Genomic DNA, 72089 nt, shown 5'->3' with positions numbered 1-72089 from the left:
CTCTCTTACACACACACACACACACACACACACACACATATACTGACCTGTTCCTCTGTCTCGCTTCCCTAAAAAGAGCTGCAGTGCAGTGTGTTTAGAAAGAATAAGGCTTTTGGGAAAAGGGGGCTCAAACCCTGTATTATTTGTGTAAATGTTACGTTAAAAGATAAAATCTACATGAAAACAAATACATTTGAAATTCTTTTATCCCTCTTGCTCTCTTTAGTCTTTCTGTGCAGGGCCATTTGGAAGGTACAACCACATGACTTCAGAGGTTTAAAGGTGTGTGTGAGTGTGTTTCTAAGTATGTAACAAGCAAATTATCTCTCTCTCTCTCTCTCTCTCTCTCTCTCTCTCTCTCTCTCTCTCTCTCTCTCTTCTCTCTTTCACTGACTGAACATGGATGTGTTTTCTTCATTTAACTCTTATGCAATATGCCTAGAATTTAGTCAGCCTAATTCCAAGCGTTCCTCATCTCAAGCAAGGAGTTCTTGTTCTGTTTTTGTTCTAAAAACTTATTATTAATTTAAACTAATAAAATGTATTTCTAAGCTGGTTTTAGCAACCTTTTAATATTATCACTTACCACCCTGTTCAAGATGATCCTGATAAAGCCTGGGCTGAATTCTATAACAGATGCCAAATTATAATAAACCTGTGCTTAAAGAAATTTGCTATGTCCTGCAAACATCAAAAAGCATGACCTGGGTTCAGAAAAAAACAGGATCATGCAGTTATTTATATATAACGGTAATCAAGCTCTCATTGAAATAGTGTTAATGTTGTGTTTAGAGTTAATACATTTTATAGAAGAAGAAGAAGAAGAAGAAGAAGAAGAAAAAGATATAGTAAAAAGGAGGAATCTCATTTTTTGCTGAGACATTCACAGAGACACTGTCCATGGAGAAACGTTTCTCTTTAGGTTTTATTAGGGCTTTACTATTACCCTTAGTGTTGTTAAATCTGTCTAGTCAATATGCAAACCTTTTTTAGCAGGCCACTCAAAATTCTTCTCTTTAAACCATAAAAGCCATATCTTCATGGAGCTCATGGTGCATTGCCATGAAACAGGTTTGGGTTTTCAGTTCAAGTGAACACAAAAGTTTATTATACCGCATCCAAAGACATCTTATTCAATTGTGTGCTTCCAGCTTTGTGGTAACAGTTTAGAGAAGAACCACATATGGCAGGAAAGGTCAGATGACCCAATACCTTTGTCCATATAATACATGTGTATTCATTGGCAAATCTGCAACAAAACAATCTATCGAAGTGCTTGTGGTTTCAAATGATTAAAGAAAGTAAGATGCCCTCAGGGTTGTGAAGCCAAAAGCAACAAACAGCAATAAAGTCAAAAGCACAAAATACATAGAATGAGCACACTCTTTTATTCATATCTAGGATTTTCCTGCAAACTTTGTGTACAATCCATCAGACATCACCACCAGGGTTTCCCCTCAATCTCCTCTAGATAAGATTATGATAGTGGCACATAATAGATAATGTTATGACAGTGCCATATTTAACAATATCACACAAAGAGCTCAGCAAATTATTACAATTATTAATTTTTTTCAGTAGTACATATCTGTCAGTTTCTCATACCAAAGTTTCCCAGCTCATATCATCTTCATATTCTTAACACGTATGCCATTGGGACTCACTCTCCCTCTTCTCCATATAATATTATGATAGTGACACAAGAACATAGTATCCATTTCAGCTCCATTAATTATTAAAAAAAGATTATTTATCAATAATACACACCTGTACATCTAAGATTCCCACACAAGGTTTTACTTATCCTTGATATTGATTATGACACTGATTTTATGCCTTCACTTTATATCTGAAACCTTATCTGAAAATATCTGAAAATCTAATTTCCCATTTTTGCTGGTATAATAACCTCCACTCTCCTGGGAAGTTGTTCCACTAGATTTTGGAGTGTGGTTGTGAAGATTTGTGCTAACAAGAATGTTAGCAAAGTCAAATACTGCTGTAGGTGAGATGAGGAGGCCGGGGGTGCAGTCAGCGTTCCAATGTATTCCAAAGGTGTTCAGTAAGGTTGAGGTTAGAGCTCTATAACAGGAAACTCAAGATCTTTTACTCCATCCCATTTAAACCATATCTTCATAGAGTTCTCATTGTACAAAGGGGCATTGTGAAAGAAAATGTAATGCTACCACATAAAAAAAAAATAAAATAAAATAAAATATATATATATCTTATACAATCGTGTGCCTTTGACTTTGTGGCAAAAGTTGGGGAAAGAACCACATATGGCTGGAAAAGTCAGGTTTCTTAAAACTATATTTATGGTGTGTATTACCCAGTATATTTTAAATATACAGATTTGAATTTGGACATACAGTTGACATCATAGGATTAAATTGAAGAAAACCATAAAGGTTTCAAAATCTAAGACTCTAGACTCTAGATTCTACTCACATCAGCTGTTTTTAGTTGCAGTGATACCAAACCATTCAGAATATTACATTCGGTTCTGAGTAAAAAAATTCACAGAAAACCAAGACATCGCAATCAAACAGAAAATTATTCAGTGTAAAAGCCTATATATGGACCTGCCTTCAGATTGGACCACGATGATTTTTTTTGTGCTCTTAGAAGCCAAAATTATGATATGATTTATAGTCATGAAATTTGACACGTTTGCTGTTTGACTTGTATGCAACACTTTATATGGTAATAATGGTTCGAGCTGATTTATTACTGTTTAGAAAAGGCCTTGAGGTAAGATTTGCATTATAGATAGATAGATAGATAGATAGATAGATAGATAGATAGATAGATAGATAGATAGATAGATAGATAGATAGATAGATCGATCGATCGATCGATCGATCGATCGATCTATGTTGTATTCTGAATAAAATATTGAAATTTAAAACTTCCACATCATTGCATTCCTTTTTTATTCCCAATTTGTTCAGTGTCCCAACTTTTTTGGAATTGGGTTTGTATATACATACATACAGTATATTAACAAATTAGCCTAATTTGACATTTCTGGCTAACAGAAGAGCTTATGTAAGACAGAACAAGGAAAAATATTTTACCAGAATCCCTCACATCCACAGGCAAACAAGGAGGTGGAAATGTAATGGTTTGGGGTTGTTTTAGAGCAAGGTAGGTTATAAAGCTTATTCCGAGTGAAAGAAAGCTACCATTCCATACTACAGTAGCATTAAATTCTGTCTGGACTGTGGTTATTTGGAATCAACTTCAACATACAACAAGAGAATGTCCAGTTTCATACGCTCAAGCTCTGTAAGCATTATTTAGAGAGTAAACAGTCAGATGGAGTGTTATCTATCATGGAATGGCCTGGCAAATCACCACACCTAAATCCTATTAAACTGCTTTGGGATGAACTGGATCACAATGTCAGAAAGAAATATCAATCTAGTGACGAACAGCTTTGGCAAGTTTACTGAAAGGCATGGCAAAGTATTTTAGCTGAATGTTTGGAGAAATGAACTGTCCAGATGCTAAGAGTGTGTAAACCTCTTAATGCTGAGAAAGAGTTTTCAATGAAAATAAAGTACATGCATATATGTGTTTGCCCAAATGTTGTTCAATTACTTAGCATGTTACATATAAACAAAAGGACATGCATATGTTTCTCAAAAATCATGAAAGTGTAGGTGTTTTCAATTATTTGACAGGCAGTGTATATTGTATACTGTAATGTTGCACATTAAAATGTACTTTCAAGTTTGTATGTACAAATATCAGTGAAGGTTTCTACAATTAAATGCTTCAGTGAGGATACAGGCAAACTACAGCAAACTGTATATATATATATATATATATATATATATATATATATATATATATATATATATATATATACAGTATCTTCTTAGTACATTGCACATTAAAATGTATTGCCTAATTTTAGTTAAAAACCACATAAAAGTCAGATTAGATAAAAGACACAGCATACAGAAATTCCTTATGTGGTTATATTTACACTATAATCTTTTGTAGTCAAAGTTAACCCAATTAATGAATTAATTAATAAGCTAACCCAAAGCTCGTATATTTATGATTTTTTTTCTTATGATTTTTTATTAAAAGGTGCAATAGAGTAACATGTCTTTGGTGTTTACTGAATAAATGCTTTAAAGCCTGTGTGCAATAGCATTACTTCTTCACACACTCGCCACCTGGTTGTAGCACAGGCTATGAATGTTCCTCTCATCATGCCTTCCTCAATACTCATTCAGTTAAAGTAGGCAGGAAAGGTGTTTGGGTATATGTGTGAAAAGACTGTGTGTGTTCTCTCTCTTTTTTCTTTCTCTCTCTTTTTTTGTTAATTTGACAAAAGTCCTCTGCGGTTCATCGCCCAAAGTCAGAGAAATTTCCTTTTTTACCACAAGGTAAGGAACGGACAAAGGCTATTTGGAGAAAGTGAAAATCAGGACAGAACCTGCAGAGAGACACAGTGATGAGACCGAAGACAGGAGAAGAATGAAGAAAAGAAAACATGTTTTGAATGGGTGGGTTTCTATATGTGTGTTTGGAGTGTGTGTATGTGTGTGTGTCTAGACCCTCCACAAACTCTTTGTTCTGAACCTTCTGTGCTGATTGACCCAGAATGTTTTACCGACCTGTTAATTGCTTTCTATGTGTCTCTTTATTTGTATTTTTTTCAAACAAGCAGCAGTGAGTTGAACAACCTGGAGCAAATGAACTGCCTAAATGTATTTTCTAATTTGCGGATAAGTCAAGTAATAACTGACTCTTGACATTAGCAATGTATCATTCTAGAATTGACACTTACCAGTTTATTAGCTAACCAGAGATTGAATTTTAAATGATTTAAAAGCAGGTAGCGGGTGTACTGTATAAACTAGTGCCATAGTTTATATACGAGACACTGAATCTGGGAATCTGCAAACACAGCGGTTTGCTCTGCCATGTTTTTTGAAAATTTCATGCAAATCATTATACACTATGAATAAGGATAAATGCGATGCTTCAAATTAATGAGCCTCGGACATCAGTGGCATTTCAAACCAGGTAATCTCAAGAGGGCACCCAGAAATGCTGCCTTCTAATTAGAACACATTGTTTGTCTGGCAGGCAAAATTATTATATGATTAATAGTGATGCCGTTTGACACGTTTGCTCTTTGGCATGTGTGCAACACTTTGCATCAGCGATGAAATCGTTAGCTGGTAAAATCAGGTAGTTGTAAAAGTTAAACTGTAAGGTTTTCAGTCTATGGCAGTACATTGCTAAGTGAATAAATGTCAGAATAAGATGAAAATTCCTTCTTTTTTTGGTGTATTTGGCAAGTGTAGGAAAGCCCTGGTATTCAGAGAGGATTTATACTAGATATTCTGTCAACTACTGTAAAGTCTAACCACAAATGGTAAAAAGAAATGTAAAAGTAAAACATACAGTGCCATCCAGCTTCCTGACTAGACTGACTGTGAAGCATAAATGCACCATTTTTAATGCTGGGAAGTATTATTCAAAATGTAATGCTTTATTCCCTTGGAATCTATTACTCTCAAAAATGAAGGACCACCTTATTTACACTTCTGTTACTGACCAACAATGCAATTTCCTAAAGAACACAGATTTAAAAAAAGAAAAATGTATTATATATACTGTAAATACAATGTATTCATACTCAGAATCAAGTTTGAGGGGAAACGTTCAAAGGTTGAATAAACAAATTATCCTCTCTTTTTCTCTTCCTCTTCCCAGCCTTGTCTGTTCATGCTTTTTGTGCCGCAATGTTTAGACACAGTAAACAGTGTATAGACGACCATTTAGACCTGGGTGTGGTGGTTCTCCATCTGTCTCTCTCTCTCTCTCTCTCTCTCTCTCTTTCTCTCAATCTGTGTGTGTGTGTGTGTGTGTGTGTGTGTGTGTGTGTGTGTGTGTGTGGTCATACAGTACTTACATCAACCACTTAGTCCATACCTACACACCTCATTAGTGCTGAATAGAAAAAGTGGCATTTCCATTGAAAAGGGTGTAGGTGATATATGGTGTGTGTGTGTGTGTGTGTGTGTGTGTGTGTGTGTGTGTGTGTGTGTGTGTGTGTGTGTGTGAGTGTGTGTGTGTGTGTGTTTGTCTACTGTTATCTTTTCTATATATCACGCTATGTTTGCTTCATGTAAAAGAATCTTTTTTGAATCTGTCCAGTTGAGTATAACACACAATGTGGATATTACTTTAGTTTAACTGTAGTGCAGTTTAGGAATGTGCTATCAGATGTTTTATTTACATGCTGTAAAGCCTTTCAGGTGGCTAAATCTGATTAGTATTTGGGTCAGGTTTAGTAACACAGACTTTCCCAGTACTTTTTAAACTACTGGCAGTCACTTTTGTAGGTACCAGCATTTTAACAAACAAAAAAGATTTGCTCCAAACAACATAGAGCGCATTGCAAAATTAGAATGTTAACTCATAAAAGTGTTCAGTGAACATTTGTTTTTTGTGAAAAGATTAAAACTGCAATGACAGTTGGAAAGCAGGAAAGTTTAAGGAGGTGAAGTAAAATTTGAGAGCAAAGGAAATAACTTTTAGTTATCTGGGTCACATGATACAAAAAGAATGTTCACAGGTATTAGACATTGTCCTTAGTTATTATTTATTTACATATGCAATATAGTCATAAAATCCATTTACTCATAGAATCACAGTAGCCGTCCATTTTTAACTGAACAAATAGAAAGTGCACCTATTTTGTAAACTTTACTTTATATTTGAAACGTCCCGATAATTTCGTAGTTGACTGCATGTGTATCCTTGTTTTCAAAATGAAGATGTCTGTTTGTTTTTTTTGGGACCTGTGTAGAGTCATCACAGTGCATATTTCATAAGGGATTCCCATTATGCATTTACATGCGTAATACACACAAATACACACACACACACACACACACACACACACACACACACACACACATATGTCACAGTAGTGATTGCATATATTCACCACTGCACATTCCATTATGCCGATTTCAGTTGTACCGCTTGATGTCCCATGTGCTTTGGTACATTCTTGGCTCACTCTCACACAAATACACACACACACACACACACACACACACACACACAAGCGTTCTAACTAATGCAACTACCAGATAAACATCTGTTTTAACAATGAGCTACTCTAATTTTATGCATAGTGGACTATGATCCAGAGATGTGCAGAAAGATCTTCAGGGGCAGATGCTCTGATGAAAAAAGCAGGCAGCTACACAGTTATATGGCGACTAATGTCTCTGTGCGGTTAGAAATTTGTACGTTGTCGAGATCAGTGTTGACAGGTTAATTTATATAATTCACATCACAATACTAGATGTCTGCAACCTTTACCATTTTAAACCTTATTTTATTACCTCAAGTTAATCAGTGTTTTGGGGGGGGGGCTTTAACCACAAAGCCTTAACCACAAAGCTACCCCCTCCCCCTAATATTATAATAATAATCTATAGTCTTTGTTACATTTTACAAATAAAAAAAAACTTTTCACGTGATGAGGCATTGTGCCAGCTGCTCCAAATGCAAACATCCATTCATAAAAATTTCCCTTTTTTTTCAATGAATCAAAGAACAAAATGTTTCCAAAAAAATTAATAGTAATCCCATTTAAATCTTCTGTACATAAAGTTGCTTGTAAAAGATGAGTTTTTTTCAGGCTGTTGGTGCAAACTTGAAATGTAAGCTACACTAGGCTTCTATTAGCCCATTATCAGTAATACAAAGAAAAGGCAGGACTTCTATCTGTCAGTAATCACAGCCTTTTAATCTTTCACTGCTGTTCACCATTTTACACAGAACTTAAAGGTCACAGTAACGCTCTGTATGAAGGATCACAGACACTCTCAAGGATTTCAAATGCACACATACTCTCTCTTATTCTCAGAAGGATCACAGAGACTCTTTCCCTGATGGATCACAAACAATTTCTTGACTGATTGGCGACACTCACTATGAAGGATCACAGATTGCACACACTCTCTTTCTCTCATGCTCCATAGATGGCCTTTTTCCACAATGCACATACTCTTTCTCTAACAGATCACAGCCTCTCTGTCCATCATGCTCTAGCCATACAGATATTCTTTTTTTTCTATACATCTGCATTCGTATAGACTTCCCCCTTCTTCCTAATTCTGCCCCACCAATATTCAAATGTTTTAGCATTTATTCACATTCATCCTCCAGCCCCAAACTCATTCTTATAATATAAATTTGCTTAAATCATCGTAGTTCATAATTGTTCAAACAGTATTATAATTATGAACTAAGGGCAATGGGTGGGTACCTAAACAAAATAATTTTAAAAGGAATCATAATTGTTAAGAAATGAGATGTCTAGTGCAAAAATACATTATATGAAATAATAATATGATTAGCAAATGACAGCATAATGTAGGGACAGGGTAGATGGTATTAGGGCATACATACTAAGTTTACTACTAAGAACACACACACACACACACACACACACACACACACACATACACAGATTCATTCAGCAGATAATGGGTTTGTAACAGAGAGAAGGGTAAAGAAAGGACAAAGAAAATGAGAGAAGGAGCAGGTAGACCTGTGAGGAATTTGGGGAAACCCATTGAGAGGAGTCAAAACACATAAAGAAGATTGACATTTGCTCGATAATGAGAGCTGGGAAACAAGTGGATACTTTTAGCTCTTTTTGTAGACAAAATGTCCCCAATGATAATATTTGTCACAGTGTGAAATATTTAACTGGGCCATTGGTTTGATTTATTCAGTTCTTATTACATATGAAAAATGAAAATTCATAACATTCAGAACACATGATAAAATCTTCTGGAATAGTAAAAAAAAAAATAAAATACATTTAGAGTGTGTAAGTGTTCTTACACTTTCATTTATGTTTAACTGAATGTCACTAAATACAACCATGTTTCCTTTTTATATTTGTTAAATGTAATAAAAAAATATTAAAAAGTTTGCAAGATTAGTTACTGTACCTACAGCTACACACACACACACACACACACACACACACACACACACACACACACACACACACACAAAGAAAACTCTTTGAAAATTCTGTAAATTGGGTTAAGGTAATTTTTCTTATTTTTTTAATAAAAGTGTTAATTAACAAAATGAAATACATATAAACAATAATTGGTGTTACCACACTTTTGCTTTCAATTCGTACATTTGCACACTTTGTACACTTGCACAAAGTCAGGGATTTTGTATATATAATCAAAGTCACCTGTATGATTAACTAATTATAACAAGCAGGTGCTAATTATCATCAATTTTATATGTAAGTTGAAACACAGTCATTATCTAAAATAGAAACAGCTGTGTAGTAGGGTTTAAACTGCATGAGGAAAAGCTACTAATGTGAGGTTGCGGCAGAACATTTTATGCCACTGGTCATACAACATAAGACAGAGCATAGCAACAAGACACAAGGTAGTTATACTGCATCAGCAAGGTCTCTCTAAGACAAATATTTCAAGCAGTGCCATTTAACATTGGAAAATGTCCAGCGGTGCCATCAGCAAAGAACTGGTGGAATCCAGGTACACCCAATTACTGTCTGGAGAATTCAGGCCAGAAGTGTCTTCACAAAAGAATTGTTTGCTGAAGGGCTGGGGAGTGGTAGAATAATCAGTCTCTGCAAATCGAGTTGAAAAATAAATATAAGCAAATACTTATTCATTATGCAATAATATGAGGAAGGCATCTGTTTGGCCCCAAAAATGAGGACAATGACCACAAACATACAGCCAATATCATTAAGAACTATCTTCAACATAGAGAAAAACAAGGAGTCCTTGAATTAATAGTATTGGCCCCCACAGTCTGTCTGTGATTACTGAAGGATTTAAGGGAACCTACATACAAGATCTGTGGTTAGTTCTTCAAGATGTTTGAAACATACTACTTGCTGAGTCCTTTCAAAAGACTGTATTTAAAAGTGCAAGTGTACCTAGAATAATGTATGCTGTTCTGCAGGGAATGGGTGGTCACACCAAATATTCTTTTTATTTAGATTTCTCTTCTGTTCATTTACATTCTATTTTATTAATTGAAAAAACTATTAACACTTTTATTCTTGAAAACATTCTTACTTTACAGGATTTTTTTTCTGACTAAAACTTTTGCACAGTACTGTGTCATAAGTGTAATAAAGTTCTAAGTTCAAAGAACTAGAGTCTTTGTTCATAATTCATACAAATAACTTTTTGTTGTATTTTATGTAGACGCACCCACACCCACACAGTGTTACACAGTGTACTTATGCAGTTGTATATGTTTTAGTCCTAAATTCCATGGAGAATGATGTTACGGACAGTGTGCGCTCTACTTTCTTGCCCTATATTTCTTTTTTTTTTTTTTTCTTATTTATTCCTGAGTTTGCACTTTTCTTGTTGCTATGGAATGAAAAGCCTGACATTGCGGCATGGCATGCAGAGAGACTGGCTAGCATCCAGCTATCCTGCAGCTCAGGAACTGAGTACAGTTGCTCTTTGGCCTCTAAACAGCTTGAGTTACTTAATTAAAAAAGCCGGTTTGTAGTATGTAAAAAGTACAGTAGGAAAGTAGGATTTGCAATATTTCACGACAATAAATCTCACTAGACTCATCATTACAGGCTTCTACAAATGAACTTTGCCAAAAGCATGCTCAGCTTTGCCCTTCTTCTACTTAAAAAGAAATCCAAATGTAGCTTTATTGGTGAAACTGGGATCAGTTGGAGGCAAAGAACGGCTTGTGCTGGGTTTATATTTAAATTCTGATTCACCTGAGTATGCCGTTAATTTAACGTTTTTGAAATATAAACAAATGATCACAAGAGATATTGCTGACTGGATGATTGATTTATAACAGCTTATAATTGTCTTCTGTCTCTCTTTATATATATATATATATATATATATATATATATATATATATATATATATATATATATATATATATATATATATATATATATGTGTGTGTGTGTGTGTGTGTGTGTGTGTGTGTGTGTGTGTGTGTGTGTGTGTGTGTGGTGGAGGGAAAACCCAAAAACTGCAGAGAATGTGTTCAAATTAAAGGCAACAAGTTGTAAAGGGAAGTCCCTTTTTTATGTCAGGAAATAAATCTTGTATGTGTGTGTGTGTGTGTGTGTGTGTGTGTGTATGTGTGTGTATGAGTGTGTGTGTCTGTGCATGTATATTTCTGTATCATGGATAAACTGAAAGTAACAAGAACTCGAATTATGTTAAATTAAAGAATTTCTTTTTAAAAATTAAAAAAAGACATTAAAGGATCTTCCATCCTCTCTATCTTTATCTTTCTCTTTTTTCTAGTGTCACCCATCATTCTACCACTACTGTATTTTACATTTAAGATGAGCTCGCTCTTTCTGTGTTTTATATGGGGTAGCAGCTGCATATGTGATGATGATAAGATACAAAAAGTGATTTTGGAGTTCTTACAGTTATTAAGATTTAGTTTTTGATTAGCTTTTTTCACTGGTGCTGCAAGACTAATGTTAAAGTAGTTCAATAATAACATATTCTAGTTAGCTAGTTAGTAAGGTAGTTAGCAAATTAGTCATTTGTTTAGTTTGTGAGTTAGTTAGTTAGTTATTAACCTTACTTCAACAAGGATAAAAACTCAATAAGATAAAATATATTTTACAACTAAGGGAGACAGCAAATGAAACAACAATTAACACAACCATGATTAAAATAATAATAATGTGTTATTACATTAGTTAGTTAGTAAGTTAGTTAATAAACTTTATGCAACCGATTTAAATTTAAATCAAATTTATTTAATAAGAGTGACTCTGCCAAGAAGACAGCAAAAGACACAACAATTAACACAGTGATTAAAAAAATGTCCCGGTTTTTACTGAAATGATGGATGACTAATAAATAGGAAACAAACTACATATAAGTTTATAAGTAAAGCAGTACCAGTGTAAGCACCGTCATAGGTCCAGATATGGCAGTTCAGCATTAGCATGAAAAGCACAGTGATGAGTTTTATAATCACAATAAGTAACCAAATGTAAATGAAGACTGTTCGAGTAGCATCATGCTAATTGCTTAAGACTCTTCTTAAACCATATGAAGTGCTTGTACTGCATTAAGAATAATTTTAGACTACAATGGTTAAATAGCACATGTAGCTGTCCTGCATTGGAATGTCTCTCCAGATCACATCACAGCTGTTGGTTATTTGACATGTTCGGTTCACTCAGCACCTGTAATGTTTGACCAGTTAAAGACCAATCATCGATCACCATTTGTAGTTTAGTCAAGTCAAGTCAAGTCAAGAGGCTTTTATTGTCATTTCTACTATACACAGTGGTACACAGTACACAGTAAAAACGAGACAACGTTCCTCCGGAACCCTGGTGCTACACTAAACATCACCAAACAAAACAACATAGAGCTACAACACAAGCTACATAAAGTGCATCAAATGCAACCTAGTGCAAACAGTGCAGACAGACAGTGCAGACAGACGACACAAGACAAGACACAAAACCCAATATAGCGCCGACCAGTAAACCTACTGTATACTTGATTATACAGTACTGTACAAGAAGACTGTAAAAACTATACAAACTAAAAACTTTATCCCAGAAGTGAGTATAAACAGAACAATGTAGTGCAAAAAATACAGCAGCAGTCAAAGGTGCAAAGAACAGCATGTAAACAGTATAATACATTGATAATGATAAATGTGCAAGAAACAGCAGTTAAGAGTGTGGTACAATCATTAGTGGTACATCATTAGGTCATGTGTGGTTTACATGACCTAATGATGTCTAAGAGACCAACATTGTCCTGCCCATAACTTTACAAAATGTAAATGTAAAGTTATATAATGTACTGTATTTAGACATTTAAATGACCATGATGGTTTAATGAATATGCAAATTACCCCAAGAAATCTGAGTGAATTCAAATATTTCTGGAAAAATATAGTCTTGAGCATTCATTAGCTATTTTCACTGTAAATAAAAATTGGCTAAGGTCAAGGGTCATTTGGGCAAATCAATACTGATTAGACAGATTTTGGCATATCAGTTGGGTAGACTCACATCTATCCTTCATCACACTTGCATGTAGGTATCCCTGAGTGTGTGTGAATAATTAGCAGAATTTGGCTTCTTCTTCATCTTTCGGCTGCTCCCATTAGGGGTCGCCACAGCAGATCATCCATCTCCATACTATTCTGTCCTCTACATCTGCCTCTTTCAAACAAACTACCTGCATGTCCTCCCTCACTGCATCCATAAACCTTCTATTTGGCCTTCTTCTTTTCCTCATTCTTCCCCATGTCCCTCCTCTGCATATGTCCAAAATATCTCAATCAGGCCTCTCACTTTGTCCCCAAAGCATCCTACATGTGCTGTCCCTCTAATAAACTCATTTCTAATTCTGTCCATCCTCGTCATTCCCAATAAATATCTAAAATAAACTTTCCCTTTCAATCTTTGCAGATTCCCTTCTATCACAAATTACTTCTGCTACTCTTCTTCACCCACTCCACCCTGCCTGCACTCTTTTCTTAACTTCTCTGACACACTCTTCATTACTTTGCACTGTTGATCCCAGGTACCTGAACTCCTCCACCTTCTCCACCTCTTCTCCCTGCAACCACACCACTCCACTGACCTCCCTCTCATTCATACATGTACTATGTCTTACTCCTACTGACTTTCATTCCCCTTCTCTCCAGCATAAACCTCCACCTGTCCAGGCTCTTCCCAACCTGCTCCTTACTCTCACCACAAATCACAATATCATCTGCAAACATCATAGTCAATAGAGACTCTTGTCTGACCTCGTCCATCAACCTCTCAACACTGCAAACAGGAAAGAGCTCAGAGCCGATCCTTGATGCAGTCCAACCTCCACATTAAACCAGCCTGTCGTTCCTACTGCACACTTCACTGCTGTCACACTGTCCTCATACAGTTCCTGCATACTTCTCTGACACACCAGACTTCCGCATACAATACTACAACTCCTCTCTCGCCACCCTGTCGTACGCTTTCTCTAAATTCACAAACACACAATGCAACTCCTTCTGACTTTCTCTATTCTTCTTCATCAACATTTTTAAAGGAAATATTGCATCTGTGGTGCTCTTCCTCGGCATTAAACATGTAAACTGTTGCTCACAGATAGTCCCCTCTTTTCTCAGCCTGGCTTCCACTACTCTTTCCCATAACTTAATGATGTGACTGATCAACTTTATTTCCCTGTAGTTACTGCAGGTCTGCACATCTCCCTTATTCTTAAAAATCGGTACCAGCACACTCCTTCTCTATTCCTCAGGCATCTTCTCACTATCCAGAATCTTGTTAAACAATCTTGTCAAAAACTCCACTGCCATCTCTCCTAAACATCTCCATGCTTCTACCGGTATGTCATCTGGTCCAACCGACTCGCCACTCTTCATCCTTTTAATCACTGCTCTCACTTTCTCCTATCCACTTCCTGTTTCACCATCTTCACATCATCCAAACTTTTCTCTCTCTTATTTTACTCATTCATCAGCTGCTTCCATCTTCTCAACACACTCTCCTCATTAGTCAACACATTTCCATCTCCATCCTTTATTGCTGTAACTTGCAGCACATCCTTTCCAGGGTGGTCTCTCTGCCTGGCCAATCAGTAAAATCCTTTTCTTTTTCCTTAGTGTCCAACTTCTCATACATCTCCTCATATGACTTTTCCTTGGCTTTCGCCACATCATTCTTTACCTGCTGCCACATCTCCTCATACTCCTGCCTATTTTTCTCATCTTTATGTCAATCCCAATTCTATTTTGCCATCCACTTTCTCCTTATGCTCTCCTGCACTTCCCCTACAGACTTTTCACACTACAGTCTTCCTCCTTTAGTTTCCACCATCTTATTCTTTATTCAGTCCTAAATCTCCTCCTCTTATTCTTCACCTCCAAAACCATTCTACAGACCACCAGCCGATGCTGTCTAGCTACACTATCCCCTGCCAACACCTTACAGTCTCCAATCTCCTTCAGGTTGCATCTCCTACATAGAACATTGTCCACCTGTGTGCACCTTTTTCATCTCTTATATCCTATGATCCTCCTTCTTCTTAAAATAAGTATTTACGACTGCCATTTCCATTCTTTTAACAATTTTTGCCTCGACCAATTCGGTATGAAACTCTGATTTGTGATCCGCATATTTGATTTTGATGTTTAATGCTGGATGCCCTTCCTAACACAACCCTCCCAATTTATTCGGACTTGGGACCGGCACTAAGAGTGCACTGGCTTGTGCAACTCTAATAGCTGTGTTTGAAGGCTGTAATTCCTTTGCAGATTTAGATTGATCAGAGAGCAAAAGTGTGTGTGTGTGTGTGTGTGTGTGTGTGTGTGTGTGTGTGTGTGTGAGAGAGACAGAGGCAGAGGCAGAGGCAGAGGGAGTTATGTAAAATCAGTATGTGATGTTTTCCCATAATGAGGCCACAGATGAGGACTGCAGTAAGAAGTGTCTGATTACAACGGGGTGTGTATGTGTAACTCAGGAGCAGTGTTATGCGATTAGTTATTAAACTGATAAAGCGTTGTGTGTGTGTGTGTGTGTGTGTGTGTGTGTGTGTGTGTGTGTGTGTGTGTGTGTGTGTGTGAGACACTTTAGGCAGACTTGACTCTTTTAACTTCTGCTAAACTGTTTTCTCTAAATTGTGATGTCACTGTACTGTTTTATTGACAAAAATATGAAACAACTATTGTGACCAAGACCTGGATGCTGTTAAGGCAATAACAGGCAAATAATTATATCTTAGTATGATTGCTATGTGCTTTTTAAACATCGCCTTCCACATTAAGTCCCCAATTGCTGTTATAATAACCTCCACTCTTCTAGGAAGATGCTCCACTAGATTTTAGAGTGTGCTTGAGGAGAGTTGTGCTCATTCGGCCACAAGGGAATCAGTAATGTTGGGTACTGATGTAGGGTGATGAGGCCTGAGTTGCAGTCAGCATTTTAAATGAGGCCAAAGGTGTTCAATAGGGTTGAGGTCAGAGCTCAGTAGCAGGCCACTTAAAATTTTCCACTCTAATTGATTCAAATCATATTTCCCTATAGATTACTTTGTGCATAGGACTATTGTCCTCCTGGAACAGGTTTGGGTGTCCTGGTTGTGGGCCTCCAACCTTGTGGTAATAGCTTTGGAAATAACCACATCTGATTGAAAAATTCAGGTGCCTCATTACTTTTGTCATTACTCTTTTTTTAAAGTCCCTGTCTGTATTTTAATCTGCAGATAGTCCAAAGCAGAAGGGGAAGGAGGTGTGACATGGCGGTTCACATGTACTTGTGTGTAATGCATAACAAGGGTGTGGATTATAAACTGATGATGCCATTAGGTGTCCAAGACAATAATTTATCCTGGTCAAAGTATCAAATAACGTGGCTTGGGAAACCCACACAAACACACACACAATCAGAGAGTTTCCTTGGAGGTTGTCCATTAGTGGCACCACATCATTGCCGGTATGAATCATTAAGAGCTGGCTGACGTGATTGTTGAGTACTGGATGGTGCAAGAGTGAAGCACAGAAGTGTTTAGGAATTGAGATTAGGTTTTACAGTGTGCAGTGTGAAGGGTTCAAAAGTCAACTTACACTAGGGGTAGAAAGCCATTTAGCATTAAATCATTTATTGTATTACATAATTTAACATAATGTAATACATGCAGTGTATATTTTTTGTTCTTATTGGTTTAGAATTATGAATCTATTTATTGATTGTAAATAATAGTTTAAAGAATTTGTAGGATTCCCTGTGCTCATAGGTCTTTAATATATTGACATAGAGCCAAAGGTATGTGCTATCTTCTTCTTCTTCTTCTTCTTCTTCTTCTTATTATTATTATTATTATTATTATTATTATTATTATTATTTCTAAAATTATCACTATTATTTTATATAATATTATTATTATTAAATGGCATTACAAGTTATAGGTCATAAATATAAAACGTACCCAAAAACTTTCATTTCAAACATGTAATGCTTAATTTATGTTTCGCTTAATGTTTTTTCGTTTTCTTTTTTTGCATATAAAAATTATGCATCCAAGAGTATACATATTTCAGGTTTCTGCTGTCTATTTTGGCAAAAAAAAAATTCAGGCCTCTTAAAAAATACTTAAAACGTATTTAAAACCTGTTAAAAACTGTATAGACTTTTCCATAGAAAAATGGAAGTAAATTGTCAAATCACGTTGGTAGACTTGTTGAGTGTTGTATTACAAACAAGATTTAAAAAATTATTAATAAAGATTAAAACTTATCCAATGTGTTCTAACTTATAGATTTATTTCATCACAGTGCTCTGTCAGTTTAAAAAGGGGGTGTAAGATCTTATTATAACCAGAGTATATATCAATTGCGATTAATACATTTCAATCATACTGATTGTTTTTTGTTTAGAGATTAAAGCAGCATAATGCATTCTTGGATTTTGCAAAGTGTGTAACCACATTAAATAAATAAGTATTTTATTTCTACGGTGCAACATGTGAGGCATATGAAATCAATAAAATATGTATGATTACTATCCTTATGTTTGAGGTCCACCTTGCATTTATCTAACAAATGCTAGAAAGATTCATTGGTCGATGTGTGCAAAATGACGTGTGTGTTTTATATGTGTGTATTTGTGTATGTATCTGCACATGCGCCTTGAGAATGCATTCAAGTAAATGATTAACTCTGTGCTTGAATCGAACCATCTATTAAACAGTCGTTCACAGGTTGTGGATATCGGGTTAACACACACACACACACACACACACACACACACACACACACACGCACACACATGCACACAAGCATTTAAAAAAGTGTGGTGTTACTTAGGTACCATATAGAAGACAACTGCCGGTATTAGCAGAATGTTCTACATTTAACACCCATACGCACAAACACAGATTCACACACAAACATATGGAAGTTCAGCATCCCAGGCCTGCACTGAAAGAGAAAGAAAGAGAGAGAGAGAGAGAGAGAGAGAGAGAGAGAGAGAGAGAGATGCAGTCATTCACTTTAGTCCAGTCTCCACCCAGAGCAGCCTGCCATCGAAGAAGGAGTGGCCCAAAGAAGGAGGGGTGGAAGTGTGAAAGGGAGGGAGAGTGGGAGGAATGGAGAGAGAGAGAGAGAGAGAGAGAGAGAGAGAGAGAGAGAGAGCAGGAGTGCTCTGCAGTAGCAGGGACCAAGTCAGACGGCGCAAGAGCCAAAGTAGAGTCAGACGTGGCGACAGAGGAGTCTAATGCACCCAATACATCAAGTGGTGCACAAAGAACTGGGGACTCAGAACAACAACAACAAAAACTGAAAAACTAGATATTGCTATTGAGAAAGAAAAAAAAAAGTGCAGTGCGTGGGACCATTCATTTCTGGGACAGAAAAAAAGAAAGAAGCAAGAAGGAACAATAAGACGTGTTTTCCAGAAGGACCCTTGGAATTCTGCACTTTTACACACACATATATATATATATATACACACACACACACACACACACACACACACACACACACACACACACAGACACACACACACAGAGTACAGCAGCAGTTGAGTGCTATCTCAATTCTTTCATACACCTCTTAAATAGTGAGAGGAAGAGTGTGTGAGGGAGAGAGAGCCTGTCGTTCCCCTGGAGTCTACGGGACCATGGCACCTGTCAGAAACGCAGCGGCACTCGGCTGAGGACACACACACACACACAAACACACAATCACTGACTCACTTGCTCATTCATACTTCCTGTGAAAGATTAGCAGTACAAAGGTGAGAAAGGATTTTATTGGTTCCTTCTAGAATAGCTGTATGTGTGTGTGTGTGTGTGTGTGTGTGTGTGTGTGTGTGTGTGTGTGTGTGTGATTCTCTATTGAATTGTACTATTAAATGTAAATGAACTATTGAATTGTATTTCAGAAAATTCATATGGTCTCAGAAAAATAGAAAATCTGAAAACACACACACACACACACACACACACACACACACACACACACACACACACCTGTAAATATGTAAACATATAATACTTCTTCACATTATTAAAAACTACACTGAAGAGGGCAGAGTTATTGAGATTATGAGAGTGGGCATCTGAAATGTGGAACCATCTGTTTTTTTTTTTTTTGGCTTGTATGCAGTCAATGTGTTTCTTTTTTCTCTGAAACAGGTACACACTTTTCCTCTTACCTGCATTCCCTATTTTATTTGACACACAATGTTCTATCTTTGCACTTTTTTCTTCACTTCATGTGGTGTGAGATCTGTTGTGTGCGTGAGTATGTGTTATGCATCCCGTGCTTCTATAGTTTGTCCAGAGATGTCCCTTTAACTCCATACTGGGACACAGACACAATGCCTGTGTGGACAAATAAGAGTGAGAGAGGGATAAAGAGAGAAGTGTGTGTTTATGTCTGTGTGAATGGAGAGAGAAAGAGATAGTGTGCAGTAAATCTGGGATCTCTCTCAAGTTGTATTGTCTGAAATATTTACTCTTTTCTGCCAGGGTGATATTGACTTTTCTTTATCGCAACAGGAGAACGAGAAAAAAACAAGTGAAAGTCGTTCTCGTGTCTGCGCAAAAATCAAAAGGCTGTCATCATCAAAATTTGATACGTTTTTAATGAAATATATGACAGATTACTGACATGAGGAACTGCATTCCAAGAGCTCGTAGTAGTTTATGTTATAACTACTTTTTTGTTTACCCTAGTGCTGTTGAATACTTCAATCTGATTGGCCAAACTTATCTATCTATCTATCTATCTATCTATCTATCTATCTGTCTGTCTGTCTGTCTGTCTGTCTGTCTGTCTATCTATCTATCTATCTATCTATCTATCTATCTATCTATCTATCACTGTATTATTATTATTATTTATTATTTACTAACAAAGCAAAACATTATCATAATGATATGGTGAAGCTTTATGGAAGGAGTCTCCAGTTTTAGTGTCAGTTACAGAAGAAACTTCATGACAAACCATTATTAGTTATGGAGAAACAATAATAGAGAAGGAAAGACCATTTATAGCTGCTATAATATTAGTATAAACAGAAAGTAACTTGTCTCCATTGCATTAAATGTAACTATTTATTGAATAATTAATTTATGAGTAATTGAATGCTGTTGTGTAAGAGGGAAAACACTTGAGGAAATGGTGGTACAGGAAAAACATTATCACTTTAGATATGGTGAAGCTTAATGGAAGGAATTTCTAGTAATAGTCTCAGTTACAGGAGAACCTTCATGGAAAAGAATTATTATTATGTTTTTTTTATTTTATTATAATTATTTTGTATTTATTAACTTAAAAGAGATAGAGAATTAGAAAAACTGAAGAAGGAAAGACCATTTATAGCTGCTATAATATTTGTAAGAACATAAAGTAGCCTGTCTCCATAACACCAAAAGTAACTATTTATTAATAAATTATTTTTTGGATATTTGAATGCTGTGGTCTACGAGGGATAAAACACTTAGGAAGTTGTGGTACAGGAAAATAGTCAAATTCAGAGCAACTGTGTGTACATAGTAACCTCATGACACCACCATGTCTACTGTTCCCCTAACCGTATGCCACATTGTGTGTTATTCCTCATATTTTGTAAAGGTTTAAGGAGAAAGTAAGCATGGGTTGTCATTGACACAAATACACACATTGGTTGATTTTAGTTTATGGTTTACTTCTTTTTTTTTTATTTAATCTAATTACAAATGTTTCACACAAATATTTCTTTTTTCAAAACCCCTTAGACGTTTACTTCCTCTGTATATTTTATTAATAGCTTTTCTGTTCTTTTCTCTGGAAAAAAGTGTCAAATTGATGCCTGGTGACTTCACATGCGCCAAAGATGAGGCTGGTAGATTGATTTACAAAAAAAATGCTGGACTACTCCTTTAAAACATACACACATGCTCACACACAGAGGCCTTTGCCTGAGACAGTATGACTTTGTCCTTTCAGTCTCTCCACTTAAATAACATGGCATTCTTTTACTGGCTATAAACACAGCTGACTGTGTGTACGCTTAATTACTATTTTTCTGGCTGCATTGCATGAAGTGCTTGATGGTGGACACGTGTGTGTGTGTGTCAGTGGGTGTATGCATGTGTTTAGAGGCATGTGTGTATGTGTTATGTGCTAAATGCTAAAATAACTCAGTTAAGCTAATTGCAGAGTGGTGCATGGTGAACAAAAGCTCAGTGTGTGTAAAGAAGGATGAGAGCAGAATCCGGGTGTGTGCTCCTGACTTCATTCTGCCTTCTGTAATCAAAAAGCACTGTTTCTTCTACTTGCCTTTAGTGTTAATTATTGTTTGGAGTGCTTTATAATGACTGCTAATTGATTTTAATGTGGCCATAAGTTGTGAAGGAGCTGTGTTGAGTTTGAAACTATAGCTCTAAAAGTTCTTGTATTGTGTGTGTGTTGGAGCGAATCAACACACTGTTCTTTTACCTTTAAACTTTACAACATGGCCATTGCTAGAGTCATCACTTTGTTCTTCAAAAATCAGTGCAGTCCTTCCATAGATTAATAGAAGCAGTCTGGCTGCTGGACTTGGTCTGTAGGTGTGTATGATGAGTGTGTGAGTGTATCAGTGTGTGTTTGTGTTAGGATTTGCCAAGAGTGTGTTTTCTACATTGAGCTTTAGTTAGTGGTTATAAACGTTCACTCTGAGCTTTTGGAACAGAGTTTGCTAGTACAGCTGCAAAGCACATGATGGACATATACACACACACACACACACACACACACACACACACACACACACACACACACACACACACGGTTCTGGATTGTCATTCAGTAGCTCTGTCTGATTTTCCACGCACACTTACACACAGTGACCCCCTACATCAAACAACAATCTCTTCTCTTCTCTTCTCTTCTCTTCTCTTCTCTTCTCTTCTCTTCTCTTCTCTTCTCTTCTCTTCTCTTCTCTATTTCCCTTCCGTTCCCTCACCTCACCTCTTGGAAACAACAGAAAGAGAAAGAGTGTGATCGGAGGTGTATTAATGGTGCAGATAAAGAAAGGGGGAAAAAAGAAAGGAAGAAAGGAAGGGAGTGGGTGTAAAGGAAAAGAGGGAGGGAGCGGTTGGCTTTTAGTTTGGTGCCTCAGCCGGTATGGGTCGTTAATTGAGCTGATCCCGAAGGGGGGTATCAGACCCCAGATTAATTTTCGCTCCCCTTTATCGTACACACACACACACACACACACACACACACACACAAACACACAGTCCATATCAATCTCCTAGACCTCAGGAGCACTTAGCGCTGTCTGTTACCCAGCTGTTACAGAGAAAAAAAACGGCACTGATGGTGAATCTGTGCGTGTGTGTGTGTGTGTGTGTATATATATATATATATATATGTTTAAATATTTAATTTCCTACAAGTGTTTCCTGTTCTCTTTTGACACTGGAATTGCTCCTAAAATGTATGATTAATTAAAAAAGCTGATAACGCTTGTCTTCACAAGTTTGTCATTGAAGAATTGCAGGTTAACTATTCAGACCTTTTTTCAATGGTTTAATCCGCATTGAATACTTTTTCCTACACTTTTACATTCTAAGGACCTTTTTTTAGACACTGAGTAACCTTTCAGTCTGCTTCCACACTGCTGTTTTTTCCCCAGACTCAGTTTTTGTTGTTCTTACTAAAGTGTGAATTCGTTCATGCTTATGGGGAGTGGTCCATAAGCATGATCCCTTTGTTCTCTTGAAGCTATCCAGTCACAGCACTACATTACAATTCATTTATATTTATATAGCACTTTTTAACAAAGGACATATTCTCAAAGCAGTTTTACACAGATAAATCACTTATAGAGGTGTAAGTGTGGTGCCAATATTGTATCCTTATAATTGTAAGTTTATCTCTAATGAGTGGGACAGTGCCGGCTGTGGCAAGGAAAAACTCCCAGCGATAGCCTGAGGAAACCTTGAGAGGAACCAGACTCAAAAGGGAACCCATCCACATCTGGGTGGCCCTGAATGTCTATTCATTAAAGTTCTATCATTGTTTAGCTGTTAAGTGATAGGCCCTTAAAATGCAGAACTGCTCATGCAAACTGTTGTCCTGAGCCTTTGTAGTAGACTGTTTATATTAAATACAGTCCAAGTCCATCCTCAAAGTTCTTGAGTTGCTTGGTAAATTCATGGATCTTTAGACTGTTGGTGTGGAACCATCCCTATCTGCACAATGTGGTCTCCATTTGAAAGAAACATGCTGGGTAACATAGTCAATTTGTCATGTTTCTTCCTGTTTATATGTTTGTAACTCTTAGCAGAGGAATGTTATGTTTATTAATAATCCAAAAAAAAAAAAAACGTTCATAGGAAAGCTATGGCAAACAATGTGGCTCTGTAATTAGCTCACCTTTGGAGTGTGAGTGCCTGCGCTAAAAACATTTTGTGTGCTGTCCTGCATGACTAACGATCTTCTTATGCAAGCTCTGCTCCTTGTTTGTAGTATGTTTTTCTGCATTACTGTTCCTCTGGATTGGCATATATAACAAAATTTTGTAAAAAAAAAAAAAAAAACTAGCGAATTGAGATTCCTGCAGATTTGAAAACCTTTATGTCAAAATTGACAGAATTGTGCAATCAATCCACAGTTCAGAAGGAATGTTGTAACGAGTAAGTACTCTGGCGATTAGAAGCCCCGCCCCAAACAGCCTATAATTAAAGTGCATACTCAAGTATTTAAAGCAAATGCCCTCATTTCTACAATAGAAACTGAGGGATGTTTTAGTTCTTGGGATGCATTTTCTATGGACTAGAAAAATTTACTGCGTGGAGTTTTGCATACAAAACATCACTGATTGATCTATGCTTTTGAATAATAAACTCGAGTTGAGCTGTTTTTTCAAATTTAGTTGTTTTTTTCATGAACACTGAAACGATGTAGCTGCAAATACGATGTAGTTTACATTACTTCTAGAGGATGTAAATGTGAAACAAGGAATCAAGGAACCACTTATTTCTTAGGAGTCCCAGAACTCTTTCGCCTTTTCTGTAACTTCGGTATCTGTAGAACTGTGGCATAGTGGAAACACGTTTCTAACCGTTTGAATGTAAATGTCCCTGCTGAGCTCCAGCTGTTTGGACTTGAGGCTCCAGTCTGAGTTCATTATAACCGACTGTGTTCTTTTCTGCACTTTCTATGGCCTCGTAAAGATTCTGGCATGCAGGCACAATGGTTTCTTATAGATCCTGATCGTCCTACAATGCACCCAGTGTGCGTTTGAATTTGAACAGCCCACTCTTAAGCTCACCCGGGTGTCACTTGAAGTCAAGGTCACTCCTATCAATGAGACATTTTTTGGGGTCCTCAACATCTCAGTTACTTCCTGGCAAAAGATCTGAGAATGTATTGTAGACTGTGGACTGTACGGTATGTGTTGCCTAAAACTGATTAATGCCTAAACGTACAAAGTATCATTACATGTAGCTCGTCCATGTTTTTGAGGCTGTTTGTCTGCTTACAGCTGTTTGGACAGGTGTTTTGTGGTGCAGTTCCAGGTGTGATGTAGCTCTAGGGCATTCAGTTCTTTTCAAATAGCAAGTGGCCACTTGTGTGAACATTGAAGGAACAGAGGTATGTTGGAAAGTAGGCATGTGCTGATATTACACTTTATTATGGTTGCTACTGATAATTGCTTAGCCATCATTTTATCATTATGTCTTTATTAAAAACCATAATGCCCAAAAATAATAATGCTCAGGAGTGGTGGATGAAGTATACAAAGCATGTACTTGAGTGAAAGTAATGATACAGTAGGTAAAATATGACTCCAGTAATAGTAAAAGTGCTCCCTTTAAACTTTTACTTGAGTAAAAGTACAAAGGTATTTGTATTCAAATGTGCTTAGGTATCCAAGTACTATAATTAATTATGGCTATAATGTCTTATTATGATTTCTATCAAAAGACTTTCACTTAATCAACTCAGTTTATGTGAAAAGACTTGTTGTACTTAACACATCAATCTATTAATAAAATTATATTAATAAGTCAAACACTGATTGATATCTATTAAAATAATCACACAAATAAGGCCACAGGTGCTGTAACAAGTAAGAATCAGTTGAGTTGAGAGAAAATGCTAAATAAAGCTTTATGATATCACCTCAACTAAAGGTCCCCAAATCAATAAGTGCTAGGTTAACTACAATCCAACTAGACTAGTTAGGCTGTAATTGTTTTTTGCTACACACATTATGATAAAACAAATACTATAAATTATAATGTTATACAAGCTAAAAGAAATATTGTTGCTCTATGCATAAAAGCATAGCAGGCAACACAGCATAGCCTAAATGATATAAAGCTATTAGCCTATTTTATTAAATGCATTAGCTTATACTGTCCTCATAACGAGATGATAAAGTTGCATACACACCTTTATCTTTTGCATATTTCCCCCCCACTTCTTTGAATTACATTTACTTCGTTACTAATCATGGTGTATCCATGCCTCATGGCCGGGTATGGGATGCAGCTGACCACTTTTCTCAATCTTCTCAATTCTCTCTACCATATCTCACTGCACATCAATAATTTAGGACACTTTGTACTTGTTACAGCACTTCATTGGAGTGGATCATTACATAATATGGCCACAATTAAATCCTTAATAGAGAATATGTAAAAACATGACACTGTTTTCAGGTACATAACCAAAAACACTCTTTTCAGCTTTTGCCAATCACCATTCAACTGCAAGCTTGTAAAACCAATATGAGTCGATTCCGAATACAGCCTTTTCAAGTTTCCTTTGAAAAGAAGGTCTGGGCTTTGATCATAGGAGTTCAGGTGATGTGCTTTATGACAAGCGTTTCTTGTCGGCGCGTGTGTAAGATTAGCACTTGCGCACCTATTAGGATGCATCAGAAGCCCCAGTGTGCAAATTAAAGCCCCGATCAGGAATCACCGCATCAGCCATAACTGCACACTGCAGCAGATCCTGCTTATGAACACATTCAAAGAACTGAACACACACTCTGGGTATGTGCTTTGAACATGATAGAGGTTGAAAGAATCTGTACTAGTGAACTGGAGTTGTGACAGGGGTCTGTGTGTGTGTGTGTGTGTGTGTGTGTGTGTGTGTGTGCTTGTAACTATAATTAAGAGTGTTACAATTTTAGTGACTTGACTTAAAAAGGAAAGAAGAGAAGAGATAGATACATTAAGATAAGGAAGTATTAGAAGAGAGAAGTAAAGCATGTTGCTTTTGGAGCTGGTCTAATGGAAACTGTGTTTGTGTGTGTGTCTGTGTGTGTTTTGACTATAGTCTTTTTCATAACCTTTTATAGTACTATCTCCTCTCTCTCTCTCTCTCTCTCTCTCTCTCTCTCTCTCTCTCTCTCTCTCTCTCTCTCTCTCTCACACACACACACACACACACACACACACACACACACACACACACACACACACTTTTTCTCTCACTCTCTCCTACTGCATTGTGGGTAGTTTTTAGGTAATGTGATAAACATGCAAATTTACGTGTGTATGCTACAGATATACACAATAGACATACAGAGTGTACATCTCGAGTGTTTGTGTGCGCATGTGTTGTGTAAATCACAGAGAGTGTTGTTATAGCTTTTGTTTGTATTACAAAAGCCTACAGAGAACCACTGTGGTGTGTGTGTGTGTGTGTGTGTGTGTGTGTGTGTGTGTGTGTGTGTGTGTGTGTGTGTGTGTGTGTTTGTGTTTGTGCTAATCAGTAATTGTTTGTTTACTGGCCAGCAAACCTCTACATAGGAGCAATTTCATTAAGCATCACCCACAGGCATGCGAAAGTGTGTGTGAGTGGGTGTGTATGTGTGGCAGTGTGTGTGCTGGTATTGGAGTGTTCCATATGGTGTAGCATGTACGTAAGCTAAGGGTGGAGATAACTAAGCAATGTTAATTAAAAAACAGGGAGTGTGTGTGTGTGTGTGTGTGTGTGTGTGTGTTTGTTTGTGTAAGTTAAATAGTTAAACCTCATGCATATTCATTCGTGACTCACTGTGTTTTATATGGCTGCTCTTGTGGTTTGATAAATTTACTGACAGAACAAAGTGTAAGTGTGTGTGTGTGTGTGTGTGTGTGTGTGTGTGTGTGTGTGTGTGTGTGTGTGTGTGTGTGTGTGTGTGTTTGTGTGTGTGTGTGTGAGGCAGAGGGGGATGCGAGTAATCTCTATTTAGTATTGAATGAGTGAGAAAGATTAATCATGTCAGACTGAAAGTAGATGAGAGGGTCCAATTGTAAGGTCACTTCATAAATAAACTGGATTGTTTTTTCAGGGCCGTGCTCCCAATCGTCTTTAAATCTATGTGACAGCGAGCTGAATACATCATGACACCACATTGTGTGTGTGTGTGTGTGTGTCTGTGTGTAGCACTGGGGAGTTGGACTAAACTGAGTTAGACTGAAATATACAGAGAGAAACATATGAGTGAAACTTTCTTCAGAAATGTTTGCCTATTTAATTGAAATTCAACTAAATTGAATATAATGATTCTATACAATATAGACTGACCTTTTCAACCATATGTGTTTATAAACTGTTACCACAAAGTTGGGGGCAGACAATTGTATAGGTTGTCTTTGGATGCAGTAGCATTACATTTTCTAGGAGAAACTAGTAGACCCAAACCTGCTCCAGCAAGATATGGTTTATGTGGGTTGGAGTGGAAGGTCCTGAGTGAGCTGTTATAGAGCTCTGACCTCAACTCAACTGAACAGCTTTGGGATGAATTGAAACGGAGACTGCACCCCAGGCCTTTTCACTCTACATCAGTACCTGACTTTGATTCTGACTTTGTGGCTAAATGAACACAAATCTCCACAAATACACTTCATAATTTAATATAAACATCTTTCCAGAAGAGCAGAGGTTATTATAACAAAATGTGAAATAGGATGTGAAAACAGCACATACTGTACAATTTATTTTTTTTGAGTCTATGGAACACAATTGTTTTGCAACAACCACTTCCGGTCCAGCATTTCTGAGAGTAGCGGTATTTAATAAAACAAAATTGATATTGGTTTATTTTAATTCTATTTCAATTCAATTGAGTTTTATTTGTATATACTGAGAATTTCATTGTTTATATCACTTTGTATTTTTTGCACAAGATGTCAGTCAGTCTTTTGTTTACCTAGCAATAATTAACGCTCTACTCTCGCTGTGGCTTTTTTGAAAGGTAAAGTTGCTTTATACATGTACATTTCAGCACAGTGAAATTATTTTGTGCAGGGTCAGCCATGATAAAGCACCACTGCAACAAGGGTTAAAGGGTTAAAAGTGACACCTTGGCAATACTGGGGCTTGAACCAGCAACCTTCCAATCAGTAATCCAAATCCTTGATCACTGAGATACCACATCCCCCGTTTTTATTAATTAACCAAATCGATTTGTTAGTTGTTCTAAAAGGTTAGTCACTTGATATTATATTTATACTCAGCATACTCAGACTTATTACGTGCAGACGAAATTTTATGTGCTGATATTCAGTAAAACTGCACACTTACGATTCCAATATTGTTTTATCATGTACTGTTCTGTTTTGCTAAAAATGACTGAGTGAAAATGAATTTGTATAATTTGGAAAATATTTTAATAATTCTACTATGTGACTTAAGTCTTGTTGGAATTAAAATGTTGTGTTTTGTGAAATTTTCTTATTTAATTAACTTCCCAAGATTTTTCTTGATTCATTCAGGATTCAGGATGCTAGTTGATATTTTCTAGAGCGGTTTGGTAAATTATCTAGCTAGCTATGTTGTTTTCTACTTTCTTGCACCGCTGTTTTTTAACATTACACTGCATAATAATTGCAGTTATTGTTATATATAATCACTTTAATTCATTTGTTTTTTGCTTTAAAGTTGTCAAAGAAAAATAAATACGAAGAACACCGATCACCTTTTTTCACATTCATAAAAATTTTTTAATGATGCAGGTTCTAGTGAAGAGAGTGGCAGGAAAGCAAGAGAGTGAGTGAGACACACATTAAAAAAGCATTAAGGATTGTGGGTAATGGAGCAGGGCAGTCATTGTGAATTAGATAACGCTCATCAAAACTGTGTGTGTGTGTGTGTGTGTGTGTGTGTGTGTGTGTGTGTGTGTGTGTACATGAGTGTGAGTACCCACGCAACTCTTGTGGAGCATCCAAGTGTATGTATTCTTAATTGATTTTGTTTGTGTGTGTGTGTGTGTGTGTGTGTGTGTGTGTGTGTGTGTGTGTGTGTGTGTGTGTGTGTGTGTGTGTGTTTCTCCTTCTGACTAGTGCCCTATGAAAGTTAAAAAGTGTGCATGCAGCAGGCACTCTGTAAATAATAGAAGATGCTAGAGAAGATCGGACATGGAGAGATGCTGTTGGTGTGTGTGTGTGTGTGTGTGTGTGTGTGTGTGTGTGTGTGTGTGTGCACATTGCAGTATCTGAGAATAGTATCTGATGAGAAAAGACAGGGCTATCTGGAGCCTTCGCTCTAGTAACCCCTAATGAGAAGAGCTGCCTGTCACGACATGTGTGTGTGTGTGTGTGTGTGTGTGTGTGTGTGTGTGTGTGTGTATCAAAGCAAATCATTTCAGTTCAAGTTAATTTAGGTATGCCACTACCAAAAATGACACTGATCTGAGCTTTGCATTTACACGATGAGAGTGATATTAAGACAGATTGTGTAAGATGTCAAGTAGTCATATATCATTTGTGTGTTTGTGTGTGTGTGTGTGTGTGTGTGTGTGTGTGTGTGTGTGTGTAGTATTGAGTGTCTGTCACTAGAAATCGTCCATGCTCTAACTAGTGCCACCCTGAGGCGCTTCAGTAATCCAATACCTGTCAATCTTTATTTTTCTCTCTCCTCCTGAATTCCTCACACACACCTGAATCCTGTATACACCCTTAATGGGTAATCGCCCCAGGGCACCTCTAAGCAAGAAGTGAGGAAGTTTGTGTGTGTGTGTGTGTGTGTGTGTGTGTGTGTGTGTGTGTGTGTGTGTGTGTGTGTGTGTATGTGTGTGTGTATGCGTGCATGGTGCCTAGAAGGGGAGTAGGGATTGGTTAGGGGGTGTGTGAGACAGAAGTTCTTTTGTTTCTTTTCCTTTTGTTAGTGTAGATCAGCCAAGTCATGCTTGTTAACACGAGTCATTTATGGTGTGTTATATATGACTTATACGGTTTGTTTGAACATTGGTAGTATAAAGAGCTTGAACATCTGTTAACAGTTGTTAGGGGTTGCCTCTAGTTAACATAGCACTATAGCAGCCCAGCAGAGTAGTGACTGTAATAGTGTGATAACTATTACACTGTATTATAGACTTTGAAACAGTGTACGACTGTAGTAACTGTAGTATTGTTCTACTGTAGGAACTTAGGCTGTGTAATAAGGTACTTGTAATACAGTGTTGTGGCAGCCATCAAACCTTTATAGTGTTGTAACTACTGTATTAATGTAGTAATGTAGTGTTTATGTGGGTTTGTTATGCTAGAAATTGTTACTTGCACCAGTGTATCATAAAAACTTCACTACAACAGTGCTAGAACCTGTTACACATCTGGATTACACTTCTGCATTAGTGTAGTGTGGTAAGTGACATACTGTGGTTGTGTAGTAACTTCAGTATATGCTATGATACTCTTGCATGTCACAAATGCAGCATTCCATGTTGTCTTATATGTTCTGTCAGTTCTGTCAAACGTGGAAAAGTAAGGAAAAAATGTGTATGCAGAGGGCACTCTGTAAATTATCAAAGTTGCTAGAGAAGACCTGCTGTGTGTGTGTGTGTGTGTGTGTGTGTGTGTGTGTGTGTGTGTGTACATTGTAGCATCTGGATGAAAAAAAGACAGGGCGAGCTGGAGTCTTCTCTCTAGTAACCCTTAATGAGAGAAGCTGCCTGTCACACCGTGTGTGTGTGTCTCTGTGTGAGTGTATGTTGTGTGCGTGTGTCTCTCTGTGTGAGTATGTGAGTGTGTGTGTGTGTGTGTGTGTGTGTGTGTGTGTGTGTGTGTGCACATCATTCCAGTCCAAGCTAATTCTGTTATTTTGTAAATAAGACTCCTTTTCAACAAAGGATGCAAGTGATCTACAGAGGTTTTTCCAAAAAAGATTTGGCAAGCATATCAAATTGTCATTAGCTACTATTGCATCATTATAACTCTAGTAAATGTAGTAGTGTTGGAATTGTAAATATGTAGTAACAGATGTTCTTGTCTCACTGTATTAATATGGTAACTCTAATATGGTGTCTCTATTATGCCATTGTAATTGTGTTTGCAAAATCGTACACTTGTAGTGTACTATTGCAGCAGAGCAGTAATTATTATAGCAATTGCAATTAGTGAAGCATCACATCTTGCTTGATCAGCAACACCACCATTGTGATTTACAGTGTTCTTTTCTAGTAACTGTGGTGCTGAGGAAACATGCCCTGTTGTACCCTGGCATATGCTAAAACTTCTGATCACTCAAAGGATAAATGTAAAAGCATGTTAAATTCACATCACACTTTATTACACATCACACTTGTTACGGCTCAGGTTACGTTATAGGGTCACCCTAATCTAAATGTTGTTTATATTTTTATGCTAGGAGTATTTGAGTTAGCACTCAAACACATGAAACTCAGGTGGGGCTAGAGGGAGTCAGGTGAGCCCAGGCTGTTGCTTACATTAATGGGGTGGTTTAAATCACATGGCATGAGATACAGGGTACAGTGCTAAAAAAAAAATAAAAAATGAAGGTCTGGCTCCTGTAGAAGAAGGTGGGGGGGTGGTGGGTGGTACAGCATTGAAGCATTGAGAACAGTGTGTGTGAGAAAGAACAAGTTTGTGTGTGAGAAAAAGAATAGTGCTCAGCGAGGCAGAGATCAGACAATAAAGAGAATTCCTGCCTGCATTCCTTCAGAGTGACCATGAATACCAATACACACACACACACACACACACACACACACACACATTGATTAACTACATCAACCTGTATAATGCTGTTATAATCTGTGAAATGCACTTTTTTGTATTTTTGCCACTATAAGTTAATATACGATTAGCAACAAACGTACATACAGCTGTACAGATTATTTCACAATGCTAATACTTCCAATACCAACAAGTTTATTTTTTAGGATTTTTAGCATTATTTTGGATTTTGGCTAATGTTGGCCGGAATCTGGTTAATACTGTGATTATTTGCTAAAAGAGGTCACAGGACACACAGTCAAGCCGTGAGGAAAGACACAGTCTGTGGTAAAAATCACCACAGTTTTCAACAGAGATGAGTTTTTATAGAAACATATAAACAGCAAATTAGACTTTCTTGCTGCACGTCTCTTGCAGGGCTGAGGTCAGTGTAGCTGCTTCTAAGGCTGTAGAGGCTCCATAATGATGTCAGTGAATCTTTTTTTTCCAGGCCTACTCTTAATTTAAGTAATCAAGTAACTATCATGTAACTAGAGTAGTATAGTAAATAACTCAGAAGAGTAATTATATAGCTGTACAACTGTAGTAAGTATCTTTCTGTTCTGTTCATTTGGCAATGTACACGGTAATTTAATGTACAATTTAATGTACTGTATGTAGTGATTTTAGTACTTAAGTAACCATTGAACTACAATGTACCAGTTCTTTGTAGTAACTTTAGTAGTATAGTACAGAATTATAAGAAAAAAAAACAGACTAGTGTAAGTGTAATTGTAAGTGTGTGTTTTGGATTTCTGTATGTATTTTCATATTTATATGTGAGTTGTTGAGGTCTAGCAACACAACAAGTACTGTATTATACACATTCCTACTGTCAGATAGACACACGACCATTGAATCCACCTGTGTAAACCTAGAGCCTGCAGAGAATTAATGTTTTATTCACATATCCAAATATTACACACAGAGATATGACAGGCATTCTAGAGTCTCAGTAAGACTTGTTCCTCAGTAAGTCTAGCTCCATGAAGATATGATCTACATGGGTTGGAGTGGAAACCTTTGAATAGCCTATTATAGAGCTCTGACCTCATCCCAACTGAACACTTTTGGTATGAATTGAAACGCTGACTGCACCCGAGGCCTCTTAACCCTACATCAGTACCTGACTTTACTAAAACCCTTGTTGCTGAATGAGCACAAATCTCCATAAGCACACTTCGAAATCTAGTGGAACATCTTCCCAGAAGTGGAAGTGAAAATGTGGAAATGTGGAATGGGATGCTCAAAGAGCACATATAAATATGTTTAGGTGCCCACAAATATTTATCAATTTAAGTATTTAACAACAAAAAAATTCTTTTTTAAATTAACACAGTTTTTTTTATTCAGTCGACTAATGTTTTAGCATTTTCTTCTTGTCTAATCAAGTTTGATTTAAGATTTTAAGGTTTTATTGGTAAGATACAAATTTGCCAAAGCAGGGGAAGTTAAATGATTGCACAGAGAATGAAATAAAGTATGAGGAGGAGGAAGCAAAGGGAGCTGGCTTGGAACAGCAGTGGAGTAATTAAATGTCCATGCTGACAAGGGCACTAGTGGCACAAGATGAAGAAAAGGACTGTCATCATACGGGATTATAGGTGGATGCTAGTGCTAAGAGAGCCCATATGCTGTTATCTTTTTGACCACATACCTTTTGGCAGTATATTAAATGAAATTACTATTTTTAGCACAACTCATTTCAGGTGCTATATATGTGTGTGTGAGTGAAAGAGCATGTGTGTGTGTCTGTCTGTATGTGTGTGTGGGTGAACATGTGGGTAATGGTGATTTCCCAGGTGGGCGTTTCCGTGGAAACTGTAAATGGCCCACCTGCAGACATCATCTGATGTTAGAAGTGGGATTGCTACTTTAACTGAACTAGGCATGTACATGTGCGTGAGCGTGTGTGTGCGTGTTAAACCCATCTATCACCTTTTTTCCATGCGTTTCTGCCTTCAATTACCCTAAGATGAGGGGATGTCTGCCCTTTCAACTGATGAGACAGCTCTGAAGGGGAGGGGGTGAATGTATGTGTACAAGGAGCCTTTATTTGTGGGGCTGCATTAAAGGTAGATTCTGATTAACCAAGGAGTGATAAAAGAGTTTTTCCATCTGCTTTTGGTTAAGGCAGAGTGTGTGGTTTGATACACACTCTTAAATGTGTCTCCTGTTTGAAGGAAATGATGCATACGAACACTCAGTGAGTAAAAGTGAGTTTTTTTAACTGATGGTTGGTCTTTTCCTTTCCTTTTATGAGTTTTCTTTGGCTGATAAAAGGGAAATAAATTTGTACAGTTAAAAGGGGGTTTCTCTCTTTTTGCTTTTCTTTTATGTTTCGAATTATCTGTCAGCTATGTATAATTTCTACACTCATACACTATTATTAGGGTAATTGCAGTATTTGACGACTTGGACAGAACTTGTAAAAGAGTGCTATTTTTTCTTTTGTTTGCTTGAATATCATTACTTTGTGTGTGTGTGTGTGTGTGTGTGTGTGTGTGTGTGTGTGTGTGTGTGTGCGCATGTATGTGCATTATTAGTATATTTCCAGAGGCCCTGACAGCCTCCCTGCAGCATTGCTCAGCATTGCAGGCAGACTCTCTCTCTCTCTCTCTCTCTCTCTCTCTCTCTCTCTTTCACACACACACACACACACGCACACACAAACACACACACACAGTTAACTTTAGCCTGGCAGAAGTGCACTTCATAGTCAGCTCTTACAGGGGACAGATGTGCGTATGGATCTGCTCTAAAGGTATTAATACCACAAGAGTTTTCAGCATGTTCTTTTGAGTGGGTGTATGCAAAAGTGTGAGAGAGAGGGAGAGAGAAGGAGAAAGAAAAAATGTGAAAGAAATAGGTAACAGTTTTTCTGTAAAAGCTCATATTTGTAAGAAAACTTTGTGTACAATGCGACCAGAACAACTCCAACACATTGCCTTCAATAAGCTCTACCCACTGGTAAATGGAAAAACCTTTCCGACATATTCACACTGCTAAAACACCAAAGCAATGTCACACACAGTACCCAAATACCAAAACCAAATACAACATACAAAATCCACACACTAAACACACACACAGACACACACACACACCAAACAACAAAAGCACGTTCACAAGTGACCAAAAAACTCACCCCACCTAGAAATTGTCTGAGCACTCAACCATCTGCACACCCTTTAAACACCAAACCAACCACACACAATTTTCCCAAACAATAAGCTCTGAAATGCTAGACTGATCCAACCCACATACACTCTCCTTTCTTCAGTGCAACTCCACAAACTATATGCCATAACACCACACAGGCTTCAGCCACACATTACCCAAGTAATAAGCCAACCATCACATGAACAATGACCAAATACACACAATCAAACACACTCCAAACAGTAATCAAACACCAAACATATACACAATATACAATGCACAAACAATACACAATTGCCCATTTAAATAGTTTACTAAACTTCAAACCAAACCTAACAATTTATACTATTTCCTCATCTAGCCTTTATCACTGACCAAACATCAAACCCAACCCCAGACCACTTCCACCCACATGCTAATCAGATACAACACCAGTCTCACCCACCACAATGGCCAACACCATGCTAATCCATAAACCAAAGCAACCATGTACACTGTCCATGTTCTCCAAGTCAATAAACAATAACCAATTTTCTAAATAATAACATATTGCTCAAACCTCTAATTAACCTCCCAATATACCACATCTTAAATAAATACCCCTATACGGACTGTCCAAACACTAAACCAATCCAACACACTCTCGACTCCAACCCAACACCACACATAGGCAACCACTGTCCAGACCCCACCCACACACTAACAATCTTCACATCTTATTGATGACACTTTTGACAATTGTTTGTACATTTCCTTTTTCATGTTCCACAATGTTTATTAGAGTCCATGATGGTGGGTGCCATCATTTCTAACACTCATAACTTAACAAAGATTAGAATTGTCAGTGTTTGTATATACTCTTGTCTGATTTACATAAAAAGTGACCGCTGGTGCTATAACAATTCCTTATAACGTAAACTCGACGTGGTAACATGTCAAGTAATCGGCTACCAGGTGCAATGTGAAAGCTCAATAAAGCAAGCAGTGTGAGGATAAATTTTTTTATGGGAGAGAAATATGTGGGCAGGAACGAGGGTTGAAGACGGAAAAATCTGAAGACTGAAGAATCACTTTTACAAGACCATGCTCTTAACATGCTTTGTCATGCCACTCCACATACGGGAGGTGTGTTGCTAGCCAGGGGGAATTCTTGGAACAAAAAGAACAAGTTGACCCTCCCTAAATTAGTGTCATCTTAACTAGAAAGTGCTTGTCTGTCATCTTTAATCCTGCCTCAGCATGGCATCGTGGATTTGTGTTTCTGTATGGCACGTGGTTCCACCACCACACCCTTTTTCTACCAGAGTTCAAAAGTTGGCTGAATAGACTAATCTACCTAAAAGTGTTAAAAAGTGAGTTTCTGTGAGTTCCTGAGTGTGTATTTAGGCTAAATACCACTATACTCTAGTCTATAGACTGAACTGTTCATGTTACTGGGCATCCTGTTCCACCACTTATACTCAAAACCCACCACTGGCTTGGTTCCAACAGGACACTTTGAACATGCTGTAAACACAACAAAAACTCAATATGTGTTCCTTAGGTAGATTGTTTTTCGTTCTATTCTATCGGTTTAAATTCCATTAAAGATGTAATTAAACACCCAGATACCAACCCCCTGAACTAAAAATGCCAGCATTTTCCAACATTACAAACAAACAAATATATATATATATATATATATATATATATATATATATATATATATATATATATATATATATATATATATGTAAATACAACAACAATTCAGCTACATGATCAATTATTTGCCAGTAGCTTGTGATTTAAGAAGAAGCAAGTGGGGGATCTTATGTGAACACAGATGTGGGTATAACCTCAATAAATGCTAACTCATCATTCATTGTGAGTGTGTGTGTGTGTGTGTATACCCCTTGTGGCTCTGGCACTTGGGTGGGGTGAGAGATGCCTACTTCAAAGCCAGAAAGGATTAATGTTGATGGGGATTAACTTCATGATGGAGAAACCCACAGAGAGAGAGAATATGAGAAGGGAGTGAGAATTGCTCTTTTTCAAAAAATTGAAATGTAAAAAAAATCATCCATGACTGCCCTGTCATAAAAAAGTTTAATGGTCAATGCGACACACACAAACACAAAAATAATGAAATGACACAGTCACATAGACACATAAAGATATATAATTCCACTCAGAACTTTATGGCTGTGCATCCTGTAAGAGAACGAGTGTATTTTAAGGTCAGGCAATCTTTCTTCCTACACATGTGGATCATTTAACTGTGGTTTTCCGATTTTCCGACTTCACTGAATCATCGAAAAGCTTCTGATGACTTAATGTGCCTTTTAATCTTCTACTTCTTTTTCTCTTTGACTAGTAGTCTAGTTGTTGGAGATTTTCACTCATCTCAGCCATATGTATTTGTAAGTGACACTTTTAAATGTTCTCCACACTATTATTAGCCAGCTATCGTGGCACCGATTGTGCGCTTTACATTCAGAAAATGCACCTCTGCTTTTATAGAATCAAATCTGAATGTAAATAAGTGACAAAAAACAATTCAGTGTTCCACTAATTAAATGAACTTTGTGTAAATTAGCTAATCTTATGTAGACAACATAAGATACAATGAGGAAAACAAACACTTCTATGAACTAGCTGGTTAGACACTGATGTTAATTTGATATAAATTCCTAATAGTGGAAGAAATGCAAAAGACAAATGGCCCAGATTAAACAGCTAGCATGATGCTAGATGGTAGCTAGTTTTTTGACACCACCTGTTCTATTTGAAAAATGTTTAATAGTTGTGACAGAAACACTAATAATATAGGAGGATATCTCTCTTATGTAATTTTTTACTATTTTTTTTTTTTGCTACATCTACCAAGCAAATATAATAACAATGACAATGAGTCTTATGAGTCTTATGAAAGCTTTTAGTTCCCAACTAGCTAGCTACATATGAGGAAAGCTGCCGAGCTTCAACCCTAAACCATGTAAAGCATATCTTCATGAAACTGTCTTTGTGCACAGGGGCATTGTCTTGCTGGAACAGGTTTGGGTCTCCTAGCACTAGTGAATGCAATAATAATAATAATGCTACATCATCCAAAGACATCATACATTTGTGTGCCTTCACATTTGTGTGCCTTCTGTAAACAATTTGGGGGAAAAACATGGCTGGGAAAGTCAAGTGATACAAAACCTTGGTCCATATAGTATAGTTTTTGATTAAATGGCTTTAATTAAACATTTGCTTTTTAAACATAACAGTGAAGAGTACAAGCAACAAAATGGACAACATTTATGACATGGTTAATTAAATTTTAATTTAAGTTTTTGGACCTATGAGCTAATTTCTCAGTTTGCATTACTTGAATTCATGAACTGTGTGTGTGTGTGCGTGTGTGTGTGTGTGTGTGTGTGTGTGTGTGTGTGTGTGTGTGATGCTCTTTCTTTAAAACTTTGTTTATAACAAGCATGGTCTTGACAAAAATTTATCTATGTTTATCTAAATGGCATCATATTTTACCTACATGTAATCAGCATGTTTTGTCACTGCTAGCTTCACAACTGAGCTACTCGACAAATGTGGCTGAACATAGCACCTTCAGCAAGACTATAGTATACAATTAATGAATAAATCAACAAACGAATGAATGATTTTTGCTTCATGCCTGTTTAAATCACCCCAGTCCATTTTTCAAGAAGCTATAAAGACATTAAACATGAACACAGTCCATGTGATATTTTTTTCCTGCTGTCCCTTAATGAAAGGAGGAGGTATCCTAATCATTGTGTATCTATTGTGTGTATGTATGTGTGTGTGTGTGTGTGTGTGTGTGTTCAGTGGATTCTTTACGTCATGTTAGTTTGTTTAGAGCAGTGGGATGCTGTCACCTAGGGCTACAACTTATTACTATAGGAATGTGTGTGTGTGTGTGTGTGTGTGTGTGTGTGTGTGTGTGTGTGTGTGTGTGTGTGTGTCTTTGTGCATGTATGTGTAAGTCTCTACATGCCCACAATAACAGGTACAATCATAAATAATCCACCATTTGCACCACTGCTTCCTTTCTTGCCTCTAGCACTGTTTCGCTATTATTTCGTTTTTAGGATGTACTAGTACCAGTCCAAACTATGGCAGCGCAACTGTATATTAACAAATGTTCATTATCTATATGAAATCATGCTTATCTGTACTAAAGCAAGCTCGAACACCCTTTTTGTATTGTCCATGCTTCATTCCTTCAGAGAGATTTGGGGCTTTGCGTTGCGCCTGGCAACTTCGGCACTGTGCCAATGTACAGACATTGGTCAGGCTTTCCAGTTTCTTTTTTTTTTGGTTTTGTGTGTGTGTGTGTGTGTGTGTGTGTGTGTGTGTGTGTCTGTGTCTGTGTCTGTGGTTTGGCTGACAACAGTAGAACTTGGCTCATCACATTCAGATAGTTGTAGTGACACCCATTGTGCATGTACACACAGAGCGGTTTATAGACAGCTGAAATATCTTGTAGAGGTTTAGCATATTTTATTGCTCTGTTCACCACACTTCTTTCTCCCTCTCCCTCCTTCCATCACTTGTTCTCTCACCGCTCTCCAGTTAAGCCTATTATTTCTGCCTATTAGTGTTATATAGTGTGTTTGCGCATATGTGTGTATGTACAGTATGTGTGTACCATGCATTGCACTTGTGGAGGAATCTGTGTGCTTTTTAAAGTGGACTGAAGTGCCTGCGGCTGGGTGCAGAGATTACCACGTTTTAACACATATACATAAACGCACACACACACATGCGCACACACACACACACACACACACACACACACACACACACACATGGAGGCTTGTTTCTATCCTCCCCCAGTTACTGCTGTGTTCTTTCAGACTATTCACCTCTCTCTCTCTCTCTCTCTCTCTCTCTCTCTCTCTCTCTCTCTCTCTCTCTCTCTCTCTCTCTCTCTCTCTCTCTCTCTCTCTATCTATCTATCTCTCTCTCTTTCTCTCTCTCTCTCTTTGGACAGAAGTACATGTGGTCCATCTCCAAGCTGTTACCTTAAAAGATGAAGGCACACAATCATATAGGATGTATTTGGATACAGTAACATTTTCTTCAAATAAACAAGGAGACCCAAACCTCTTCCAGCAACAAAATGCCCCTGAACATATGGCTTATGTGGGTTGGAGTGAAAGATTTCCTGCTTTAGAACTCTTACTTTAACCCTATTAAACATCTATGGGATGAACTGGAACGCTGACTGCACACCAGGCATCATTGCCCTACATTAGTACCTGACTTTTACTTATACCCTTGTGGCTGAATGAGCAGAAATCTACACAAATACACTTCAAAATCTAGTGGAAGTGGAAGTTCTTCTCAAAAGAAGTGAAGGTTATTATAACAGCAAATAGGGACTAAATGCTAAATGTGCTGTTCAAGCAGCACATACGAATCTTATGGTCAGATATAGCATAAAATGACACATAAGATTCCTTCCATAAATTATATATAAACATTTCTTTATAATAATTATGTATATTTATACCTTTTTATATTTATATTTATATTTTTTTTTACAAAAATGTTTTCTTTATTTACTAAACAATTTAGTAAATTGTTACTTTAGCAACAATATCTTAGAAGGGGAAAGTAAAAGTGTGTGTTGTGGATTTGACATTGGTCCTGTAGCAGTCACTGAAGGTTGAGTTGAAAAACCACAATTTATGGACAGTGTGAGAGAAAGAGAGAGAGAGAGAGAGAGAGAGAGAGAGAGAGAGAGAGAGAGAAAGAGTGTAAGCTTGAAATAAAATGGGTTTTTTTTCTATTAGCAGGCCTTCCACCCCTCTCTCTTTTCCTGGGACTATCCCATGAATGTGTGCCCCTGCCTCTCTGGGAGCAAAAGCCTCTGCTCTCCTGCTGCCTCTCGCTCTTTTCGTCTTTTCTCCCTCACTGTGTGATAACAGACCTTACCTCTCTGCTTTCTTGCCTCTCCATTCTTTCTTTTCTGTGATGGGAGGCTCAGCCTGCTGGGAGGAGGCCAGACAAACTGCTCAGGAACAATCGCCTCTTTTCTGCTTCTCTCATTCTCCTTCAATCTCTTGCTCTTTCTCTCCCCTGGCCTCTTGCTCTTTAGGCTTTCACAACCCTTGCTTTAACATGTCGCTATGATTAACCCAAAGAGGCTTATGACACAGTAATTACTGATCTCACTCACTCACTCACTCATTCACTCACTCTCTCTTTCTTTCCCTCTCTCCCTCACTCCCTCACTCCCTCACTCCCTCACTCTATCTATCTATCTATCTATCTATCTATCTATCTATCTATCTATCTATCTATCTATCTATCTATCTATCTATCTATCTATCTAAAAAGTCAGGTAGGAAGGATTTTATAGAAATCGTTTCAATATTATAACAGAGGTTTTACATTTGTTGATGGTTCCAGAAACATTTTTCATCCCTTAAATTAACTTTAGATCTCAAAGAGCATGCCAGTGTTTTTTTTTATTTTTTTTATTATTATTCATTTAACTTCCTTAAACTTCATTCTAATGCCAGCTGTTGGAGGCCAGCTACGGTGTAACTCCATAGATCTCTGTAAAGGTGAAACACATGATAAATTCTTGAATGGGTGAATTCTTGAATATAATTAGTCAGAAGGTGTTGATTCGTTTTGTTTTCTTTCTACAGTTTGATGCTGTATTTATAGGACACTCTGCAAAAACCAAGGGACAAACTACATTAAACCAATCAAAATCTAAATATCTAATCTATCTAATATTCTAATCTTAATAATTTAGATATTAGGTTTTTTGGGAGACCTATTTTGGACGTGCTCTTTTATTAATTTTCTCTCACTTTCATGGATATGGAGGGGTTGAGTCTTATGTCCTATGAGTGTGTGTGTATGTGTGTGTGTATGTGTGTTTCTACCCTTGGTTGTAATGAAGACATATTGTAAGGCAGTGGTACAGAGTTTAAGGAGGTGTGAAGGACGAAAGGATGCACTCTTTTTTCTCCTTATTTCTCCCAGGACTGGGTTGGTTCTGCCCTACCCAACCACACCTGCCTTTGTCTCTGTGTGTGTGTGTGATACATTATTTATTAAATAGTGTGTGCAGCTAATAATTGTGAAACCACACTCGACTCACACTCGAGGGATAATCAGATAGAGGAGTGGTGGTATTGTGTGTGTGTGTGTGTGTGTGTGTGTGTGTGTGTGTGTGTGTGTGGTGTACTGCATTAGGAATTGCTGAATATGCAGCATAGTGTCTTGATGTGTGTGTCTGTGTATGTATATATGTGTGTGTGTGTGTGTGTGTGTGTGTGTGTGTGTGTGTGTGTGTGTGTGTGTGTGTGTGTGTGTGTGTGTGTGTGCGCATTATCGCATTAGGGAGCACACTATCTATATTCCGTTAAATCAGTAGGTTGTCTCTCACCTCTTTGGTCCTGCAGATTAAACCTCTTTAATATTCAGTACTGCAGCAGAGAGAGAGAGAGAGAGAGAGAGAGAGAGAGAGAGAGAAATAGAAAGAGAAAGAAAGAGAAAAGAGACCATGTTTCAGAGTCAAAATGCTCTTGGCCTTGGTGGTTGGTGTAATGGATGAAAAGACTGCAATTTATTCCTCCTCTTCTACCCTAGCAAGCATGGGTGCACACACACACACACACACACACACACACACACACACATACACACACACACACACACACACAACACAACACACACACACACACAGACAAACACACACGAACACATACACACATTCAAACAAACACACACACAAAGAACGCACACATACACACTTGCCTGCACACACACACACACACACACACACACACACACACACACACACACACACACACACACACAGTTTCGATGGTGTTCGATCTATTAGGGAAAAGTGAAATGAAAAAGAGATGGACATCTGCTTTTCCTTTAATAAGCCCAAAGGGAGAAGGCAAGGCTAAGAGATAGAGGGAAGTAGGAAAAGACACTAGGGGGAGGGGGTGAAGGGATAGAAAGAGTAAAACAGGAGGAGAGAGGAGTGGACAGAAATTGATGCAAGTAACGGACAGATGGGAAACGAGAATCCAAGATGAACAAAGGGAAAGGGATCAATGAGTAATGAACAGGATTGAGTGACAGAAGCTGTGGAATGGAAAGAGTGGAGAGGAATGGAGAGATAAAGAAAGAAATTTGGGAGGAGGAGAGGTTAGGGTAGTGGAATAGCAATAGGAATGGAGGGATAGAAATAGAGAGAAGAGGATACAAAGGGATAGAGTGATAAGTTTGAAAGAAACAAACAGATGAGAACTAAATGAGACTAAAAGATGAAAGAAATATGGATGGAGAGAGAACAGATGGATGAAGGAAATAACAGATAGAGGGGAAAAATAAAGGAATAGAGAGAGATAGAGGGTTTGCCACAGAAACAGAAAATGGAGAAACAGAGGAGTGTGTGTGTGTGTGTGTGTGTGTGTGTGTGTGTGTGTGTGTGTGTGTGTGTGTGTGTGTGTGTGTGTGTGCGTGTGTATACAGTACGTGTGTGTACTGGAAAGCTATTATCAAATTGCTCCACATAGTTAAATATAATGCAACGAGGCAACAGCAGTAGCCCATTTGTGCATTCCTAAAATTGTGTGTGTGTATGTGTGTGTGTGTGCATGTGCATGTGCGTGTGCATGTGTAAGATAGCATTTGTGCATGCCTAAAATTATCTGCCCTAATATTAGTTGGAGCCAATGGTAAAGAATGTTATGAATGAGGAGAAAGTGTATCATTGTAATAAAGATACACAATAAAGACTGTGTTGAATGTATAAGAAGATGGAACATATGGACATTATTGTCTCTATTTTTCTTTTTTTTTCCACCAATAATTATTACTCTTAGATTATGTGTAGTGTGCACACTGAGAAATCTGGGAATTCAATGAAACCAAAAAAATCTAATTGAATCAAACAAAACATATTTACACCACAGTTGAACCAGTTATTCATATGAATCAATTCTATATATTTACTGTAATTATTAATAATCAGAAAAACTCTGCCTCTGGGACGCTTTAGAATGATTTGTGGGTGTGGTGTTTGAGGTAAAACTTTCCTTCTTTGTTTATTCCAGTTCTACATACACCTTGTGCAATCTGCAAGGTTCAAAAACCCCATCACGGAAATAATTACCAACTCAACGGACCAGCGTGCTCTTCACCACCCTGAAATCCACCTTTAATCCCTTTTGAACACATCTGAAGATGATGACAACTACGGGAGTAATGTTATTGACTGTGTTGTTCTGCCTGATCACCGTCAGATCATCGTCCGGTGGATCATCGGCATCTTCTACCTCTTCCTCTTCTTCACCGAGGATGAAGCTTAGTTACAAAGGTGTGTGTGAGAGTGAGAGGCAGTAGTGTTAACTTGATTTAGTTGGCGTATATGCGGAAATCCTTTTTTGAGAGTGATTTTAAAATCATTATGTATTTATGTGCAATTGTGTGCATCTGTGTGTTTGTTGCAGAGCTCCAGCAGTTTAATGGAGTGAAGCGGTTTGAGTTTGACCGCTCGTGCTGTTTCGGATCACTTCTACTCGATGAAGAAAGGGGACGACTCTTTGTAGGAGCACGAAACTACCTGTTGTCGCTCAGCCTAGACAACATTGCCAAGCAAGAACAAAAGGTATACACTCTCCCACTCCTGCTGAGCCATTGTGCTAATGACAATTAACTGAGGAGTTGAATGACATGTATAAGCATCAGTCTGTGCAAGTGGGTTAATGCATTCTAAAGAAAAAAAGGGAAGGGAGAAAGGGGGGTTACTTTACAACGCAAATGATGAATGTAAGAGAGAATAGGGTAAAAGAAATGGAAATAAACAGAAGTACCATTAACAGAAAAGGAATAGTAAAGGAAGTGCTTTTGGTTGGATTCATCTGTTGCAAGTCCTGAATATTCACACCAACATTCACATGCACTGCACCACGCTGTCTGAGATCCTCCAGCACTGCTCGACTAGTACCACCTTTTCTCAGAATGAGAGGTAAGTATACTTTAAGGCTCTTCTCTGTTCTGGCACCGAGGTGGTAGAATGAACTTCTTCTAGATGTCTGAATAGCGGAGTCCCTAAATATCTTTAAGCGACGGTTGAAGACATACCTCTTCCTGAAACACTTCAATTAGCACTTTCCAAGTTTGCTTTGTAAAAATTACGAGTTATAGTCTGATTTATATTAAGTTTGTAATCTAGCGTACCAGTGAAGATTAATTCATTGCTAGTGACTCAAAGCACTTTTGTACATCGCTCTGGACAAGGGCATCTGCAAAATGCTGCAAATGTAAATGTGAATGTAAATGAATACATTACCTAGTTAATAATCTCAACAAACACACAAAGGTTTGCACAATCCATTAATTCGTTAACTAGCCCATCAGAAAAGGGAAAGATATAGTGTCCTTGCCAGACCTTGTTTTGGTTGGCTGGGAATCTAATTAACTGAAATTCATTAACATAATTTATTCCAAATATGCAGTTAATTACATTTCAAGGAGGATTTTTACTCGACTAAAAAAATGACTTAAACTTTAAGGCTAGACCTCTAGAGATTACAAACTTAGGAATTCTTGCCAAATATATAAAATATTTTCTGCACATTGCACAAGAAATGCCTCCAGTAAAAATCATTTGGCAGTGAAAATCATTAGTTAGCATTTTTGAAATGACTGGACATGATTAGTGATATCTCAGCACTTATAATGATCTTTTTGGATTTCCTTTTGTGGTTTCTTTTGGTAATGCTGTTAAATTTTTTAATGTATCACAACTTACTACATTTCAAAGAAACGCTTTGCCAGAGCCTGAAGTTGCACACACTTTAGCTGAGCTCAATTGAATGCTGGTGAATCTGTTTGCTCCACTGAAATTGTTCAATCAAGTAAAGAAATTTCAGGAAAATTTCTCTTGCTACAATTTCATCAGACAACAAATGAATGTAAAGCAAGTCTAAATGTACAATTTCATGTGAAGTCCATCTTTGCAATTAAAAATAAAGTTGTGAGGATAGCAAAACTATTCTTAAAATGTTCACTCATGTATAGTTCAATGTAATAAAACTCTTTTTTTTTAGGTTATACCCATGTAGAAACAAACAAACAAACAAATAAATAAATACATTCAAATGGATTCTTCCAAGATCATAACAGTTTTATGTTCATACACATGAATGATGCACTCTGATGGGATTTAATTGACAGTGGTCATAGAAAATATGTCTTCCACAGATTTTTATTTGTTTATTTGTTTATATTTGTGTTTATTTGTCAGTTAGTTAGTTAGTTTGTTTGTTGAAGTGTTGTCTGTATCATTCTCAGGAAGTTAAATAACACGCATTTTTCAACAAGTCAGAAATGTCACATCCACAACATTGCATTTGTTGGATTTGTCAAAGATTAATCCTGACTAAGAATGCTGTTCAAAAAGCAATTTGCACTACAGTATATGTTAAAAAAGTGTCCATGCAGCTATTGGATCTTGTGGCATGGATTTCAAAGTGAAAATGCAGCAGAATGACTGTTCTGAGTGCTGTCCTTTCAGATCAGCTTAGACTCGCATAATGCACATAATGGGAGATGTACAGTACAATGTCTGAGATGTATAGATGACTAAATGATGTGACAGCATAAACACACTACACTAAGTATAAAAGCAAGTCATTTTTTATCTCCCATTGATCAGTGTGTTTGTATCCTGAGGCCCTGCAGGCTTTTGGAAAAAGGCCAAAAAGAGAGATTGAGATAAAAAGGATCTTAAGGAAAACTCCGACTGCTTTCTTATCCATAATTATCCCAAAATATGTCAAACTGATAGACACGCTGTGAAGGTGTGTGTGCTTTTCTGGAGGCTGTGTGCATTTAGTTTGGTGTGAGCAGAATGAGAGATATGAAAGTTCTCGTTTAAAAGTGTAAGGGTGATATGAGTTGGTTGAAACGGGTGTTTAAGGAAATCTCTGCAGGGCCTCCAGATGATACCTGATGACTTAAAGGTGATAAAGGCCAGCATGCTGAGCATGTGAGGGATTTTCATCACTTCTAGAGTGGAAAAAGAAAGCTGAGAGATGAGGTTAATGCAAAGGGCAAGAGTATCACTGTCAAAGAAGAACACACACAAAGGTGTTTTCTACAAGTTTTTCTTTCAGTCCTTGTAAGGACCTTGCGTTGACAGCAGTATTAATAAAGTTAATTAATGCAATATATAACCCTAACATTAATCTCAGTGACTGAAAGAAAGTTTTTTGCTTTTTTTATATATATAAAACTTGCAGCTATTTTAATATATAGGCATTTACTAGTAGAAAATAATGTGTATATCTATTCATCTAATGTATATATCTGATGTGTGTGTGTGTGTGTGTGTGTGTGTGTGTGTGTGTGTGTGTGTGTGTGTGTGTTTAGCCCCTGGTTGTGTATCTAACAACAGGATATCCATAGAGAATGTCCCTCTGGCTACTGGACATGTCCAACCCTGCCTAGGTCATGACCTTTTTTGTAACCCCTGTCTCTTTTTCCCCCATTTCTATCTCTGTTTCTAGATTTACTGGCCAGCACCTGTGGAGTGGAGGGAAGAGTGCAACTGGGCAGGGAAAGACATCAATGTAAGATTTTATCAATCAAAACAAGGCACTTTCTTTACTGCAAAACACTTGAGTATCAGTCCTATTATCCACACTAGTCTGATGAACTGGATCAGTATCAGATCTTAATTCACTAAGGTATTTTATTTATTGTGTAAACATTAGTGATATGAACTGACACAACACTGAACCTATGGATGAAAAACAAGGCACACATTGAATTGAATCAATTCTTCACCTCACCTATGTTAGAGTGTTACACAACTGTTAACAAGAGATGACTGCAGAGATTTGTCTCAGGTACAGTGAAGACATCAAGATGAGGATCAGGATCAGAGGTTGCAAAAGTACACAAATCCTTCACTCAGGTAGAAGTACAGATACTCATGTTTTAAAAGACTCTGGTAAAAGTTAAAGTACTGACTACACTTTTTAAGTTAAAGTAAAGAAGTTTGGGCTCTGACATGTACTTAAGTAAAAAGTACCCTTTACTAATAACTGTTTTATTGTCAAGCTGGTAACTGGAACTCACATAATATTAATATATTGATAAATTGAGTAAATTCTGTTACCTAATGAATGTATCATGCAAAACAACCAACACACAGAACACAAGAGCAGAGAAGATGATGTTCATGTGATCAGGAATGTCTTATCCATGTTATCCCATACTTTCTGTTGTCTTCTGCCTTGCTCATAGGCTAGCCTACGTCTGTGGTTTGTAAGAGCCAGAAAATAATACACCAGTGGTAGATTAAAAAAGTCACGCAATGACAATTAAATAGGTTGATTGTCTAAAACCGTTGTGTAATATTCATATCACCAAATGGATTAAAACTACAGTAGCATATCTGGTTTGAAAATTTAAGAAGTAGAAAGTACAAATATTTGTATATAAAATGTAATTAGTGAAAGTAAAAAGTTGTCTGAAAAATAAATAGTGAAGTAAAGTACTGATACCAGAAAAATCTACTCAAGTACAGTAACAAAGTATTTGTACTTCATTACTTCCCATCTCTGATCAGGATCATATTCACAATATTCAGGACTCTGAAATTAGTATTATATAAAGTGTAGGTCAAAACCAAATGGAGCTTTTTTTCCATCTGCTATTGTGTAGACTACAGAACAAAACAGTCTGTCTACTGAATATAATTAACTGATTCTTTTTGTGTTTTTTGTTAGCTAGATAGTGATTAGTGAAAGTCTCAGTCAGCCTCTAAATGTAGATGTGTGAAAGGCTGCCTAATCCAGGGGGTCATCAGTGGTAGTCCTGGGGGTCTGGTGTCCAGCATAGCTTGCTGAATCAACAGTTAATAAACAGTATTAAGCACTATTTAGGACAGCTTTTCCAGAATAGGTTTGTATGAGATTTTGGAGGAAATCACCTCATTTGGGTTGGATAAAATACATTTTGTATAATATTACTAAATTTGATAGTCTGATTTGTGTCAGCATTACAGTGTATATATCACCTAGAAGAGGGTGAACTTAGGTTGAGGCATAAGAACAATGTTATAGTAATACTGGCATCTACACAATCCACTGTCCATAAAATTGAATAAGCTTTTATCTATTTAAGATAAAGAAAGAAAAGTCAAGTCAATCAAAATTCAAGAGTTTTCTTATTTTTCTTGTTTGGAATTCTATTCTTAAAAATATAATTTAGTTAAATTGATTGTCTTTGAACACATGTACTGTGCAAGTACTGTAATGTGCTCTGAAATTTTTTTTTTTTACTTCCAGAGAACACAAACACACCCCCAAATAATGCTGAATTTAAATCTGAGATTACATAATCACTTGCATTAAATGTCCCCTAAATATAATTATTGTGCTCAATCTGGCCTTTATCAAATGTGTTAGATCAGGGAAATCACTGAAGCTGTCAACACCACCTCCATGGGACTGGAACTGATGATTCTTGGTCTAATTCAATTGGTTGATATGTTCATTTTGCTGAATCTACACTATGTAATGTTGTTTCAGTGTATCTGCAGACTTTATAACACCAACCTCCAGCCAAGTCAAATGTTTTATCATCTTGTTATGTGTAAAAATTGTAGTCATGATTTGATTTTTCTCATGGAAAAAGACATAATATGCATGAACTGGGTGTGTGAATGTTACAATGTTCACCTCCTCTTCATGTTAAAGGTGTATCTGACAAAAATGATCCAAGTGGAGTTTGACTTGGCAAAAACACACACTCACACACTAACAGCCATATTCAGTGCACTGACCCATGATTTGACCTACATTATAAGTAGTTGTGTGTGCCATGAGATTTGGACCACCGTGGTGAATAGACTCATCTCTTATACACTCCTTTTGTCTGTCTTAACCTTTGCACCTATGTCAATTTATTGTGATTTTTACTTGTTGTTATTGTTACTGGACACACCATCTCTCTCTCTCTTTCTCTCATTCTCTTTCAATCGCCAAAATCCTGTTTTTGTCTTAACTTTCTGAGCCTTCTTTTCTTGTTTTTTGTTTCTTTGTGCTTCTCTCTTTCTTTCCTGATAGTGTACTTACTTATCCTTCTGAACACAGAAGTAACTGTGTAGTCTATCGCTCTCTGTCTCTCTCTCATCGGGATGTCAGAGGGTGACATTACAATGCAAAGAAATCACATGCACACTCAGTCGATCATTATTCTGTTGTCCTATCAGCATTGTAAGGTGAATCATTCTAAATGGCTCATTTGAAACAGAGCTGATTAAATAACCAAATCCAGAGGAATGTGTTTGTCACAGGTCCTATACAAAACTGCACTCATGCACTCATTGTTCAGTTTAAGTTTCAGTAAAACTGTGGGTACACCTGCTGGTAAACTCATTGCCAATTAGATGATTAGTTCAGGGTCATATTACTGAGTTTAAATATATACATTAAATGTACAAAAGTATTTGCACACCTGACCTTTTCAGCCATATGTGGTTCACCTTTAAACGGTTGCCACAAAGTTGGAGGCACACAATTGTATAGGATGTCTTAGGATACATTTGTATTCATTTTCCTTTCACTTGAACTCGGAGAGCCAAACCTGTTTCAACACGATAATACCCCTGTGCCAAAGCAAGCTTCATGAAGATATGGTTTACATGGGTTGGAGTGGAAAATCTTGAGTGGTTTGCTATGGAGCACTGACCTTCAGCTTACTTAACACCTTTGGGATGAATTAGAATGCTGACTGCACCCCAGACCTCCTCACTCTTCCCAGAAAAGTAGATTATTTAAACAGTAAATAGGGACTTAATATGTAACTGGAGGTTCAATAAGAAATACAAATCTTATAATGGGATGTCCACAATCCTTTTTCCATTTAGTGTATACATTTGTATAAGCTCTATTAATACCATTTTTCTTGTGAAAATGGAAAATGAGCAATGTACAAACGAATGTATTAGTTTTCAACCTGTCTCTATGCTTAATAAATAGTGCCTAATGTAAACAGTCAGACTAATTTACCAAACACATTAAAATCAAATCACACACAATTATAGAGACAGTACATGATGGCGCAATACTGATTTTATAATCAGTTGTAATCAGTCTAAATGGCTGCATTGATGTCATTGTGACATTGTAAGGAAGGTAAAGTAAATATAGTGAAATAAAAAAAAAAAAATCAAGTTAACAATATAATTCTTTCAAATTGCCAAAAAAGACAGATGCCATGAATATGCTAGCAGAATTAAGTCCCCTGTATTTAAAACATAAAAAACAAATTAGCATAAATGTTTATTTTTGTCAGATTCTTTCATTGTAGCAACTGTAACAAAATAATTTAATTGTGAAGTTTTTATTAGAATATATTATTATCATGACTGACACTGATATTCCACATTAGCCTATATATATATATATATATATATATATATATATATATATATATATATATATATATATATATATACCATTATACTGTATATTATACTATATATATACCATTATACTGAATAATGTTTAGTGTTTCATGACTTTAAAAAACACACAGCCTTTACTCTACTAAGCCATATTATATATATGTGCATGCTCACACGAGGATTTTATACTTGGTATAATATAAAGTTTAGAGGTTAAAGTTCATGTATCTCAGTAGAGAGTCGAGCACAGAAACACATTATCTCTCTGCATAAATCACGGCCGGACTCTCCCTCAAATCTTTTGTTTCTAGTTCTTTTTCTCTTTGTCTCCTCTCTTTGTTTAATGGCCTCACTTCAAAAAATTTAGTCCTCCAGTGATCTGTGCCATGTAGTCCCTCTCCCTCTCACACACACACACACACACTATACAAAGTTTTCCCAACAACTTGCTAATTGCGAAATAGCAAAGTGGGAGGATACTGAGAAAAAGAAAAGTAGAACGAAAAAAGGACCCTTTTGCAGACATAGTTTGTCTTGAACTTAATTGGTTGAAAATGTGTCAGAGCACACACACACACACACACACAGACACTGCAGTAAGTTTTCATTACAAGGCAAATCCAGCTATCATTAATAATGCAACATTTAATGGAATATTATTTATAAAATAATATCATATATGTGGATTGGTTTGGGAAACCCTTTTAGAAAATAATAACTATAGCTTGATATTGTCAAAAGAATTTGGACAGAATCGGGTAACAAACCATGAATGAATTTCACATGAATGACATGAAAATGTTTGTATTTGGTTTTTAATCTTGGGTGAAGAGTCTTTTTTTTTGTAAATGATGGAATGCAGGTAAACACATATTGTAGATAGGCTATAATTAACTGAACATGAGCCTAATCAATTCAGATTGTAATCATGTAATGCAATGTTCCTGTGTCACTGTTGGAAAGATCTTCTTCCTTATCACTTACCAGGAACCACAATTTCAAAGGCTAGAACTGTTATTGTGGTTGAGAAGAAAAAGAGAGTGAAAAAATATAGAAAAGACCTTGTTAAAGAGACAAAAGAGGTAATTCTTTAGTCTGTAGTTCTCAAAACCTAGAACAACATTTAAAACTTGATGGCAGCCATATATTAACTTAATTATTTATCCCACCCTAAATAGGAGAGAGCTTTAAATATAAGCATCTGTACTAAATACACTTTATGTCCTATTACAGCAAGTCATTCTTAGGTCAAGTGACAATAATCTAAATAGTGCAATGTCATTATTACAACTTGAGTGGTGTTTAACTACCACTTTTAAAGGTACACTTGGGACAATAATTAAATTTACACCATTTCCCTCCTGCCCCAAAGAAACACTATGTGAAAAAAAGTTTGTGGGCAATGGACCATAAGATTATGTGTTTTTTGAACATCTAATTCCACAGTTAGTCTCCACTTTTCCGGGAAGATATTCAATTAGATTTTGGAGTGTGCTTGTGGAGGTTTTCTGCTCATTCCGAGGACGTTAGTAAAGTGAGGTAAGGTGAAGAGGCCTAGTGTGAGTCAGCATCCCAATTTATCCCAAAGATGTTCATTAGGATTGAGGTCAGAGCTCTATAACAGGCCACTCGAGATCTTTCACTCCAACCCATGTAAACCATATTTTGAAGCTTGCTTTGTGCACATGGCCATTGTCATGATGGAACAGGTTTCGGTTTTTTAGTTCAATTGAGGAATAAAATGTTATGCTACCACATCCAAAGTACACTGCATCACCAATGGTTTGGCCACAGTTTAGAGAAGAATTTATTATAGCTGCCAGATTAGCTTGATGCAAATCTCCATATCCAAATCACATAGCTTAAAAAAACTATAAAATATAAAAATATTAAATCTTTATTATAGGAAATTGACATTATGAACTTTTATGATTTTATCAATGGTTCATTCTTAATCCATATTAACCCATATTAGTTTATAATATGAAAATTACATGAAGAAAACCCTTTTGAATCATCAAATTTCACCTTTTCAGTACATTTTAAGGAGGACAATCGTTTTCTTATTGTACTGATACTAAATACTAAACTAATCTCAATGGGTGATTTGTGGTATGTGTAGGTTTAAATGGATGAAGATTACATAATACTAAAATGACCTCATATAAGCTTCCGTTGTTTGTTATGTCTTGTAGCTCCAGTGCAAAACCAAACAGCAAATATGTTTTGGCTAAATGACTGTTTATGGGTAGGACAGGTTGTTGTTTTTTTTTTAGAGCAGGTCCACTGAACTAGCTTCAAGTGTGCACACCACACAGGAGTAGATCATGAGGTAATTTTTTTGAGCAGCCCATTTAATCTTTAATCACAAGATTTTTTTTGAGTAGACTATTTAATCTTATCATGAGAACCTTGGGAGAAGGCAATGTGTAGAATTAGAGACAGAACAGAAACCGAGATATGGCATGACACAGAGACATAACAGAGATAGAGGAAGAAAACCTTCATGATTATTCAATTGTTTTACTATGAGATTTAATGAAAAAATAGTAATAGCTCCCTGTCTGTATCCTCTTTTCTGGTTATTCTAAAGACATAGACTTTAAGGTCAAGTTTAATGTCTCGGCTAATCCCCTGAGGCACAGGATAGAAGATGATTGATGCTTGGTTTTTAGTGTGTCTCTGAGAGTGTGTCCTGACCCCAATTAAACAGATGTTGGAGGTTCAGGTTATTGGCTAGAGGTAATGTTCCTCAGACGAAAAAAAAATGAATAGCAATGGATGCCACAGTCTAAAGTAATGAAAGAAAGGAGAGATAATTACAGAACAGGCAAATGCTATAAAGGAATTTATGATTCCGTTTTTTTCTGCAGTGCTGAGAAATTAGGACAGGGCTTAAAACTAAGGTCACTAAGTAAGTCCAAGGCAGCGCCTGGTCCATTCTTTCCTTGTACTTCTTTTCTCTAAACCCCACTGTCTATCCATCCCCTTGCCTTCCATCGCTTCTCCTCTCCATTGCGTGATCTTAATGTTTGATGCTCTCGTGTTGTTGTAGCAATTCAGGTAGTCCTATGAAAACATGGCATGTTTCAGTGAGTACACTCATAAGTGATTTTCGGAGTAAGTGTTTGCATGTGTGTATGTGTGCGGGGGGGGCAGGGGATCATGCGTACAGTATGTTCTGTAAGCATACTGGTTATACATTGACCAATAAGAAAATTTGTTGTATTATAATACAGTCGAACCCATTTATCTCGACCTCGGTTAACTTGCCAACCCTATTAAGTCGACGTTTTTGAAGTGGAACCGCCAAATTCTCGCTTTGTCTTAGCATTTTTTAATCGGTTATGTCGATTTTTTTATGTCGCCGAACCCTAATATCTTGAGCACAAGGGTCGGCAAATTAACGTCGGTTATGTCAGGAATCCCCCTGCCACGCCCCCTTCGGCAAGGCCATTCCCTGAAGCACCTTGCTTCTTCTCCTGTGCGTGCCACGGAGCGCCTCGCAGTCATGCTGATCACACACACCTGACTCTCATTCACTCACTCATCCCATCTCCTATTTAAGCCCCTCACCTCCACACACTCACGGGCCTATTGTTTGTGCATGATCGTATGTGGTGGTTCATGGCGGTCTGTGTAATTGCATATACCTATCCGGCCACGTACCCTTCTTCTCGGACGTCCCCCTAGGCCGGCAACATAACCGGGTTCCACTGTATAGTCGTGTGACTAACAGCCAGTCAAAGTAACCAGTTATGGTATACGTTGAGATAGATTTTATGCAAACAGTAACTCAAGGCTGTTAAAAAACCTTTTATACTTTATTTAGAAACAACTAATTTTCTGCTTTACATCAATAAGTGAACATGTGCATAAAATGTGGTTTTACAAAGGTGACAGTTCATTAGTATAAGTAAGAAATGACAGAGAGTGTGAAAGATCAGACAATGTGTCATACTGTCAGCATGGATGTTCGCTAAATTGAGGCACTAGAACCTAACACTTCATGTGAGACCATGTGTGCATGCATATACAGTACATATGTGATGTGCGTGTGTGTGTGTGTGTGTGTGTGTGTGTGTGTGTGTGTGTGTGTGTGGGAGGGTCTGGCAAAAAAATTATTGTGAGACGTACCAGATGGGGACTCTCACTTCTGTGAACTGTGTTAAGGATATAAAAGATTCATGTCATTTAAGATTGCCGCTGTGTGTGTTTTCGCAGATGGACTGTGTTAATTATGTGAAGGTTTTACATCACTTTAACCGAACTCACCTGTATGCCTGTGGGACAGGAGCCTTCCACCCGACCTGTGCTTACGTGGAAGTTGGACAGAAGGTGGAGGTAAAAATGAGAGAGAGAAAGATATAAAGAGTGTGTGTGTGTGTGTGTGTGTGTGTGTGTGTGTGTGTGTGTGTGTGTGTGTGAGTGTGTGCGCGCACTTGTGTGTGGTGTGTGCAATATGACTGCAAGCTGCTCAACCCTGCTGTTATGAGGAGGACTCCAATTTTCCATTGGAAAATACGTTGTTGTGAACTGGAAAATAACAGCCTGTATCGCACTCTTTTCTCTTCGTCCCTTTTCTTGTAGGATCATGTGTTTCGATTTGATCAGTCTCTCGTTGAAGATGGTAAAGGGAAAAGCCCATATGACCCACGACACACTGCAGCCTCTGTCCTGGTTGGTCAGTACGCCTGTCACTTCCTTGCTGTATAACCACCACCAATCATATAATTTCACGAAATATAACAGACGCAAAGTGTTTTTGTAGATAACAGCGTTGCATTACTTAAAGAATATTAGACAAATAAAGAACCTAATTATGACATTCAGGATGTCCTTTAGGGTCATGACAAAGAATACAGCATCTATTTAAGTATAACTTGTTACTAGTTAGCTAGATTACAAGGCCAGATTATCCTTATTAGCTGAAAGGTCAGTGGCTGTTGAATAGCCAATAGCTGAGGAAGTTGCTGTTTTTTCTTATACAGTTCATTTTAACCTACACAATGAGTTCATAATGAACCAATATAATGATCACAAATACAGGTTAAGACATACTGAATTACAAAGTGAAATTAAGGGGTCAGTGATTAAAAAAAAAGATAAACAGTGGTGGAAATCACAAACCACCATTTTCAAAGGTTATTATATTCTTGTTATATTATTGTTATGCTTTTGTGATTGGTTACACAAATTGGGCGGGTTTAATCAAAATCCAAAAATTTATGACAATTTAAATTGCATAACATGAATTAACCTACCTAAAATTTTGGAAATTTCGAACAGAAAAACCTAGTCCAATAAATAACTAGTAAATTATAGGGGGAAAAAAGTATTTTTAGAATAAAAAACAGCATTATTTATTGCTGAATAATGCTTATTAAGCAATCTATTGTTTTGTTTTGTCTCCTAGGGGATGAGCTGTATGCAGGTGTGGCCACTGACCTGATGGGAAGGGATTTCACAATTTTCCGGAGCCTGGGACAGAAGCCGTCCATACGGACTGAACAACACGACTCTCGCTGGCTCAACGGTATGTTTGGATTCCACAACTCTAACCAAAACATTCCTCACTGCCTCTGTACTTGAAAAGTGTAAAGCTGCTGATACTATAAAGCTTTCTCAGTCTTAAGTGTGTTTTTTGCATACACATGTTTTCCAGAGCCCAAGTTTATAGGTGCATTCGCTGTTCCGGAGAGTGAGAACCCAGATGACGATAAAGTCTTCTTCTTCTTCCGAGAAACTGCAGTGGAAGCTCAAGGATTCGGCAAGGTCACCTATGCTCGGATTGGCCAGCTGTGCAGGGTAAACATGATGATTAGAGCGAAAAAGAATTAAAACCATGAAAAAAATTTTTTTTTTTAGGTTTAAATAGATAGACAGATCACTTTGTTCATCCCACAAGTAAGTCTTGTAAGACCTTAAATAAAAAATATAACATGCCGGTGTGTTTGTTGTAGAATGACATGGGAGGGCAGCGTAGTTTAGTAAATAAGTGGACAACCTTCCTGAAGACTCGACTTGTCTGCTCTGTACCTGGCAATGACGGGGGTGAAACACACTTTGACGAGCTTAGTAAGAACACATACACATATACAAACACACACATTAACCACTTCTATCATCTATTCCAACCAATGTCTTTAAAGTCTGTGTTAATTCAGGTTTGTTTAATTTATAAGACATTTGTGTCAACCTTTAGGGGATGTGTTCTTGCTGCAGACACGAGACAGGAAGAATCCATTGGTCTACACAGTTTTCTCCACTTCCAGGTAAGAGGTCAATCAGTCCCATGATTGAATGCTTTATATTTTGGCACTGGACTCTATATAAACAATTGTACTGATATAACTGAATTATTCAGTGTAGTTTGACTGTTTGAGAAATTCTTTAATCTTAATAAATTACTGTTTACACTGTGCACTTATCTTTGGATTGTCTGTGTTGCCATATATTCCTCACAAATTGCATCTTATTACAGTAAGTGTGTTAGCAGTGTTATCTGTAACACACTCTTTTTTTATTTATTTAACCCTATACCAATAAACAATTATAAGGTCTGATTCTATCCAATATCTAACATGCCTGTGTAGTTTAATCAGCCTTAGAGTTCCTGTGGTTTGTACATTGTTTCTATGTTTTGTGTTGATAGTTTGTGTCATTCTTTTCCTGCAGTAGTGTATTCCGTGGATCAGCCATCTGCTTGTACACTATAAACGACATCCGCAGGGCGTTTTTGGGGCCGTTTGCACATAAAGAGGGACCCAATTACCAATGGGTGCCTTTCCAAGGCAAAGTCCCTTACCCCCGACCAGGCATGGTAAGCTCCTTATGTCACTAATATATTAATCATAGTGACTATGTTTTTTCTCTTAGTATAGACAGAATAGGATTGTTGTGTTCAAACCACAATACATTACACTGCATTCTCTTTTATACATTTCTCTATCCCTTGTTTAGTGTCCCAGTAAGACATTTGGAAGTTTTGAGTCCACTAAAGGCTTCCCAGATAACGTGATCCAGTTTGCACGTCATCATCCATTGATGTATAACCCAGTGACGCCACTCGGTGGCCGTCCACTCTTCTTGCGCACGGGAATGCCATACAGCTTCACACAAATCGCTGTAGATCGAGTTAATGCTGCGGACGGCCACTACGATGTCATGTTCATCGGAACAGGTCAATACCTTTTATAGATTAGTATAGGGTAATAAAGTAGCAAAAATTAAGTAAGGAACAAAGCATGGTGGGTCAAACTTCCAAAAAGTCCAAAGTATTTTATTCCTTTTGTACTACTACATTTTGCCCAGAACTGTACACTTAATTAACTGTACACTTAACAGTAATATTGTACGGTATTGTACGGGTTACCAAGATACTGCAAAGTGCTTCAGTGCTCCATTTTAGACTTTGGTATAGTGAAAATTTTCAACTTTACCTTTAATACTCTCTGACACTAAATACTCCTTTGTTTAAAGTTTAATGACTGAAAAATATGCTTCACCATGACTTTATGCAGTGTCCCTTACAATCAAGCACTTTTACATAAACCTTGTAGCTGAAACAGCTGCTGATATAGAAAATTATTCAACTAATGACTAATAATTTTGAAGAATTCAGCAGTTCTATGGCATACACTGCATTAATCATATATACTAGCAGACTTTTCTTGGAAATCAAATGCTCCTCAGTGTTAGTGTTGCTTAAATAATGAAATTAAATGTAGGGTTAAATGTGGTATTGAAATGAACATTTACAAATGACCATTGCGTCTCTTTTGTAGATGTCGGCACTGTTCTGAAGGTGATCTCTGTGCCTAAAGGAAGCTGGAGCAACACTGAACTACTGCTGGAGGAGCTGCAAGTTTTCAAGGTGTGTGTGTGTGTGTGTGTGTGTGTGTGTGTGTGTGTGTGTGTATAAGAGACTGCAGCTGTGTGGCTTTGCATCCACTTTCCATAACCAAAGGGGGGTCAGTTACCAAATATTAACGCCAAAGTCCAAAAATATTTTCTTCTCTTTGCAGGACTCTTCATCCATTATCAATATGCAGATTTCCTCCAAACGAGTAAGTTATGAATATATGTTATAGCAGCTCTGAAATAAGTTAAAGGTTTGCAGGGTACTTGCTGAGACCTTTCAGCGTTAACATTCGAACCAAAACAAGGTGTCCAAGACAAAGGTCTTCACCTACAAGCTACTTGGTGTATGTTCTGATCTGCTTGCGTAGTGTAAAGTGTATGTATAGTGTTAATGTAGAGGGAGCGATGAACTCCAAGGGTCCAGTGTATAATTTTTCACTTTGACAGCCATATTAAAGCATCATCAGCAGAACCCCTAATTTAATGCATGACTATATTTCATTTAATAAAAGATGTGGGTGCTTAAGATGAGAGATAAAAGATGTAGTTAAAATGTAATCTGTAGGTTATTAGATTTCCACCCCACTGTGTCCTTGTTTGTCTTTCTAATTTCTCTCTCTCTCTCTTATTCACTCTCTCGTTCTCTTTCTTCTCTTACTGCAGCAACAGCTGTACGTAGGCTCTGGTACAGGTGTGGTGCAGGTGCCACTGCATCGCTGCAGCATGTATGGCAAAGCATGTGCTGAGTGCTGCCTGGCCCGAGACCCATACTGTGCCTGGGATGGACACACCTGCACACGCTACCTTCCTAACACCAAAAGGTACACACATTTATTACCGATGCTGCACTTTTCCACAATGTCCTGATTACTCATTACATCACTGCTATGGTTTTTGACATGTATCTGATCCCCTGAAATCCTTTCTATTATGCTGTGCATGTGTGTGTGTGTGTGTGTGTGTGTGTGTGTGTGTGTGTGTGTGTGTGTATACAAGCAGACGTTTTCGTCGACAGGATGTGAGGAATGGGGATCCTAATACGCTCTGTTCAGGAGGTTAGTTTGCGCCTCCAGATGTCAATGTTAAACCACATTTTTAGACTTAGTGTCAGACACAGACACAGTGCTTTATGTCTAATAATGGTTAAAAAGCTTCTGAGAACCTATACTGACTTAAAGTAATGTAGGAGGACTTTTACTGTCAATCAAACAAGGGGCAGTTCTTAAACTGCTAGGTGTGATAAATTCGAATGGGCAACAAAAGTGTGCCACATGATGTCGAAACCCCCACCAGTTTTTCCTCTCCCATTCATTTACTTATCTCTACTGGCCAATGGAAGTGTGCTTGCCAGTTTTAAATTCAAAAGCACCTTTCAATTTTTATCTCTAAAGGGAAGTATAACTCACATATGGCCTGCTGGCCCATTATTTCTCATTCTGAAAAATGAAGAAAAAGTAACATTTTGTGGAGAACATTTTTTGGTTGTTTTAAATAGAGATAAATGAGACCAATCAGTCATTACAGCCAAAAATACTATTTATATTACACTACTGATCAAAAAATAGTTACAAGTTAAAGAAAGCAAAACAATGTTGTTAATTTTTGTTAAACTGAAATCCTCAAGATCTATTAACAGTGTTTTTCAATATAGTTTTTCAAAAGTTCCAGTGTTTTTAACTGCGTTTAACACCTTTATATTATAATGTAGACCACCAGAAGCAGCGTATTCTGGAGAAAAAGCTCTATGCAGTGGAGGGCAGTAGCTCTTTCCTGGAGTGCATGCCCAAATCGCTACAGGCTCAGGTCACATGGACTTCCCAGAGACATCCCAACAATGCTCGAGAAGAGGTGAGAGGGGGAAAATAAAGTGGGGTATGGAAATAGAGGATTTAGAGATTGTGGAAGGAATGATCATAGATGACATTGTTGAATTAGTGAAAGGGAAAAAAGTATGTAGTAGAATATATGTGAAAAGGGCAAACAGTAGGTGGAAATTCACAAAAACAGAAAGATAGTAAGTAGTTATAGTAAACAGAAAGATTGATAGGGTAGGGGAGAATATGTGAAAAGCCATGTCAGTGTCTAAGAAATGATGAATGTGTTGTTTTTTCACTGAAACAAAGCTATTATTCCATGTCTGTTCTCAGGTCCGTCTTGATGATCGTGTGCTTCAGACAAATCGCGGCTTGTTGCTGCGGCGAGTGTTGCGTAGGGATGCAGGTGTTTACCAGTGTCACGCGATGGAGCATGGATTCACTCAAACGCTGCTCAGCATCACCCTGGAGGTTGTCCCCACTGCAGGCCCTGCCCATAGCCAAGGACAAAGCCCTGGCCAGAGCCAAACACAGTCCACCAATCAAAAGATGTGGTATAGAGACTTCATGCAGTTGGTTGATCACCCCAACCTGAGAACCGTTGACCAGATCTGTGAGCAGGTTTGGTCACGCAAGCACAGCCAATCAGACAAAGTCATGGCAGACGCAGCCAATGAGTCTCCATCGACCGATCCTCTACACTCCACCCACAAAAAATGGAAGCATCTGAAGGAGGTGAGGAAGGGGAGGAACCGCAGAACACATGACGGAAAGCCTGCACCTCGAGCGCCTCGGAGTGCGGGAGACTAACAAGGGTTGGGGGGAGAGAGTGACAGAGACAGAGAAAGAAAGAGAGATCACTGGAGTTGGACAAAACCACACACCATCGCATTTAGTGACTATTTATCAAACAGCTATAATACAATAGAATAGAAATTTACAATTTCTTTACATTCTGTACAATTTACCACACGCCATTGCCTTACTGCACTACTGCTCCATCATACCCCCCACTCAGGGGGCATTTTATCATCCCTACAATTCCAACTACAATTCTTACTGCTCCTATACACCTCCCCAAATCAGTCTAATGCCCTGTTATATTACTTTCTGCCCCTATACAGTACTGCTTTCAAAAGTATCCTCACAATTACAAGCTACAAACACCAGATATTTTACATCCTTTTGTCAATTTACTATTTATAGTTTAAGAAGGCACGCAATATGAACACATTTTATTTTGAATATATATAAAGAATGCAAAGGGTGTGCTCCATAAATACTTCCACTGCTCTCCCTGCACACTCTATACACTTCTTCATACCCTCAAGACTATCTGTACACACTCGTCTTATCCTCAACACTCCATTTATACCTGTACTTACTCTGCTGCCTACAAACAGCCCCCTCATATCCTCACTGCAATCCCAGTTCACTCAACAATGACGTCAACTCCATGAATGTATACACTTGGTGAACGCAACAATTTACCTGAGCACAAACTCCAAACAAACACACTGACACAAACACATGCACACACTCATAAAATGATGCAATAATTATTCGCTTGGGCTTCCTTCCGAACACAGAGGCCCATCTGAAAAGTACAGACAAGGATGATGTCATTCCAAACGAAACTTTCATCGTGGCAATGATTGAGACTCCAAGTGGAGGAATAATCAAAACCACAGAGCAAGCATTACACACGCTCAATAACTACACAAACTGTACCGCAGTGCAATTGCATGCGTTCCTAGAACATGCTCTGCTTCCAAAAAAAAAAAAAAGCAAACCATGTATATTTAACATGTTTGTGTGTTTGTGCTTTGTGCTGTTTGTGTTCAGTAGAATAGATTTTTCTCTATGTCCTCTAATACTCTCTGTACAACCAAAACCACTATTCAGCTGAGCACCACTAAGCTGTCTGTTACCACAGAAACCTTTAAAGCTGCTCTCTGGTGTTTTATCCTCGGCAGAAAACGTGGAAAAAGGAACTCAAAACTGTGAACATGCACCCAAAATGTCATCAAGAGCTCATTTTTTGAACGAGATCTTTTGAGAAGTGAGGGCTGGCTGCTCGCTGGTGCCACCTGTTGTACAGAAACACTCTGAGCTGCTTCAACGGAGGTTTTTGCTTCCACTTTATCCAAAGCACATTTTGTGTGAGATCAAATAGTGGTAAGATAGAGGGTCCCCTATGTGCACTATGCCTGTATGATGTGTGTTTGTTTGCTTTACGATGACATTATCAGGCACACTATCAAGCACAGCATCAAAGCAGGGGTGCATAATGGGAAACTCAGACGAAAGAAGGTGTAGGAAAAGAAAATACTTTATGATTGGAGGAGGGTGTTTTGCTTTCAGCTAATCTGTCGACTATTCACAAGACATAATGATGTGTGTGTGTGTGTGTGTGTGTGTGTGTGTGTGTGTGTGTGTGTGTGTGCGTGTGTATTTTATAGCTCCCACAGTCACATTAACTCTATATTGGTCATAGCATGTTATTTTACAGTTCATTTATTATAAAGCTGCTTATTATCTTGATATCAGAGTTACCTATCAGCCCTTTCTGCTGATATAGTGGTCTTTTATGTTAGACAATAAATAACAGATGGTACTTCGTTCCTCCCCCAGACTTAAGTCAGCCAGTTACAGTGTGTTATTAATAAAAATGCCGACGTGTTCCAATTCTCATAACTACTGCAGACAAGCAGCATCACAGAAAGGAGAATTGTGAGCTTGATGACCTATGGCCCAGAGGTGGAGGGGCTTGGAGTTGTATTTTCATTAAAGTGTTACAAAGAATGCTTTGTCATGGGATGTCCCTGACAACAACATTTCTATTTAAAAAATGTAAAGCAGTTTTATGTTTCAATATTTTTTTCTTTAGCTACTTATGCCATTTTTTTCACCATCATCATTTCCCAGGATGGATCCTGGTCCAGGCTTTGTATGAGTCTGAATAAAAATAATTATTTGTCACACTAGAAAGGTGAACAAGTGGTTTTGGTTTTCACCACCAGATGGCAGCTTGGTGCCATAGAAGAAACGAGTTGAGCTAAAGAAATTTGTGTAAAGTGAGGCGCTCTCTTCATATTCGTCCTTTTTCCTAAAGTAAATGTCGCACAATTTTCTAGTCAATAACCAGGTGCAATACGATGGAACACAAATCAAGCATACTCATACAGTACAGTCTAGGTTTTTCTACAGTGTTGGGTTTAAGGGGGCACTGTTTGAACCATATGGTGGTGAAAATTTTAATAAAAATCAAAACAGTCTCTCAAATAAGGGCATTTTCAGAAATCAGGGTATAAATTGTACTTTTTCTTGTTGCTAGGATGGTTTCAGCAATGACGGAGATATATTGTAAATTTGCTATCTATTTTTTCTTTTGAAGGTGCATGAGTGGTGAATGGTGTACATTTAAATATTTAATAGCAAAGCTTTAAAAGTAATGGTCTAATTATAAAGCAGAACACATGCAACAAAGAAAAGTACAATTATTTTCTAATTTGAATTTCTTGCAAATGTTCTCCACCCCGCATCTAAACTGGATTTTCTCTCGGCAATCAGTTCCACCAGCCATTATCAGTTTCTTTAACATATACGGAAAACTTGTATATGAGTGAATAGTTTTGTTCTATTTATAATGTTTGCTGATGTAAAGAACAGTTATGCTTGCTTCTGTTCATTTGCATGACTTTAAAAAGAAAAAGATGTGTAGTTAAGTGTTTTGCCAATACAGGAAGTGCATTGGCACATGTAATGTCCTTATGACATATTTAAAACATAATAAGCTAATATGTAGTGGTGAATTGTGCTGAGACTGACATTTGTAATATATCCATTCTTCCGAAAACTGGAGAAAAAAAAAGTGTGTATATTTTGAGGTACATGTTCTTTTCCTTTTTGTAAACCATAAACCATATTTAAGGACTTGATCTGAAACTCTCCCATGTGTGAAATGACATGTCTTCTCTTTTAACAAGTTTTTTTTTTTCTAAAAAAAAAAAAAAAAGAAAAGAAAGAAAATTAACCAAATGACCCAGACCAGCTCACTGAATTTCCATGCCTTGAACTCTTCTCAAATTCTGAGAGACAGAGTGTCTTTGTGTGTCTGTGTCTCTGTGTGTGGATGTGTGTCTGAGGATTGTGTGTGTACTGTTTATGTGCTTCTACGTGCATGTGTGTGACATTAAAATGCGTATGTGTGTGTGTTTGTGTGTCTACTGTTAGATGTGTAACTGTAAACTATTGATGAAAAGTGGGACTTCATTTTCTAAGAGGTCAAAGGTTGAAGGCCAAAGTTGATGTGGAACACTGTAGTGACGTTTCCTATTTCTATGTGGTTTGTTGCATCAGACTGTATTTGATTAACACAAAGAAATAAACAGTTGCTCCGAAATACATCAGCCATATTGATTCCCAATGTCATGATAATGATTTATATTCATTCATAACTATACTATGGGGAAAAAAACAATCTATAGAGTTAACAACAAACTCTAATACCTCAGCATAGAATGTAAAACCAGAGAAGAAAATAGTTTTCCTACATTAAAAAACACATTGGAGTGATCTTTTGGTCATTATTCAGAAATGAATAAGTAAATAAAAAGGAAGAAAGCTCAACTCAAAAATGTCATTCGAGGAAAACAAATGAATAACAATGATAAGAAAATTCTGTAACAATCTATAATTATGTAAAAGTTTTTAGTTTAAACAAATACCATCTTACTTCATCATCATCTTAGTGTACGTTTTTCAACAGTTCTTTTCCAATTTTTATAAAAACGGAAGCAGTTCAAGACCAGTGAATAACTTGAAATAGCACAAAGGTAAAATTCTTATTTCTGATCACAGATCCTCATCTTACATTTACATTTGCGGCATTTGGCAGATGCCCTTATCCAGATCGACTTACAACTGAGCATGGGAGGGTTTTAGGGCTTTTGCTCAAGGGCCCAGCAGTGGCAGCTTGGTGGTGGTGGGACCTGTGGTGGTGGGACCTGTGATCTTCTGATCCAAAGCCCAATGCCTTAACCACTGAGCTACCACCCCCATCTTGTGCAAGGAGTAGACTTGAGACCACCATTTCTTGCATTTTCTCTTAACTAGATGATCAATAATCACTTGGAGGAAATGTTGGACATTTGAAACATTTTATTCGGAGAGGTTTGTGCTCATTCTGCTTCTTGTTTTAAACCATGATTTGCACTTTAGATGCGTTTAACACCGATCGTGTAAAGGTTAAAAGAGTCTTCAAACTCTCATGGGTGATATTGTGCATGCACTGACTATAAAGTCTTGCTTTGAGTAGCAATAAAAAAAAAACATTTGGAAAACAGAAAGGCCCTTGATTCTTATTGCTGTAATTTTAAAATAAAATTAAATAATACTTATATGAAACCACTAGAGGGCAGTGCTTAACAAACCCAGCCATTATGGTTGCACAAGCCTGGGCACTTTTTGTGTGGGTCCCAAGCCCAGATAAATGGGGAGAGTTGTGTTATGAAGGGCATCCAGCATAAAACATCTGCCAAATCAAAGGAGATGAGGATCACAAATCAGGAATTCATACCGGATCGGTCGAGCCCTAGGTTACCAACAACCCGGAAATTGGGCTACTTTTGGCCGAAGATAGAGAAGAAGAGGAGGAAGACATCAACAGAGACAGCAGGAAAAGGAGAAGTGGAGGAGAGTGGAGGTTAGGCTGGACACTTTAAATGTTGGTACTATGACTGGTAAAGGGAGAAAGGTAGCTGATATGATGGAGAGGAGAAAGGTAGATATGTTGTGTGTTCAGGAGATCAAGTGGAAAGGGAGTAAGACCAAGAACATTGGAGGTGGGTTTCAGCTGTTCTTTCATAGTGTAGATGAAGAGAGAAATGGTGTAGGGGTGATTCTGAAGGAAGAGTACAGTAAGTGTGTAGAGGAGGTAAAGAGAGTTTCTGATAGGTTTCTAAACCTGAAGCTGGAAGTTGAAGGGGTGATAATAAATGTCATCAGTGCCTATGCTCTACAAGTGGGTTGTGAGATGGAGGAGAAGGAAACATTCTGGAGTCAGTTAGATGAAGTGGTAGAAGGTACCTAGGAAAGAACGATTGGTGTGAGAAGGAGGTGATGGGTAGGTATGGTTTTAAGAAGAGGAATGTGGAAGGGCAGATGGTGGTAGATTTTGCTAAAAGGATGAAAATGGCAGTGGTAAATACTTATTTTAAAAAGAAGGAGGATAATAGAGTGACGTATAAGAGTGGAGGAAGGTGCACACAAGTGGACTATGTCCTATGTAGGATATGCAACCTAAAGGAGATTGGAGACTGTAAGGTGATGGCATGGTACAGTGTAGCTAGACAGCATCGGATGGTGGTCTGTAGGATGGTTTTGGAGGTGAAGAAGAATAGAAAGAAAAACAAAGAGACTTTGTGTTGAGGAAGTACAGGAGAGCATAAGGAGAAAGAGGTTGGAAAAACAGAATTGGGATCAACAGAGTGATGAGAAAAGTAGGCAGGAGTACAAGGAGATGAGGCAGCAGGTGAAGAAGGATGTGGCAAAAGCCAAGGAAAAGGCATTTGAGGAGCTGTATGTGAAGTTGGACACTAAGGAAGGAGAAAAGTATTTATACCAATTGGCCAAGCAGAAGGACTGAGCTGGAAAGGATGTCCTGCAAGCTAGAGCAATAAAGGATGGAGATGGAAATGTGTTGACTAGTGAGGAGAGTGTTTTGAGAAAATGGAGGAGTATTTTGAGCAACTGATTAATGGGGAAAATAAAGGAGAGAGCTGTTTGGAGGTGATGATGAAGCAGGAAGTGAATAGGATTAGCAAGGAGGAAGTAAGAGCAGCAATTAAATTAATGAAGATTCAAATGAATGGAAAATGGAAATTCCTTTGGACCAGATGACACACAGGTAGAAGAATGGAGATGTTTAGGAGCGATGGCAGTGAAGTTTTTAACAAGGTTGTTCAACAAGATTTTTGAATGTGAGGAGATGCCTGAGAAACAAAAAAGGAGTGTGCTGGTACCGATCTTTAAGAACAAGGGAGATGTGCAGACCTGCAGTAACTACAGGGGAGTAAAGTTGATCAGTCACACCATGAAGTTATGGGAAAGAGTAGTGGTAGCCCAGGCTAATAGAAGAGGTGACCATCTGTGAGCAGCAGTATGGTTTCATGCCGAGGAAGAGCACCACAGACACATTATTCGCTTTGAGAATGTTGATGGAGAAGTATAGAGAAGGTCAGAAGGTGTTGCATTGTGTGTTTGTGGATTTAGAGAAAGCGTATGACAGGGTGCTGAGAGAGGAGTTGTGGTATTGTATGAGGAAGTCAGGTGTGTCACAGAAGTATGTGAGGGTGGTGCAGGACATGTATGAGGACAGTGTGATAGCAGTGAAGTGTGCAGTAGGAACGACCGGTTCAAGGTGGAGGTTGGACTGCATCAAGGATTGGCTCTGAGCCCTTTCCTGTTTGCAGTGGTGATGGACAGGTTGACGGACGAGGTCAGACAGGAGTCTCCATGGACTTTGATGTTTGCCGGATGATATTGGTACAGAGGTACACACTAGAGAGAAGGGGAATGAAAGTCAGTAGGAGTAAGACAGAGTACGTGTGTGTGTGAATGAGAGGGAGGGCAGTGGAGTGGTGCAGTTGCAGGGAGAATAGGTGTTGAAGGTGGATGAGTTTAGATACCTGGGAGTCAACAGTGGAAAGTATTGGAGAGGGTGTTAGAGAAATGAAGAAAAGAGTGCAGGCAGGGTGGAGTGGGTGGAGAAGAGTGATAGGAGTGATTTGTGATAGAAGAGTATCTGCAAGAGTGAAAGGGAAAGTTTATAGGACTGTGGTGAGACCTGCAATGTTGCATCGTGTAGAGACAGTGACATTGAGTAAAAGACAGGAGGTGTAGCTGGAGGTAGCAGAGCAGATGTTGAGGTTTTCATTGGGAGTGATGAGGATGGACAGGATTAGAAATGAGTTTATTAGAGGGACCGTGCATGTAGGACATTTTAGAGAGAAGGTGAGGGAGGCGAAATTGGGATGTTTTGGACATAAGGAAAAGAGAAATGACAAGGAGGAAGTTTATGGATGTGGTCTGGAAAGACATGCAGGTAGTTGGTTTGAAGGACGCAGATGTAGAGGACAGTTTGTCCATCTTATTTACATTCAGAATGTAACATTACTGTATGTAACCTGCTAGAAAAGTTTAACAGGCTTCCAGAGAACAGGTTAAACACCACAAAGAAAGAATACTTAAGAACATAAAATAGGCAGGTAAGAAAATGCAGGAAAACAAATGCACCCTTGTTTAAACACTACTATTAGGTGGTCACCTAGAGAGACCATTTCTTTCCATTGAAGTGGCAACAGGCTCCTGCAACAGATGAGTGATGTGAAGCCTTACTGTGCCTCATAAACACACCATACATACTGTATTTAGAACAATTAAACATGCAAAAAATCTTTTTATATACAAGATACGGTTAATGTTTGTGTTTTTTTATTTTCAATCCAATAAAAACTGCCAAAAATTTTTTTTGTATATAAGTATACTAACAAAAAGTAAATTTCACAACAGAAATTGTCTCAAAGCAGCTTTACAAAATTTAATAGTTACGGTGAACGATGTGTATTTATCTCTGATGAGCAGCCATGGCGACTGTGGCAAGGAAAAACTCCCTTAGATGTTATGAAACCTTGAGAGGAACCAGATTCAAAAGGGGAACCCATCCTCATTTGGGTGACATCAAGAGTGTGATTATAGTCTTTAAACAGTACAGAACACTGGAGAGTGAGAACTAACATGAGCACTGGAGTGTACGATTATGAGTAATGTCCTTTCTACAGTCTTATACAGTCATTTTAGATTATGGAACCAGGAGCTACTGAGCAACTCATAAAATAGCTCAACATTTGTGATCATTATAGATCCAACACCAGCTTCTCCATGCCAGAGCCTTTAAACACTCAAAGAGGCCCAATGTCCAAACTCCACATTAAGTGGGATCCAAGTGGGATTCAACCAACTAGGTTGCATGTTGTAACACATTGATAAAGCCAAAATAAAAATGGCAGCTAGCACAATTTTTATGATCTTTCCATTAACCCACGGCAATACGAAACAAGGAAAAGCTGAGACTGAGGTTTAGGAGGAGAGAAGATGAAAGCATGATTCAGTAGAGAAACAGAGGGCCCTGGCTGTATTACCTAATCTATCACACACACACACACACACACACACACACACACACACACACACACACACACACACATGCCCATATATATATATATCCGGATTTGCCCATCTTATTAATCAAATAATAAATCTACTTTTGGTCCTCATGTTCGAGTGTCACTTTCAGACTTTCTTTTTCTCTAAATTCCACATTTGTTTCTGTCCAGTCTGAAGATTAAAATCTCATGTTGCATGATTTTACAAAGACAAAATGTATGTGGGCATATGCAAGAGACATTTCATATTTCGTCAGAAGGATCTGTAGTGCGAAGCCGAGAAACTGTAAACTGACAGTTCAAAGAGACTAGGTGAATATATATATATATATATATATATATATATATATATATATATATATATATATATATGTGGAATTATAAATAGAATTATATACATAACAAAAAAGTGTGAAACAACTGAAAAATGTCATATTCTAGGTTCTTCAAAGTAGCCACCATTTTGCTTTAAATACTGCTTTGCACACTCTTGGCATTCTCTTGATGAGCTTCAAAACGTAGTCACCTGAAATGGTCTTCCAACAGTCTTGAAGGAGTTCCCCGAGAGATGCTTGGCACTTGTTGGCCCTTTTGCCTTCACTCTGCAGTCCAGCTCACCCCTAAACCATCTCGATTGGGTTCAGGTCCGGTGACTGTGGAGGCCAGGTCATCTGGCGCAGCACCCCATCACTCTCCTGCTTGGTCAAATAGCCCTTGATGCCTTCAGTGTGACTCTACAATTTTCATAGTCATGAAAATAAAGAAAACTCTTTGAATGAGAAGGTGTGTCCAAACATTTGGTCTGTACTGTGTGTATATATATATATATATATATATATATATATATATATATATATATATATATATATATATATATATTTTTTTTTTTATAATATTTATATATATAATTTTTTTTTTTTTTACTTTCTCAGGTTGAACCAGCTGCCTCTGGTGTCATAGCACTTCATCTGCCCTCATGTCTTACACTGGCCACAGCAGAGACAGCATGAATGATTAATGATTCTAATTAGCCCTAATTACATCCTGTTAGGTACATGCTCATTAACCTCTTTTTGCAGCTTGTTGACATATCGGAGTCACAGTTACCATGTCAGCACACTTTCACTCATTCATTGCTTTCAGTTTACCACACACACACACACACACACACACACACATATGCACAGGCTCACATATTCACTTAGTCTCTTTGGACTGTCAGTCTTTCAATCTCCAGCACGAATCCTGTTTCTTCACACCTTCTCCACTCAGTGTGCTTGATGTTTTCTCTGTGTGGTGTCTTTCTTTTCTTTTTTTTTTTTTTTTTTTTTTTAAAAGCATTTCTCGCAGATCTCTCTCACATTCTCATTTTCCCCGACATACCATGTATACGGCTGTTTGAAAGGAGGTAGAGAAAACAAAAGCGTGGTGATGACAGAGGAGAGAAAAGAAAAATGTGAAGGACGTAGGGAGAGGAAGAAGAGTTTACACAGTCAGCAGA

At 37.6% G+C, this 72089-nt stretch overlaps 1 protein-coding gene across 1 annotated transcript; it reads left to right on the top strand.

The window, feature by feature from the left end:
• The first annotated feature begins 18267 nt into the window (after positions 1 to 18267).
• On the top strand, positions 18268 to 65775 carry sema3b (sema domain, immunoglobulin domain (Ig), short basic domain, secreted, (semaphorin) 3B). Its single transcript, XM_046870593.1, has 18 exons — positions 18268 to 18853; positions 44315 to 44577; positions 44711 to 44868; positions 47774 to 47836; positions 55909 to 56028; positions 56275 to 56368; positions 57101 to 57220; positions 57350 to 57492; positions 57648 to 57762; positions 57890 to 57959; positions 58363 to 58507; positions 58648 to 58867; positions 59472 to 59560; positions 59712 to 59753; positions 60211 to 60368; positions 60547 to 60602; positions 61256 to 61395; positions 61695 to 65775. The coding sequence occupies exons 2-18, from the start codon at positions 44445 to 44447 to the stop codon at positions 62169 to 62171; spliced, it is 2343 nt and encodes a 780-aa protein (XP_046726549.1). The 5' UTR covers positions 18268 to 18853; positions 44315 to 44444; the 3' UTR covers positions 62172 to 65775.
• Positions 65776 to 72089: the final 6314 nt, after the last annotated feature.

Source organism: Silurus meridionalis, chromosome 17 (assembly GCF_014805685.1).
Source record: "Silurus meridionalis isolate SWU-2019-XX chromosome 17, ASM1480568v1, whole genome shotgun sequence".
NCBI classification, from domain to species: Eukaryota; Metazoa; Chordata; class Actinopteri; order Siluriformes; family Siluridae; genus Silurus; species Silurus meridionalis.
The sequence above is the reverse complement of the archived record's forward strand: the minus strand, read 5'-3'. Positions and strand labels throughout refer to the sequence as shown.

What these genes read in the sequence shown, in the direction of transcription:
- sema3b (XM_046870593.1), top strand. Translation starts at nt 44,445, where the DNA reads ATGATGACAACTACGGGAGTAATGTTATTGACTGTGTTGTTCTGCCTG. An exon ending in AAGTTGGACAGAAGGTGGAG is followed by an intron (nt 56,029 to 56,274) that starts GTAAAAATGAGA and finishes CTTTTCTTGTAG; the next exon opens with GATCATGTGTTTCGATTTGA. An exon ending in ACAGTTTTCTCCACTTCCAG is followed by an intron (nt 57,960 to 58,362) that starts GTAAGAGGTCAA and finishes CTTTTCCTGCAG; the next exon opens with TAGTGTATTCCGTGGATCAG.